Source organism: Corvus moneduloides, chromosome 17 (assembly GCF_009650955.1).
Source record: "Corvus moneduloides isolate bCorMon1 chromosome 17, bCorMon1.pri, whole genome shotgun sequence".
NCBI classification, from domain to species: domain Eukaryota; kingdom Metazoa; phylum Chordata; class Aves; order Passeriformes; family Corvidae; genus Corvus; species Corvus moneduloides.
This window is the reverse complement of record NC_045492.1, coordinates 1,496,164-1,557,111: the sequence shown is the minus strand read 5'-3', so window position 1 is coordinate 1,557,111 and position 60,948 is coordinate 1,496,164. Positions and strand designations below refer to the sequence as shown.

Below are 60,948 nucleotides of genomic sequence, written 5' to 3'. Positions count from 1 at the left end.
ACAGTGGCCAGGGACAGGGACAGCACTGGAGCACCCGGCACAGGCACAGAGACAACCACAGCACACCTGGCACCGGCACAGAGCAGGGACGGCCATGGCACACCTGGTACAGGCACAGAGCGGGGACAACCATGGCACACCTGGTACAGGCAGGGACAGCCATGGCACACCTGGCACCGGCACAGGGGCAGCGATGCCGCACGTGAACCCGTGGCGGCCCCTGCAGGCTGTGCGGACACACGGGCCGGCTCAGCCCCAAGTGGGATCTGGGCATGCGGGGGCGGGTTGTGTCCCCCAGGGCCGTGGCGAGGCCCGGGCTGGTCCCTGCTGGGCCGGGGTCGGTGCCGCTCCCTCAGCGTGTCCCGGGGAGGTCCCGCCCCTGCCCCCGCCATGGCGGCGCGCCCTGGGCGCTCTCACCTCCCGGCCGCTTGGGGGCGCTGTCCCCTACAAGCACGGCCGGTGCCGCTCTGCCCCGCTGCGCCCCCGCCGGAAGCGGAAGCGGCGGCGCCTCGTGGTTCCGGCTGAGGCGGCGGCGCTCGGAGCCATCGCAGCCCGTTCCTGTTTCGGGCTCCATTCCCATTTCTGCCTCCTTCCCGGCCCCGACCCCGCCTAGTTCCCGTTCTCGCCCCGTTCTTGGTCCTGTTCCGGCTTCCTTACCGGACCTAGCTCTGTTCCCATTCTTAGTCCCGTTCCCCGCTCCCTTCTCGTTCCCATTTCCGGCCCCGTTCCCGGCTCCATTCCCGGCCCCGCTCGCATTCCCCTTCCTGCCATGGCGGTCCGCGCCAGCTTTGAGAACAACAACGAGCTGGGCTGTTTCGCCAAGCTCACCAACGCCTATTGCCTCGTGGCCATCGGCGGCTCCGAGAACTTCTACAGGTGAGGGGGCCCTGCCCTGCCCGGCCCTGCCCGGCCCTGCCCGCGGCCCCGCGGGGCCCTGACGCGGCGCTTTGTCTTTGCAGCGTGTTCGAGGGGGAGCTCTTCGGGACCATCCCGGTGGTTCACGCCTCTATCGCCGGCTGCCGCATCATCGGCAGGATGTGTGTGGGTACGTGAGGCGGGAGGAGCCCCGGCGGGGACGGGGAAAGGTCGCGGGTTCGGTCGGAGCCGCACCGGGGGCTGAGCCGTGCCGGGGAGCCCGTGGGGCAGCGCCCCTCGCCCTCGGGAGTTGTTTTAATGCCTCGAGTATGTGAGGAGGAGGAAGGATGATTTCAAAGATCATTTCCAACCTGGCGAATTCTGTGAAGGACGGAGGGGAACAGAGACTCGCCCGGGAGCCGGGCTGGGGGGAGTGTTGGCTTTTGGGGCCAGGGAAGCTCCGCTGTTCCTCAGTGCCGGCCCGGGCAGGGGAGGCATTACCGAATGTGAAAGTCAGGGAAAAGCCTTTCACGTGTCTCTGCCTGGTGAGACCCTGTTAGGTCAGACCAGCTTCTTGCTTATTTGTTCCTTTAACCCTTCAGTCGTGCTGCCACAGTCACACAAACAGTAGCACCTGGGCCTTTTGTAGGGCAAATGGCATCTGCACGGAGAGTTCCTTCTAAAGTGTCTCACTGAGAGCCTCGGGCTTCCTTTAGTCCTGTTGGAAGAGAGAAGGGAGTGAAGACAGTGCCGTTCACCCACACTCCGTGCTTCAGCCTGGATTTTCTTTTCCCGTGGTGCAGGTTATTTTTAAATCTCTTGGGCTGAATTCTGGGCTCAGAAGGAACACACAGAGCAAGAGCAGCTCAAGCCACATGTGAACAGCAGGGAAGTGCTAGGGCACCCTGTAGAAACATTCTTTTCATTCTATTCTATTTTCTTTTGTCGTTTTAGGGAACAGACACGGGCTGCTGGTCCCGAGCAGCACGACAGACCAAGAGCTTCAGCACATCCGCAACAGCCTCCCGGATTCCGTGCGGATCCAGCGCGTGGAGGAGCGGCTGTCAGCTCTGGGCAATGTCACCACATGCAATGACTATGTGGCCCTGGTTCACCCAGATCTGGACAGGGTACGGGGCTCTGGGACACTCCCACATTCAAAGTGGGGCTGGGGAGGCTGCCCAGGCTGCAGCTGGAATTGTTCCCTCCGGCTCAGCTGCGGTCAGTGTGCTCTGGAGAATGGAGGAGTGGGGGGTCATGTGTATCATGGGACAGGACACGGGGAATGGCTCCCCTCTGACAGAGGGCAGGGCTAGATGGGATATTGGGAAGGAATTCTCCCCTGTGAGGGTGGTGAGGCCCTGGCACAGGGTGCCCAGAGAAGCTCCAAGCCCCATCCCTGGCAGTGCCCAAGGCCAGGTTGGATGTGGCTTGGAGCAACCTGGTTTAGTAGAAGGTGTCCCTGCCCATGGCAGGGGTGGAATGAGATGAGTTTTAAGGTCCCTCCAACCCAAACCATTCTGTGATTCAGTGATCATTGGGTGCAGTTTGCTTTGTGTGCATAAAATTGAGTGAATTAGAGTGTGCACAGGTCTAGTAAAGAGCGTAAGGAGGAGTGCAGTGAGGACCACAGAAGGAGTTACAAGCTACAGCTGAGTGAGCCAGAGCATGTCATAGCTGAAATAGACCATGGATGTGCATGATTACAGGGGTCTGAAAGAAAAAGAAAAGATTCTTGTATGAGAGTTTAAAATAAGGGCAGAGGAGACAAAGCAGTCCTATTTTATGTCTGAGAACTGATACCTTAACAGCATTGAGAGCGATGTGTTGTGTGGCTGCAGCTCCTGACAGTGTTTGCTTCCAGCTTCTGCTAAAGGTGATGAAGAGATGGGACTTCGTGGCAGGAGTGCAAAGGGAAAAAGGGGATGGGAGAAGGCTTTGCACTATATGTTTTAAAAAAGTGTAAAAAGTAAAGTAAGATGGCCAGAGAGAGAGAAATCAAGATAATTCACAGTGAAACTTAGAGAGGAAGGAAGTTGTTAGAGTTATAAGGATAATACCATTTTGTCCCAGTGGTTTGAGGCCAAAGGGGACTGGTTTTCTGGGAATTAATACAAATGATGTACTGCCAACAGAAAGGGGGGATTTGGGCATTTCTCAGCAAAAGCATGAGGTTGTGTTTATAGTGACACAGGAAACTGGGAACACATGGAGCTTGGCTTTGTGTGCTACCGTGGCTGGGTTGCAATGGGCTGTGCAGTGTGGGAGGCTCCCAGCTGAGGGCTGTGTGCAGGAATAACTTGACTTCCCACTCCACAATACTGTTTAGCTGAAGGCTTTATCCTCCTTCCATTTGCAGGAGACAGAAGAGATCTTGGCAGATGTGCTGAAGGTGGAGGTTTTCAGACAAACAGTAGCAGACCAGGTGCTGGTAGGAAGTTACTGTGTTTTTAGTAATCAAGGAGGAATCGTGCACCCCAAAACTTCAATCGATGACCAGGACGAACTGTCTTCTTTGCTGCAGGTCCCACTCGTGGTAAGGCATTTTTGGAGTGTTAGCTCTTCCCATTCCCTCCCAACTCAGTTGCAGTGTTTCTCCAGCTCAGGGGCTCCCAGATACTGTTTCACTGTGAAGTTATTCTGAGTGGGAGGTGAGGAAAAGACTTGAACCAAGTCTTCCAGACAGTTTCTTGTCTTTCCTGAGTCTGAATAAGCTGCTCAGTGCTTACAGCTGCATTCTGAAATGTTGCTCTGCTGGGATTGTGCAAGTTTTGCAGATACAGAATGTGAGGCTGTCTGTGGTCTGGCTGAAGCCAATGTTTGAAATGGTTAAGTAAGAAACTCCTGTGCCTGCTCAGTTGGATGTGTGAATGCTATTATCCTTCCTGCTTATTGGATTCTCTTTCACTGAAAGCCACACCAATTTCTCACCAGAGTAAAGGCTGTTCATCATTTTATCTGACACCTTCAGAACTTTGCTGGTGGCAGAGCTCATCTTTTCAGCGGTGTGAGCCGAGCCCTCCAGTAAAGCCCTGTGCCAGCAGTGTGTGAGGAGCTGTGCAGTGCCAGCTCCTGCTCACTGCTGCTGTGTCCCTGGCAGGCGGGGACGGTGAACCGCGGCAGCGAGGTGATCGCAGCAGGGATGGTGGTCAACGACTGGTGCGCCTTCTGTGGGCTGGACACCACCAGCACCGAGCTCTCCGTCATCGAGAGCATCTTCAGGCTCAACGAGGCTCAGCCAAGCACCATTGCCACCAACATGAGGGATTCCCTGATTGACAGGTAGGGAGGATCTACCTCCAGGCAGAATCATGGTCAAAACAGGCGAGATTTTATTATAAAAGCAGCTGGTTTCACAGTTGAGCTATATTTTTTAATTATCATTTTTTCACTTCCTCTCCCCTTTTGTTGGTTACTGGCAGCAGTTACTCATTGGGTTATGGAATGTTTCATTGCAATGAGAATCCTTTTTGTGAGAAATAACATCTGTTTCAGCTGTGAGATTTTCTTTTCTAACTGTTCAGTGCTCAGCTATGACATGAATGGTTTTTTTTTAAAAACAAATCTTATTTTAAAAGTTAAAATACCAGTGACTTTGCTTGTCATCTTGGTTTTTGATTGCTGTAGTTATTCAGATGTTATTTCAAATGCTTGCTATAACCATTGCTGGAGGCAGAAAGACTGTGGAACTTGTCAGCTGCTGCTGCCTTAAACTTCTTATATTTAAAACTGCTAACTTGAATTTTTTTTAAGCCTTTTTGTTAAAGGCTTTGTCCAAGATACTTTTTAATGTGAGGCAGGTGTTGTTTTCTGTCTGGAGTGGTAATGATATGGGACCTTCCCCATTCATTAATGTGTGTAAATGTTTTTACATTTAGGCCTAAGCATAGATTAATGTCCTGTGGGAACTGTATTTGGGCTTTGAGTTACAACCCTGAGGACCACTGATATGCTAAAAGTGTGTTCCTGAACGACCTGAGCATTGTAACTTGGTGGCTGAGTTCTCAGCCACAATCTGGGAATTGTTTATGGCATGAGGAACTCCTTCAGTGGAGAACCCTTTAAAGAATTCTCTGCCCTGTTACAGTTTGGGTACAAAGTCTTGATGTCTCTGAGCATATCAGAGCCATAATTAAACCTGCTCTGAGCTGTTGATCATTACCTGGGCCAGGCTGAATGTGCATTTTGCCTTTGCCAGCCTGAGAGGTCTGTTCCTGTGGCTGGCTGTTAGCAGCCACATCATCTTGCTTCCCTCTTTTCAGAGGTCATTTTCTAGGAAGGGAAATATTTTCTGGGCCTTTGTAGTGGGAAGGTGAGAACTGACTGAAGCTGGTATTTTGAAATGCCTTCTGCACTCTGGGACTACTAAGCCTTCTTTCTGTTTTGTCTTTTAGCCTGACATGAGCAGTGTTGGTTCCTACTTCCCAGAAAGCTCCTAAGGAGTGAAGTGTTGAGCTGCACTTTGGATCACAGACATCCAGACCTTCTGATGATGTTTCTGCAGGCCTGGCCCAAGGGAGAGGCTCCAAAACCAAATTTTTGTCATCTTTTGTAAACTGTTACCACAAAAACTGACAAATAACATGCGTAAGATACAAATAAGGAATGCTCTCTATCCCTTTGCTCAGTTCTTCAGCTCTGCTTTCTGGTTTTGTGATGCCAACTGAGCCCCTCAAATTACCCCACAATATTTACTCTTGTTGCTCTTGGATGTTGGTCACTAGAGATTATTTTGCCTTAAGTCTTGCACCAGTGTCCTGCTGCACAGCAGTTTGTTTTGGCATGACATACGCTGCCCTCTCTTTCCACACTCCTGTTCAAGTGGTGTTTCTGCTCTAGGTACACATAAGACCCCTCTGTATGTCCAATACCAAAAATACAGTAGTTTACTTGCCACAAAATAATTCAAAAGTCATCACCTGCTTTTTTGCCCCCCCACTTGCAGCTCTTCCCATGGGATGGTGATTCTGAAGTGATCAGCTTGGATAAAAATGAGTTTTTCAGTGTCAATCCAAGGGCTTTTAACAACAACAGTATGGGAGTCCCTGGGGCAGTGTTTGACCTGGTGTCACCTGTGCTGCTTCTGAGGCACCTGCAAGAGAGCCCAAAAGGCAGACTGTTGCCAGTGTAATTTGTCCTGCAGGAGTTCACCTCCTACAACGGGAAACTCTTCGAAGTCAGCAAATCCCAATGAATTTGGACCACCTCATCTGGAGTTACCTTGGAGACAAAGGTTAAATAACAACAGTTCTAAGCAGTCACATCATCAGTCAGAGGCTACAGATTTGGGAGCTTCCTCATGAAGAGCTTGGCCTGTGCCAGATGGAAAGCAGCTGTAGGTGCTGCTTTTGGGCAGAAGATAGTAATTTCTTTCTACACAGCTGTTGCTCAGTGATATCTCATTTCAGTTGCTTTCCTGCTTGTCCATTAAGGGTGCACTGAAGGCATAGAAGTGCCTCTATTTCCCATCCTGAGGGTAAGAGGAAGCTGTCACTTGTCTCCACACAGCTGCCTTGCTCTCAGCTGGGTTCTCCTGAGGAATGATGACCTGAGGGCCATACGGGCAGAGCTCTTTTCAGCCCAGGTGCTTTGGGCTTTGTAGAAAATTGAGTAAATTTCCATTTTTGTTTTACTGTCTGGATGTTCAGGGAAGGCTTTGTAAGATTTGGCTGATAAAAGGTTACTCCTTAAACTTTAAAATAAAGATTGCTATGATCATCTCTGATCAGATATCAACCCTTTGATATCATGCACCACCTGTCCTGGCACTGACTCCAGGTCTCCTCTCAGCCTGTCTCAGTATTTAGAGTGAGAAGCTGCTTCCCTTTGGCCACCTCACAGGGCTCAGCTTTTAGGTGGAGCAAATGTGATACCTGTTCTGAACATGGGTCTGTGGGAATTCTGAACTAGAGAGATGGACCTGTGTACAAGGAAAACAAACTATAATAAAGAATGGATTTAGAAACATGGATCATGAGAGAGGATAAACGTGGTGTTTCAATGGCAAGTTGTGTCTCAGAAGACCTGTGCAGCTCTTGAAGGAGTCCACAGGGATAGGGAGAAGGTCTCTTGTACTGTTAGTTGTATTCTCAAAAGGCATTTGGCAGGATTTTGTGCCCAAGGCATTTAGGGACCTTGGGTGAGTGATCCCATGGAATGAGGGAAGCCTTCTTACATGTCTGCTTTAGGAAAGGCAGTGGATGAGGGCAGGGAATTGTGGCCACACTGACTTTGACTAGTGAGGATGAGGACTGGACAGAAGGGTAAATTTAGTGCAGCTGAGTGTGAAGTGAAGCACATTTGGTTAAGAATCCAAATTTCACCCCGTAGTGGTGAACTCTGGGCAGTACCAGAGCACATTCCTGATGGAAGGTCCATATTGGAACGGATGTGCTCAGGCTTCAGCAATGGTCAAGAAAGCAAACAATGTCTGCAGCTAATTAGGAAAACAAAGCCCAAACAGCTCAAAGCAGCATGAGCTGTAAATCCATGAAGCATCTTTAGCCCGAGCACTATGTGTAGATGAGATGCAAATATTGCACAGTGGTTGCCAAGCGTTTCTGCAAATAGGTATTTTGGGGTAATGCTCATCTACATTAAATTTTGGGTCTCAAGAACTCCAAAAGAAGCTGGGGAAAGGAGAAGTGAAATTCTCATGGCACTGCCCATTACTTCCCCTGAGATCCTGCCCTGCAGTGCCAGAGCTGGCAGGAGCAGGGTGGTGAGGAGGAGGCTGAGCACAGCAATGTGCCTCAGCAAGGGTGAAATGAGCCCAGGTGCAGGGTTACAGAACAGCAGGTGACGGGCCCTTGGCATCACAGCCCGAGGCACAAGCACAGTGACTGACCAGCACTTGACTGACCCTTTCCATGTACTTTCATCTCCAAGGCAACACACAATAAAATCAATAAAATCAAGCCCAGAGCTGGGCTCCCACGGGTTCTTGGGATTCTTAAAAATGAAATTGCTGAGCTACAAAGCTGTGGGTTACAGACCATGGCTAAAGCCATCTGGCACCTTTGCCATCAGGCAGTGGAAGGCAACACATGACTTCAGCTGCTAGGAAGGGTTGCAGGAATGATCTGAGGAACTGAAGGTGTGCTGGACAAATAGGTGATACCATGAGAAGGGCTGGAATCTAGCCATGGGATGAATGTGACAGGAGGGAGAAATTAAAGTCTCATAACTGGGTTCAGTGAGGTCTTGGGGTGTGTAGCTGTGTGTGCTTTAATGGCCAAAAACTTTCATCAGGATCCTTTACAGAGGTTTTTAAACCTCTGAGTCCTCACGGTGTGAGATGGGAGATCTTGAGGTTTAATGACTAGTTATAAGTTAGGAATAATTAATCTGCCTTAATGGAGGACCAACTTTTGTGAATGTAGTGATCATGCATCCCAGCAAATGTCTAAATTTCCTGGGATGATGAGCCTGCATGGTGATGAAATTATTCAAAGTAGTCAAAAACTGGAAAAAAACCAAATAGGATATTGAGTGCAGTACAGTGAGCGTGGCACCCTGGCAGCTTGTCCAGGGTGTTCGGGGTCCCTGGGCTGTCCAAACCCCCGTGGTGCAGAGCAGGATCACAGGAATACACTTAGAACAGCCTTTTGCTTGTGAGAGTTGAATTAGCACTGCTGATCCCTGCTCCCCTGTGGGAACAACATGTCCTGCACTTCTGGACAGGAGCTGGAACACAGCCCCTGCCTACAGAGAGCTTTGGCCAGGCTGATGGGCAGCGAGTCCAGTGCTGCAGCACAGCACAGGATCCCAGCAAAGAGCTCAGGGGTGGGAACTGTCCCTTACACAAAAAACATGTTTGTGCCCAGATCCAAGTTACCCTAGGACTGTCCAGGGGCTGATCATAGCAAAACAGAGATGATAACAAATGGGATTGTGCTGGAGGAAAGCTGCTTACCCCCCTGTGGCTGCAGAGTGCTGTTCTCACCCCCTGAATACCTCCTGCAATACCTCACCCCCTGGAAACTCCAACACCGTAACACCTGCCCCAGGGCAGGTAGAAAAGGCCCCGAGGTATTTCTGTGGCTCTGTGGAGCAGCAGCTCAGGCTGGGTTTTGGCAGCCCAGGACAGCAGCTGAGGCTGGGTTTTGGCAGCCCAGGACAGCAGCTCAGGCTGGGTTTTGGCAGCCCAGGGCAGCAGCTCGCCTTGCTGCAGCCGGGCACACTGCTCAGCCTCCAGCGCACCCAGGCACTGCGCTGCCTGAGCAGCTCGTTCCTTGGACAGGCCAAAACCCTACCTTTGCAGCAGGGAGGAGAAAATACAAACAAACCCAGACATGGCTCTCCATTGTAAATTTTTTTTTAATTTTTTTTTTTTTTTTTTTTTAATGATGGCTGTTGGAAGTTGCTCAAAGGCTTGGGCTGTCGCAGTCCCGGCGAGATGGCAGCGTACAGATGAGACCGAGGTGCCATGTGGCTGTGGCGTCCGTGGTGTGTGTCCCACCACACCTCTGGTACACAGAGCAACGCGGAGTAGCGTGGGGGTGTCTGATCAGTAGCTCTGACTTTGTTTGGTCCTTCGCACTCCCTTCACCCATCATGAGACGTTAGCACGTTTTGTCACTACAGTTCAAAGTTTCGCATCTACGAGCTTCTCACTTACTTTGTAATATGTTGGTAATAGTTTATGTTTAAACACAATAAACAGCTTGGCTATGGAAATCAGTTATGAAGGACAAAATACAATTTGAAACCACGCATTAATGCAGTCCTAGTGGGCTTCACCAGACGAATCTATGTGTCTATCCTGCTTCACCAGAGCAATATTTGAGCACTAATTAGCAATCCGGAATGCTAACAATCTCTCTGCTGCTTCGTTCCTCATTGTAATTAGGAATAGTTTTAGCATGTTTGTAGTCCTTGGGGTTTTTTTCAGAGCTGACATTATAAAGCTGTACTTTTTCTATACTAAGTGGACATTCTGTGCATTGCACTTCCATTGCACTCAATAGAATTCAGTTATAGGCAGAGGGTTTAGGTTAATCACCTGTTCCCCAGGGTGAGCAGGCAAAGCAATTCCTGTGCTGACATGGATGGCACTTCTGTACAGTGCTGGACTTCACTGTTACACTGTGCTGCAATAGACTCTTCCACTCTTATTCAACATGGTAAAAATATCAGCATCAACATGAAAATCAAAAGTTTATGGTTAGGGCACAATGTCCTGAACCACTTACAACTGTAAGAGGGATAAATAGAAGCTACTGTTGTAGGAAGAGATCTGTGGAAAGTCACTAGCTGAAAGTTAAGGTGGTTTTTTTGCCTTTACCTGATTTTTATGGCTCTGTCAAACATGGTCAACTCATTCTACTGTGTGGCATGCTTCCTTTGGTCCTTGCCAAATATTTGCCTGTGAAGACGTGAGTGAAACAAAAAATAACCCCCAATTTTGAAGGCATACAATGTTTGTAACATCTACAGGGGTTGGATTTAGTTTTATAAACAGGCCTAATTCTTACTGTACCTTGATTATTTCAGCAAAATATAATGACAACCTCACTCCAAACAAACATTTCCATTCTCCTGAAACCCAACGTACAAATTCCACAATCTAGTTACACATGCCACGGAACAACAACTCATCTTTTCCCAGCGTCTTAACAGGCAGAGTGCAGTCTGCATCTATACACATTCCCGGTATTTTGGTAACCATCGGTTCTTGCTGGCAGGAGCTTAAACCAACTTACATGACATTTAAATATTTCTTTCATGAGTGGCTCCCAAAACAAAAACCATGATTGTTTTTTGGTTGGTTTTTTTATTTTTAGACCAAATTACTTTGTCTTCAGATTGTCCCAGTCTAGGGCTTGATGTTGCCAGGTGTCTGTTTGGTGCTTCTTGAGCTTCTGCTCCACACTCCGGTACCTCTTTGAGTGCTCGGTGGTTCCTTGTGCACTGTGCTGAGTGGCAGCATTGATTAGTTATGAATGTACAAAACATCTGACCAGCAGGTATTGGAAAATTGTATCCAGGCAGATCCCTGGATTTTGTAATAAACTAAGAAGATTTTTTAGAATGATTCAGCATCAGAATGTCTTCTGCTTATGACACTGAAATTGTTCTTGTTCATAGATTTCATGATCTTAATTCATTTATGAGACAGCTATTAAAAAAATGGTTCTGTTCAGAGGTGGTTTAGCTACACTGGAGAATGCTGGGTTTAACAGGGAGCACTGGTGCAGGGAACTGAAGGAAGTTTCCCAGATCAGTTGAAACCTGTCTCGAAGACTCTGGTGCTGGCAGAGCGAGCCAGTGGATGGCACCGCGACCGGCAGGTGACCTAAGCAGCACGAAGGAAGGAGGCTCCACACTGCAAGGCTGCCTGCCTGTATTTTTTCCAGTTTTCCTGCTTATTTCCATCCCAGGGTGTTCAAAACTTGTAGGTCACTGAAGTAGTTTTGTTTGGTAGGCTTTTCAATGCATTTTCTCTTTTTTGTGTGTGTCCATAGTCCTCATCAGCTCAATGAGTTGAAATGTGCAGCGGGCTGTGTCATACCCATTCCTGGACAGGTCTTTTGTAGTACACAACATTTTGCTGCACCTCTTTGTTTTTAAACTGGAAGATTGTGTATACCAGGACAAGGATACACAGGGACAGGATGCAGGGGATCACCACTGCGATGGCATTGACAGTGCTGGGCACGTCGTTTATTGTCACCATGATATCCACATCGTCGTGCGGGAGGCGCCGGTCCTTGCTCCGCTCAACATCCTTCTGGTTACAGCCCATCCAGTCCCTGAGGATCGACCTGGGGTAGCCTGGCTCCACACTCAGCCGCTGGTTATCAAACTTCCAGTACTCTTTCCCTTTGTAAAAGTAGGTGTAAACTAGGAGACAAAACAAAGAGTATTTCTCACTATTTCCGGTTAATGAGCTGTGCTTGTGGAAGGACATTAAGGGAGCCTGGACAACTGAAACTAGCCACTACCTAAGTCAATAAAACACTTTTATCCAGGGCATTCCCAAGCCATTGTAAAGTCAATGTGGTTTTGGAGCTGGGATTTAAAGGAGAAGCTATAACCCTGGCTTGTGTGTTCAACATTGCCCATGGAACACCATTCCCCTTGGCCAAGACAAGCTGAGAATTAAAAAACAAAGCCCTACTAACTTTAAAGGAAGGGTTCTGCACTGAGTTATTTTTTACTACACCATCTGTAAAGATGTGCTCGTCATTACCAAGTGATTAACATCATCTGCAGGGTGCCAACATGTGCCTGGGTGTGACAGTGTTTGGAAGAACACCAGGCTTCTGTTCATTCAGCCTGAGGGAGCAAATGCTGAGTAAGATGAATCCTTTTGCCACAGAATCACGAAGATTTGGCCTGTGTTAAGGAGCAGTGCTGTCCTGCTGCTAATAAAAGGGTGATGCTTTATGCTACATGTTGTTTGAAGCACCTCTCTCTCCCCAGATGACTCATTTTCTAATGACTCTCAAGTTATTAGAAAAAAAGGAAAGAGAACAGGAGAAGGGAGCTGTGGTGAAAAGTGCTGGTCTCCTGCACTGTTCCCCAGCTTAGCTGGTCTCACTGCTATCCTCCAGCCTGGCCCAGCCCTACAGCCCTCCTCTCACACCACAGCTCCAGATCTGAACACAGCCTCAATGGCACAAGCCCCTTCTGTTGGCTCTTTCCCTAACTGGAGGAGGAGGAACTCTTCAAATCAGAGAAAGAAATGTGTTGGAAGGAGCCTCTCTGGAGCTCCAAGCCCCTACTCAGAGCATAACTTCAAGGCTAACTGCTAACATCAGACAGGTTGGAGCCTTCAGCAGAGAGCCAGAGCTCACCACAGGTAAATTAGGAGGAAATGTAACTTCCAGCATCCTCAGAAACAGGGCCCAGGAAAAGTTGGGTCTATTGTGGCAGAAAAATCCCATTCCCTATGAGCTGGATTGTCATAATGTGGTTTAGCAGCTGAAGGAGGTGTGTGGGTTGGGACAAGGGTCAGGAAGGATCTCAAACTGCTGCTGCTCACAAAGCCCAGATGACCCCAGGGCTTCTGAGACTTGATTCCTGGATCAGAAAATACTCAAAACACTCCACATCCAACCGCCCAGCTCCCAGCACAGACCAGCTCTTCCCGATCTCACAGCTGTAATGACTGCAGACACATACAGCCTTCCTTGCTGATGAAAGCCCCCTGAGGAGCCTGAGGGATTCCTCTCCACACGGTGATGGGCTTTGGGTATCCTGGGTCCGTTGCTCTCTTGTCCTCGTTGTACCTCCAGTACCTGTCCCCCTTGAAGAAGTACGTTTTGCCCACGGGCTCCCAGCGCAGTGCCGTGTCGATGCCCTCCCGGGGCAGGCAGTTCCCCAGCTCCACCAGGCTGTGAGGGTAGCCTGGCTCTGCCGTCACTTCCTTAAAAACCCAGTACTTATCTCCTAGAGGTGAGTGAGGACACAAACAGATTGGCCTGGTTAGGAGTTGAATCAATACGAACCTAAACCAACTGCAGTGAACCATAGGATGTTGAGGGCTTCCAGGCTTAACTGTAATCTGTGAAAAAGCTGCTCCTCCATTTTGAATCTGAAACCTTATTTCATCTGCTGCTTGTCAGCTCTTGTTTTGGGAGAGCTGTTGAACAGCCCTTTCCCATTTACCTTCTCATGCCAGTAATGATTTCAAAGACTTGTCTCATCCCCTGTCTGCCATCCCTTGCTCAGGCTAAGGTGTTGGTCAGCCCAAGCTTTTTAGACATTTCTGTTGCCTTTCCCTGAGCCTTCTCAAGTTTTCATACAGTTTAGAAAGCTGAGGTACTGAAGCTGCAGACACAAATTCAGAAGCCTGTGGTTTTGTACTGGACATGCTTTCCAGCCACGCTTCCTTGCTCACAACTTGCTCTCAAGTTACAGGATCCTGTTCAGACACTGTCACCATACAAGGAGCTAAAGTGGGTCCCAGCACAAGGTTGGTCATTTTGTCTCTTTAGGAGACACTTGTCCAGAAATGAGGTTTGGGAGTGCCCTGCACCTGGAGAGGCCTCAGTGCCCTGGTGAAAGGTGTTCAAGGATAGGGAGGGAACTGACACTCCCTGGGAAATAGGAGCTGTTTCTTGTTATCACATGAAAGCCAACTTCCCCTAATTGATCTTAACTCTATACAGAGATTTTCCTGGCAAGGCCAGCCCACACTGAACTGTATTTGAAGGATCAATGTGGCTGCTTGAAGTGCCCCCTTGGAAAAGGACAAGGGTGCAGCGTACCTGTTTTCACCATTTTCATGCCCTAAAAGCAGCCTGAGGTGAGGCAGGAGTGGTTGGCTCATACTGAACTGTACTGTACCTTTGAAGAAAACGAATTTGCCATCAGAGCGCTCATAGGCTGCGTCGATCTTTGCAGGGAGGCCCTTCCAGAACTGCTCAATCTGCATGGGATACCCCTCCTGCACCCGGTTGTTGCGCAGACGCCAGAACCAGCGATCCTGAGAAAACCAGAAGCCTCTTGAGACTGAGTATTTTTGTCTTGCAGTCAGACCTGGCTGGGTCCAGCATCCAGCACTGCTAATTCTTGCCTAGGCCCCACAACCATTACAGACACAAGTCCTGCTTCAGGTGACAGCTCCAACCCAGCCCAACACTGTCTTCAGTGTGGGAAGTGCTCTGGGGGGAAGATGGCAGCCCAAAGGGGGAGATGTTGATTGATGGTGCTGTGAAAAAGGGTGGAAAGAAGGAGAGGGAAAAGGAGCAGGGGGAAGAGAGTCCACAGCTGTAAGCATTGTGACCTCTCCATGTCTTGTCACTGAGGTGTCCTGCTTGTCCTGGTACAGTTGAAGCTCAACTCTCAGAGGCCAGGAGAGCCAGACAGCCTGAACATTACCTGGTGACTGTGTGAAACACACAAGGTCTGAAGGCACAAAGGAGTTATGAAATATTCCTTTAGATATTAGATCATTAGTTAAAGCTGCAGTGGATGCTCAGGGATGAGCATGAGCAGGACAGAACCTGTGAGACTTCTCCCAGATACCATCCCAACCTTCAACTAGTTTCATTTCAGTAATATTCTGCAATTGATGTGGTTTGTCCATTTAATAACCCTCAATATATCTGCACACTTCATACCCATTGGGCAGAGTGAAAGCTACTGGTATTTTGGGAAGGGGATCATGGATGTCCATATTCAAGGCACCCTAATGGGTTATTGAGCAAAGCCTCTCCTTCCTCCCTGGCTGTAGTTTACAAGGAAGGTTGACTCAAACTCCCCAGGTAGGCTGAGTGTTCCCAAAGCCCCAGCTCTGTGCATGTCACCTCTGAGACAACGAGGCTTGTTCCCACAGAAGCTGTGGCTGCCCCATCCCTGGAAGTGTTTCAGGCCAGCTTGGATGGGGCTTGGTCTAGTGGAAGGTGTCCCTGTCCACGGCAGGGAGTGGAACAAGATGGTCTTTAAGGTCCCTCCCAGCCCAAACCACTCTAGGATTCTGTGGTTAACCGTGGCACTGGTATTGCTCCCTGGCTTTACAGGTGGCTCCTCTCAGGCTTGGTGGTGTCTGCCAATGGTCTCTGCCAATGCACCCAGTTCACATTTTGGAGCACAGGCTGCCTGGGCATTTTGTAAATCCCATCAGGCACTGTTTCCAAATATTACAGAGCCAATCTGCTTACACTTCCTTCCAATACTGCTCAGTCATCACCCCCAGAGGAACAGAGCTATTTTCACAGCCATTTCAAATCTCACTACCAAATACTTCTATTAACCCTTTCCAGCAATAAAATGAAGGGAAGACTCATGGGTAAGCGGGAATTCTTAGTACCTTGAAAACAAACATTTCTCCTCTAAAGAGAGCCACAGTGTTAAAGTTGCCATCACAGATGTTCGGTTTGGAGCCAGGGAGAGCTGGCCTGTCACCCAGAGGAGGACTGGGAGGCCGTGGCTGTCTCTCGTGTTTTCTTTCCGAAGTGGAGTGAATTCTGCGAACAGGAAGAGTTGGTAAAGGCCTGGTTGGCTCCAGGGGCTCAACAGGAGGACCTAGAAGTGAAAAGGAATATGTTTAGTAAATTGGACACGCTTGGTTTTTCTGTAAGCTTTAAAAGGCTCCAGGCTGGATGGACAGCACTGCCAGGGATTTATATACTCCTGATGCAGAGCTCACTTCCTAGAAATGGGGAGCAGAATGAGATGCATCCACAAGTGAAAACTATCCCAAAACAGACAAGTGATAAGAACTGAAGAAGAGACAGAATGTTTTTGTAGGTCTTCCCAAGGAGGCTGGAGCTAAAAGGAAGGAGGAGCCACACCAGTCACGTTCCCAACTGAAATGAAAGGTCGTAACCCTTGAATAGAAATGTTTAGTAGACCATAAAAAAAGGCAACAAAAAACCCTAGAAACCAAAGCAAAACCAGAAAAAAAAAATGGTGTGAAAACCAATGCTACATTGTAGGGGAACTGCGGGGAATACTTTATTACAGGTCAGTTACCAATCTGTGCTTTCCCTGACAAACAGGTGTTACAAGGAACCTTATCCCACTCAAGTGATGCCCTCCCAGCACAGCTCTCCCTTTCCATCCTTCCCCAGCTCAGCTCTGGGATGTGACAAGGCTGCAGGAATGTACAGAGAAATAAAAGTATGAGTGAGTTAGACTGGAGCAGAGGTCTTAAACTGCCTCTGCAGTTTTCATTAACAGTTAGAGGGAAATCTGGACCACATCTCACTCAGAGAGTCCCAGGTTCCTTGTTGCTTCTCAGAGAAGGCCACGAGTTAACATGGCAAGAAACAGAAGGCCACTAGAGCAAGAGATTTCGGTGAGCTTGAGATCTGAAGATGGTTTATTTGCTGGGATCAAGGTTTCAATTCCATTCTGAGCCTGTAGGACAAACCCCCCGTGGGCAGAATGGCGGCTGCTGTCATGGGTGCTGTTTCAGTGTCACTGTTTCGGGCCAAGGTGCTGCACCCCAGCTGGGGGTGAACACTGGCCCTGGACAAGGCTCATCCTCACAGCCTGGAAGAGTCACCCCGAGCTGGGCACCTGCCCAAAGCCAGGGAAGGGATTTATGAGGAAGGATTGAGGTACCTGTGGAGGCCACACATCTGTGGGGTTAGAAGAGGGTTTTTGCAGACAAACACTTTGAACTGTGCAGTCTGAAATGATGGTTTGGTGCCTGAGTCCCCATGGCAGCTTAACTCTTAAATGTTCCGTTTTCAAAGGGTTCCTAAAATGGATGAGTGCTTAACATGTCCTGGAAAGGGGACCAGATTAGGAAAATCCTCACAGCTAATGACAGAGAAGCCATCAGAGAAAGCCATCTCAATAACTGTCAATAAGGATGTAACAGTAAGGATCTCGTGTCCAGGTTTCATGGATATTATGTTCAGAAAGTACCACTTGGATGATAAAGTTCAACTTCCTGCAGTACCAGGCCAGAAACCTCCACCAGCGAGTCCTGTGGTGAGCCCAGTGTTTCCAGGGCAGATACAGCCCATTTTCTAGATTTCAAGCATAGAAAATCCTCTATAATGCACAGTAAACTGCTCTAATGATTAAGCCCTATCATAGTTGAAGTCAGCCTTACCCATTGCCTGAGTTTGTGCAGGATTAAATTCAGTGTTTTCTTTCTTATGTCCAGCATCTCAACATTTAATCATTTATAGATTTTGATGGGAATGCTTTTAAAATTCTCTTCAATGAACTAAATAGAGCAGTTCCTTTGGTCTGTTGCTGCAATGGATTTTGGTTTCAAGGTCTTGAGACTTACACCTCTTTCCTGAAGCTTTTCAAATGGATGACTGTATTTATTCAAGGCAATTTGTCCTCATAACACTTTGTACCATATGCAGTTATTAGCAACTATTTGTATTTACTTTATCCCAGAGCTTTAATAAAAGACATCAGATATTGCTTACAGAAATACTTTAGATGAGGCTTCTTGGAAAGCTGTCTACATGAAATGGATACAAATACTATACTGATACTGTGTATTTCTCATCCCCTCCCAATCTTACCTGGTCAGTGCCCAGTGGTTTAGCTGACCATAGAATTTCCAAACTCTGATACTGCTACTGCCAGAGACCTGTGGTTTTTCCCCAGATGGGATGCAGCCAAGGTCTCCAGACAGTGCCTGTGACCTGAGCAGCAGGGCTGGACCAGGCAGGGTGGGCACATCCACAGCAGTGCTGCAGTGCAGCTCAGGAGGTGCTTTTGGAGCCTGGTCCTTGCAACTGCTGTGCTTTTGGTCACACTCAGGTTCATTAAATACATCCTTTCTGGACCAACCTAAACTTGAAGATGTATTTCTTGAGCACAATCCAGGATGCTGCAGCTGCAAACAGGCACCACAGGGCACAGCAAGAGCTGACCCACAAAACCACCTCCTTCCTCAAAATATATACACAGCAGGTGTCTCAGTCCTCAGGACCTTATTTATTTCACACCATCCCTGTGTACTGCTGGCTCTCCACATGTACTGCTGCTATTCTTGCTGGCAGCCACTGACACTGTCTGCTCCCACACCCACAGGACCTTTCTGTGGTGTGAAGCAAAGGCACCTCCCCAAGGGCAGCATGTCAGCTGGATGTCTGGCACAGGCTGGAAAGCTCCTGAAGGCAGGACTGAGTTGGTACAGTGGGGCATGCACAGCTAGGAGTGGGGAAAGAGGCCCCAGACAGACCCTGCACAAGGACAGACGGGGTTCTGGTTTGTTCACATGGGAGGGGGCAGCAGGGTTCAGCTCCTGCCTGGAACAACTAAAGGAGCAGGAAGTTCACAACCAGTTTTGGATGTCAAAAATGGCACTTGGTGCCAGTGACAGAACCCAAGTAAATGAAGTCTGAAAACCAACAATTTACATGCTCAGTGAAGATGGAAATGCTTGCTTTAGCAAAGAGAAGTTTTGACTGGGACCTAAGCAAGGGGACAATAATTGGTGATTTACTGAGCACTGCAGACGCTCATTAAACAGCAGAATGACCCCTTCCCTCCTGTGCTGCCTTCCCCATGGCTTTCAGTGGATGTGGTTGGTAAATAACACTGGAAAACCTCTAATGCCTGTCCTACCTGACAGGATTCCCCTGCCAGCAGCCTGGCACAAGGGTCAGCTATAGCCCATTGCTGCAGAAACACAGGGGAGGTGTTTGCTGTTCCCTCCCCTTTGCAAGGGGCAAATGCTGCCATGCACTGACCAAGGTGCATGAGGTGCATTTCTGTTGCCAGAGATGACCACAAGCAGTAAGATGAGAACACGACATTAATTCCTTCTCCCTCTCTTTTAACAGGAAAAAAGGGTGAGACAGGAATAGTACCTTAAAAAAAAAAAAAAAAGATGAATGTGTCTGATGACAAAGAGCCATCGGACACAAAGAATCTGACACACACAGAATCTGACACACAGAGAATCTGACACACAGAGAATCTGACCATAAGGTGCAGAACAGGCACTATAGTGTTACGCTTTTATGATGGAAATTTAACACCTCCTGCATGACTGGAGTTACTAATCCACTGGCTCTGCACAAGCGAAGACCACCTGTGTACCCAGTCACAGCCTGCCCTGCCCTGTACAGGCAGTCCCATACAGCTCCCCTGTTCACCTTCAGTGCCCAAGGCCTGTCACAGTCATCTGTGGAGAAGAGGAAAGTTCAAACAGCACCTGCAACCCAGGGGACCAATGTAAAGGTTTTAATTAGCCCTAAAATGCCACTGCAGCCACACACAGAGAAGTGCACGGCAGAAGCAGTTGTACACACCGTGGTCAGGATGGTGCCAAGCAGCAAGGATTCAGATGAACCAGGGATTTGCATTAAGGAAAACATTTGCCAGGACAGTGGAGAGAGATCTCAAGTCAGGCCCAACAAGGGAAGCTGGCCTTGTATGTACTCACTGCTGGCCATGGCCAAAACAGAGCTGAGCACACTGCTCTGAAGGGGGACCTGGCCCTGGCAAGGCTTCCTACACGTGCTGCAGGTGCTCTGCAACCTGCTTGGATGCAGATTTTGTCATTTCACTTCAAATATTCCTCTTACTGTCTTTCCCTGCCAGCCACAGATGTTTCCTTGCTATCTTTCACTCCTTTTTTTGTTTTTATAACCCAGGCCTTCTAATTTATTCTGATGGAAGGCTTGTCTCCTCTCATACTTACATGGACTGCCCTTTTATTTTTAATTGCTGCCTCCACTTTGTCCCTGAGTGTGGCTAAAGGTGGGAGGTGATCCAACAACTGTACACATGAGAAGAGCACAGGAGCACACAGAAAACATGGAAATCCTCAGGTCCAAGTACTACTCAGGCAGAATTTGGTCAACAGGTTTGGGAATGGGAAGCAGAAGCACAGCCTGTGCATTGGTGGAGAAAGATGCTCCCTCATAAGACCTAAGGCACTGCAGAGCCCAACCTGGCATGCAAGCAGAATGAGCAGACCCCATCCATTAGGAAAGCTCCCCGGTCATTCCCATTTCCAGACTTCATCACAGTAACCTGCCTCCAAAACAGCTCAAGGCAGGATGGAACAGGTTTACCAGCAGCACAGATGAGTGTGTGAACAAAGGGTCACTTAAGATGTGCTGTGGTATTTAATACAGGGACTGATCACACCCACCAGTGTGTGACTGACCAGGCAACATCCTCTGTCACTACACTTCCGAGCAACTTCAGAGAATCAGACAGAGGAAAAATATCTAATTAGAAAAACCTGAGTGAGAGAGGTTATTGCATGGGTCTGCAAATGGGCCTGAACCCAGTCACCTAGTTATGATGTGTGATCCCAGCACCAGAGCCAAGTCCACCCATGGGACTGATCCTGCAGCCACTTCCACACAGGAAGCAGGAAAGAAATCCCCTGGAGCTGGAAACTACACATTCTGCAGGGAAGCAACTTGCTGGGACTTTACAGACACTGTGTGGAGAAGAAGTGTTTCTTCCTCTCTATCAGAAGCAAGGCAAAGAATGTCAGAAAGCTTTTGGGTCACAGCAGATCACCTTCAGAGTGTGACTTCCACCACTGGCACTTAGCCTCCTCCCTTCATGCTTCCTCTGTCGCAGACCATCTGAATACCAAGGTGACCTGTGAAGATAACACAGAGAGAGGAGGCATTTAGGAGCCACTGTGTCGATAGTTGAGGACAAAATATAATTGTACTGTCCTCCTGGCTATTGACAGAGTGTTCCCTCAGCTGCACAGCACCTGCCTGGAGGCTCAGCACCTTCGTGGCTCAGCCTGTCCCAGCCAGTGGCTCCCCAAACCTGCCAGCACAGAAGAGGCTTTGGGTCAGCTCAGGGGAGAGAACCATCCACTTGCAAACAAAGGCCTGTCCTTATCTTCTTAATATTCACTCCAAGAAGAAAACTATCCTCCTGGCTGCAGTTATGGTTTGAATAACACAGAGGAGGGTTTTGGTTTGAAAAAGCTGAGCTGCCTGCGTGTTTCTGTGGCACTGAACCAGCTGTCCAGCTACACAGGCAAGGCTCTTCAGCTTAAAATCAAAGCCTACAATCCAAGGGAGCTAGGGAGAGCAAGAGAAACCCACCTGGCTGCTCTGCAGGCTCCAGGGCAGTGCAGAGAGGCCCCTGTTCACACTACATGATGCAGCTGCCAACAAGCCACCTCAGGGGCCAGAGATTGTCCACAAAACTCCAAGTGCAGGAAGGACTCCTTCCCCTCACTCACTTGATAAACTCACCCAGAGAGCACTTTGCACTTCTGGGCTCAGCCTTCAGGGCTGAAGTGAATTAAGATGTTCCAGATAGCCTGGATCCTTGCCACAGTGCAGAACAAGCCCCAGCACCCACAGAACAACGGGCGGACAGTCAAGGCCCCCATGATCATCACTGGGTGGCAGGAAGGGTTTCTCAAGCCCTTCTCACATGGACATTCTCCTCTGAATGACAACTGCCCTGCAGGTGATAGAGCATTCACCTGGCAGACAAGTGTCCGCAGCAGACATCTTTGCTCTAAGCCAAAGGGAATGCTCTCCTGGGCTCTGGAACGAGGTGATTCACCTTGCACTTGGGTTCTCTGCTTTGGGTGCCAGAAAACTGGGTCGAAAATTCCCAGGCTTGGGCAGGCAAATGATGAGAGGTTGGGACTCTGCAAGATGCTCCAGTTTCCTTCTGGAAAAACTTTCAGAAGCCTGACATCTGCTCCACAGCAAAACAGAACATTTTCCTACACTCAGAAGAATCTGTAGGATGAGAAAAGTATTTCCTACCCAGCCATAACACACACCAGTGTTTTTCCACCAGCTGAGAAACCTCCCAAGAGAGATGGGCTCTCTCTCAGCCTCCCCTTTGGCAGAATCCTCCAGGTGTCAGGTGGAGCCCAAGGAGAGCACCAGGAACCAGGCAGTTACTCCCTGTGTTCCAGAGGAATGGCATACAGCAGGTGAGATCTGTGGATGCACCAGAGGTGGAGTCTGATGTTTTCTGCTGGGTTCAACAGAGTCCGTGGACAGGAGGAAAGGTGCAAATGAAGTGATGCAACATAGAGAGGGGATCTGGTATCTCTGCAGCATGCCAGAGATGTGGCACCAGGGCACATCCCTCCAGATTCCTGAGTGCCAAGCATTTGCCTTCCCCTCTCCTATAAGCACAGCACCACGGGACACGGATCCACAAGTCCCAAGTCTTGCAGCTTCTACAGATGAGGTCTTGGATGTTATTTTATTTCCTCCTCATGTACAAGAGGACATTTTCAGAGAACACTTCCAGGTCCTGCATGACAGCAAAGCTTGCGCTGATGGTCCCAGTGCAGTGTCACTACATGGAAATTCTCCACCAGGTCTTTCTGCTGTTCCCTCACAAGCCATCTCACACACAGGTGTAGTTTACAAGGATCTGGGATGGTCACAAGAGTCTGTAGGTTACAAGAATCTCTATGGCTGGCACTGGGAAAAGGGGAGGGAGGTTATGGAACCCGTGCACACTGCACTGGGGAGGCGGGACTGGCAGAAGGTTCTGTTTGCTCATGGACACTGTGCCCTGCTGATCCCCTGTTCCTGGATGTCAGAGCTGGTGTTGTCCAGTTCCTCGGCCAGGGACTAGAGTGGTTTCATGACCACTCTGGACCTCAGGCCTCAGGGGTGCAGCATGTGCACTGACTGGGAGCTCTTCTCTTGAGCTGCACGAAAGATGTGCGAGGCTGAGACTTCCTCAGTGGGATTTGGGATGACTCAGATCTTTGAGGTTGTCTCCTGGTCTACCTTTGAGTGGTTAGGAGACCTCCCCTTTGTGACCCTAGGCTTTGAAAGGCCCTTGAAGGCAATGGCCTGGTTAACCAGCCTGTGGACATGAGTTTCCCTGCACGTCATGTCAAGCCCTCTGCTCCCCAGACACAGTATCACAAGAGTCACTCCCAGTGAGAGGCTGCTTCATCACCCACTGCAAACCAGTACAGAGAGCAGGACTTGAAGAATAATGGAATCACAGAATCAGTCGGGTTGGAAAAGGCCTCTGAGATGATCAAGTCCAACCCTTAACCCAGCACTGCCAAGCCCATCACTAAACCCTGTCACCAAGTGCCACATTCACACTTTTTTTGAATACCACCAGGGATGGTGACTCCATCACTGCCCTGGGCAGCCTGTCCCAGTGCCTGACCACCCTTTTAGTGAAGAAATTTCCCCTAATACCCAGCCTAAAACTCCCCTGACACAACTTGAGGCTGTTTTGTTTTGTCCTGTCACTTGTAACCTGGGAGAACGCCGAGTCCCACCTGCCTGCACCTTCCTGTCAGGACAGGGTGACCACTGCTGCAGTGACCAGTTCAGGCTCAGCTGAGCATCTCTCCTCTCTCCACCCTGCAGCCCTGGATTCAAAACTAGCAAGTTAAGAGGCAACTCAACAGGATATCCAGGGGACCTACAAACTGGTATCATTTCCAGTTCAATTCCTTCCTGGGCATGTCACTTGTGACATGGGCACCTAAGTACAGAGGGAGATATCCTTCTGAAAAACACACATAAAGAAAAGTCTCGGTATTTCCTTGTTTTGTCAAGGAATATGCCACAGGAAGCAGCTCAGGAGATGGGAATATTGCTGACTTGTGTTGCAGCTCTGTCACACAGGGAGCTGCTGGCCTTGTCCTCAGTAGCTCAAAATGGAAGTAACATTTTAAACATTGACCTTATACTAATCAGCATGAAGCACAAACAAGAGTTCACATCACCTACTGACTCTTTGGGTGAGTTTTGAATTAAATTCAGCAGAAAATAAATTAAAAATTCAACAAATCATTATATGACAGGTCTGGACATATTTAAAACACATTTGAAACGCATCATTCTCAAAAGAAGGAGACAAAATAGACTTCAGCTTTAGTAGAGCCTCTGTTCTTTGTTTTAGCAACTTCAGTGGAATGAAAAATTGGAAGTTTTAATTATAATTATTTTTTTTAAAGGATGCTACAGGCAAGACAGTGGCTCTGTGTCTGACTTTGCAGAGTAGGTTACTAAATAATACATATTGAGCACATGCTGCTGCACTGTAGAGAATGTCAAAGCACCAAGAAAGCAGGAGATTTTTGTTTTGGAGAGGTTCTCTGGTAGATGGGCTTTTGGCATTCCCAAGGCACAACAAAGCAGAGTGGCACTGTGGAAATAAAATGCATTAGTTGAATGTTCCTGCTAAAGCTACAAGAAGGATATTTCAGCAGGCCCTTCTCAGTTGTAAGATAAGATAAGATAAAGGGTTCTGTTCTTTCCCATTAGTTCCAGGGAGAAACCTTCACCTTCATTTTCCATAATTTCTTTGTGAACCATAAGCATAATACCTAATTTTAAATTCAACTTCATTTTTTGGACTGTAACTCCGTACTAAGGGCCAAAATCTCTACCTGGGGGAAGCAAAGCTCCTGCTGCAGAAGCTGCTCCTTCTTCTCCCCACAGGATGAGTTATCTCTACAACCCCCAACACCATCCCCAGCCCACTCCAGCTCAAAGGCCTCAGAGCCCCATTCTGGGCAGTGCTGGTCCCAGCTCAGCCCCTGCTGATCTTGGCTTGAACCCCAAAAGTGAAGCAGGAAGGTTGTCAGTTCCTTATCTGCTCCCTTTCCAAAAACACATCAGAAAACAGAGAAACCAGTCATTTTTTCTTGATTGCACTTCCACTGTCTGCAATAAATTATGGTTTTTTTCTTTTCTGCTTAATCAAAGTTCACAGGAACTAAATCAACATTTCAAAACAGAAACAGCACAATGACATTTTGCCAGCTTTCAAAAATTAACACTTAGGTCTATTACTTAATGAAAGTTTAACACTGACTACCACAGCACTTTATTTCAAAACTCTCCAGAGTCTCCACTATCCTGAGCACCAGAACACGTACTATGTTAAAGTATTCATAATTAAACAACACCACAGGACAATTAACATTCAACTTCAGCCTGGTAATGATCAATAAGAAGATGTACCAATGAGACAAGATAGTTCCCCTGGGTGTACCTTAAGCCACCTTATTTTATATGTTGGACCTTGCTTGGATATCTGCCTCACACTGAGGCTGGACTGCACTCTACAAATGCCTGGTTTTTCCCACTGCCCGCACAAGTCAGAGAAATTAGCCCAGAAAGAGACTTTGCCAGGCATCTGCACTTAAATAAATGAATCTCAATCCAGTCACAGAAAATAAACACCAAATCTGGCTCAAACAGCTGAGATACAGTTTAGACCTCTAAAGTCTTGCTGCACTGCTTTAGAGTCTCACAGGTCTTGACACAAATTCTATTAGCAGCAATTTCAAATTCACTGGCAGATCACTGATGCAAACATTGACTAGTGTCAGGCCTGCCACCAACCTCTGCAGCAAGCCCTGAGAAACACCAGCTTTCCCACTGACAACCACCTTCCAAGTATTTTTTTCACCTTTAGTTCATACCATATCTGCTCTACGGCTTCTGGGAACTAATATTTGACTGCAGCTGCACAGTTACACAGCACAACTGCTCTGTGCTGCATTTATTAAGTAACCTCTCTGTCAAACTTGCACCTTCCACAAAGAATGAAATCAGGGATGTTTGATAAAACCTGTTTTCCGCAGACTGCCACAGACTGTGGCCACTAGTCTCAGTCTCCCCTTGAGCTCCTAGAACCTGGATTTCTCTTTGGTCCCAGAGTCTCCTTCAGCCAGTAAGTCTCCAAGTTCCTGTCCTCACACCCTGGTATTCATGATCCCATCACAGGGCACCACATCATCTGCAGCTCCTTGGTTTTTTCCCATAATGTCTCTGCCCCTTTTCCCTATTTTTCTTGAGCCAAATATCTTTGTGACACACGCTGTACAATACGTTCAGCTGGAGATTAAAAGAAGCAAAGTGTTCCCTAAGCAGATCCAAACTTTCTTTCCCTACCTTATATATAACAGGAAAAAAACGAGTGCATAAATACTTTTTACCTTTCCTTGATGTTGCAGGCTCTTTGCATTCTTTCCCTTTATTTGCACTGGTTGTTCTTAATGGACAAACCTTGGGTACAGCAAAGCCTGTTTTTCCCTTTGCAGTCCTCCTTGATTTGGGGACACAGTGAGGGATGAAGCAGCAGTGGGACCACAGAGGTTTGGTTATCCTGACTTTTGCAGTCATCTGGTACTTAGTCCTGGATCAAGGGCTTTAAACAGTTCCCCACTCGGCTCTGGCAGGAAATGCAGCCCACCATCTGCAGGCATTTGGGGGCTAATTGTAAAATAGTCTCTAGGCTCAAACTTGGTGTAAGTAAAGAAGTAGATAGGGTTGCTCACCGTAGATTTTCTGAATTCCTTGCAGGTCATCCTGGGGCAGTTTGAAGTTGTGTGTTTCCATGTACTGGTAGAAAGGAGCCATGATAGCACTGGGATCATTGGAGTGTTCCAGACCCAGCGCATGCCCCAGCTCATGGACTGCAACCAGGAAGAGATCGTTCCCTGTGGGAGGAAGGCACAGCCAGGTTAGCACACAGCCACGGCCTGAGGCCATCCCAAGCCCCTCTTGCCCATAAAGCCAGAAGCAAATGCTTTGCTCTCCTCCTGCACAGCAGGTCACAGTGCCAGGGTCAGCTCCTGGAGATGGTTTTAGTCCCAAAAGTCTGCACAGCCTTTAGCCATCGTCATGGAATGGGCCAGAGGCTGCCAGCCCCAGACAGAGCAGGTAAAACAGGCAGTGCCTGCAGTGAAAGGACACTGACTGTAAACTCTCTTGTAGAGAATTTACAGAAAATAGCCAACAAAATGGTCACTCTGATACCACCGGCTCCTTATCTGAGTGCTGCCAGGAGAGGTGAGAACACAGACAGTCTGCTAATCCATGGTGGGGTGGGTGCTTTGTGCCCCTTCTGGGTCCTCTGGCGCTGTGCTCTGATCTGCCCTGGGCCAACAAATTGTAGGGGAGGTCTGAAGGCACTTGGCAAGGCAGGAGGAAGGACAGAGAAGACCAGGATAAGACCCACTGTCCCATGTGGGCAGCCCCATCTCCTCCAGTGCAGGCTCTTCGATGTGCTTTTACTCTGCTGGACCCCTGGCACTGCCATGTGTGCAGGAGCTGAGCACAGGTAGCTCCGTCCCACACAGGGAAAAGGTTGGGTTGGATCCCAGTGGTGGAAGACAAAGGAAGAAGGAGGAAAGAAGGGTCAGGACTCTTCCTGACAGGAAGAGGAAGGGTTCAGGAGCCCTGTCTGGTGCAGAAGCTGGGAGGAGTGCAAAGTAGGGGTACCTTCAACTCTACAGGCACACATTCCTCTTCAGTCCCACGGGTCTGGGACCCTCAGCTCTTTGATCTAGTGTGGTCCCTGGATGTCCTACTCCATAAGGGCACTGGAAAGTGACCCAGGCAATGCTATGTAGGGATGAAGACAGAGCCAACAAGGACTGATGTAAGGGTCTCTTCATGGCAGGAAAATGTCTGAGCCCTCAATTCTGCCTCAATTTGGGCTCCTCTGGTTTTGTATTTTTTTGGCAAGGCAGAAACCAAGAGCACTTGCAATCAGTTGTCAGTGGCAGTTCAGTGGCTGCTCCGCAGCCTCTCCAAAGAGCTTCCCCACACCTCCAACTGCCCCTGCCTTGGAGGTACCAATGCTCAGCTCTGTGCACAAGGCTGAGCTCTCCCTGAGACAGGAGTTGCAACAGTGACTCGCACAGAACCATCTCCACTTTTTAAATAGTTACTGCTTCACTGTTGCCCATAAAAACATGACAGAGCAGTTTCAGGGGTCTGTGAGTCTCCACAGCAGGGAGCTTTGCCAGCATCTGAAGATACCTAAAATCAGTACCAAGCAGTGCTTCCCCAGCCACACGTACCACACCAAAAACAGTTAAGTGCTCTAAACATTTGAGTTGGAGGGGAAAGCATCTGAATACACAAGATATGTAAAAATATACAAATGCATTTCAAATAAATTTTCAAATACAAATGTCCAAAAACATATATAGCCTAAAATGTTAGAATTTCTGTATTTGGGAAATCCACATGGAGACCTACTTAGTTATTTTTTTCTCATCTGTGGCTGAAAAACCTGGTTTGTGCAGAACAAGTCAATACCATGTCCAACAGCGTAGTATAAAATGCATGAAGTAGTTTTATGGTAAAGTTCGGAGGACTGATCAGGGGTTTTCAAAAACACTCAAGCTTAGAAGAAGCACCCAAATTCCAAACAGGAATCAGAGATTCAATGTAGTCTTGCAAAATTGAATGGAGTCCTGTATCACCCTAAATGCTCGTGAAAGCATCATTTTCACTGCTACCACAACTACTCACACGTGGAAGTCCACGGCAAAGGTCACTCAGTACAGAGCTGACCTCATGAGACTCTGCTCATCACTCACCACAGGCTCACAGGCTCTGCCTGTGCTCAGGGACATCTTCCTTCACCTTCCCTCGGTGGCATTGCTAAAGTATCTGCAGTATTTGTGCTGCCAGCAGGTCTAGAACTTTTCTCTCTGTAAATCTGCATATAAATTTATGGAAGTGACTTGCATCTATGTCCTAAACCTTTACCAGGAACATAAGATCAGGCACTACCTTAAGCTAAATTAGTTTTAAACAGCTTTCAATCACTTGTTGCTGCCCAAAATAAATGCCAGCCCACTTTACAGGTGGAAAACAAATCCCACAGACTCACAGGATGGTCGAGGCTGGAAGGCATCTCTGGAGATTGTCTAGTCCAATGCCCAGCTCAAGCAAGGTCAAGTAAAGCAGGTTGTCTTGTCAGGTTTTGAATGTCAAGTTTCTTGTACTGGGAAGCCGTGCCCAGGGCACTCCAGATGTGCCAAGCAGAAAGGAAGGATCATCCTTGCTGGCACTGACCTGCTGGCAAAGTTCTTCCAGAGGCAGCCCTGGATGCTGTCAGCCTTCTGTGCTGCTGACTCATGTTCAACTTGCTGTCATCCAGGAGCCCCAGGTCCTTCTCTGCAAAGCTGCTTCCCAATCTCTGGGCCACCAACAAAACCCAGGGGCAGGGCTGTGCATTTCCCCTTGCTCACCTTCCTTAGGTTCCTGTCAGCCTGTTCCTCCAGCCTCTCGAGGTCTCTGAACCACAGCATCACTAGGCAGTGTTATCAACCACTCCTCCAAATTTCCTGTCATCTTCAAACTCACTGAATGTGCACTCTGCTGCATCACTAATGTCATTTCATCAAGGTATTACAGTACTGACCTCATGCAACCCCTCTGACACATATCCTGAACATCTCCATCTTGTGGTTACTGCAGCTAAGGATGTAACTCATCTTCACAATACCCACATTTCTTCAGGTATCAGGTCCAGCAGATCATCCTTGTTTGTTCCTGGATCACCAGTAAGACAAACAGTAAGAGTTCTGTGATAATCAGCAAGCCCAGGAAGATGGAGGCTCATTCCTGAAGAAGTACCTCAACCACCATGGTGGTGTGTATTTCTTGTCCAAACAGCATTCCTGAAAGTGTTCATCTTCTTGGAGCAAGGTTCAGATGGAGACCTAACATCCTAGCATGATGCCTTGCTATGGAAACATGGTCAGGCAATGGGATAGAGGCTCCTTACTTTCCTGTTCAACCCACTCCCCCAAGACCAAGGAACATGAAAAACTTGCACTCACAGTATCCCAGCCACCTGGGTAAGACAGTAGGGTGAAGAAGGAACTGACTCCTCTTGGTCTGTACTTGCAGGAAACAGTCCCAAGAGAAATACAACAATTTTTGCTCATTTGCACCATCTGTATAAAATGAACAGGTCTGGTCAGAGACCTGCCTGAGCTTCCTCCTTCCCAATTCTCAGGAGGCAGCCAAAACTCCACCAATAAGCACCAGAGAGAGGATGACCCTGTAAAACTCGGGGGAGTAAGTTGGTTCACTGAGTAAATTAGTTTGACCTGCTATGCTAAAGAAACACAGTTAATTTAGCTTTGAAGTTGCTGATGTGTTTTCTTTACCAGAACAATGTTATCACCATGGAAAATGACAACTGAGGACACACCTATAGCACTATAAAAGCATCCTCCTTTATCATGAATGCACTGCTTACCTAACATCCAGATCAATGGCTCTATACAACTTGAAACATAGGTTTAAGTTGAATTTTCTTAATTAAAAGCAATCTGTGTTCAGGATAAACCTCATTAGCTGGTGTGCTCCCAGCTCAGCTAACTTACATTAGATAAATTGCAATATAATCCCATATCAAACCCAGCTCTTTGGTGAAAGGACTCTCAAATTGTTTGTAACATTCTACCTTTCCCTGCAGAGTTAGGAAACACATGGTTTTATTGCAACACAGAGAACACTGGAGTCATAGATAAACTGACTTATGTATGAACTTCCTTCAACTCTCAAACTCCATCCCTCCTGATTCTTCGATTTTTAATCTTCCTCTGGAAAACCATTCCATAGGTAACAGACATCTTGAGACAGATTTTCTTTGTGAAGTTGCCAGCACATGCCTTCTTGGACAGTTTCATTCCTTTTAACTATGAAAATCCATATCAAAACACTTTATTTTGCTAAGTAACTCACTGAATAATTGCTTTAGGTCAGTGAAGCCACTTGCTGAAATGCCTGTCAGTTCACAGCAGCAGGTCACGGGGACTCCATTGTGGCACTGCTATCAGTTATTGCTATCAGTGTTCACCCCTGAGCACAGCTGTGAGTGTGGGTAGGCTCTGGAGAGCACACAGCACTGGGGACTGTAAATCCAGGACACAGCTTCTAAGATAACTGAAGTACAAATAATATTGCATATCAGATTGACAGGAGAAAAGAGACTGAATCTCTGCTCTTTGTCATGTTAGTTTTATACTTTATGAACTGTATCGCTCCGCCAACACATCTACATATTGCAGTGTACTCAGACACAATTCAAAAGACATATGAAGGTTGTATTTTGAATTTTTATTAAAGTAAGAATGATACTGAAGAAGTCAGATGATTGATTGTGTGTGACAATAGCATGCCTCAAGTAATTACAGAAGAGATGGTGTGAACTAAACATGCTTTAAATACAGTAAAATGAGTCCTTCCACCCCAACAGCCACATAGAAACAACTGTTTCCCAAGCACAACTTAAAGAAGCTTTAGAGCTACTCTAAGCTATGCCTTGGTTCTTGCATCTTCAGACCTGGCAGGTCTGACCTGTCCAACAGAAGAACATGTCATTTGTCTGTGCTCCTCCATTCACCTCCACAACATGCTCTGCTCAAGGAAAGCTTTTCAGTCTTCTGAAGTCCCTGAAGAAGGGGTGATACTGCTCTGTGGAATTCTGTGGAAAACAGCTTTTCTATCTAGAAAGGAAGAAAATACACGTTAAAAAGAAATACAGGTGTCACTTTGTTCATAAGCAATTATTGTTGCTTGTAGCAATGAACATGATGCTTCTCAAGGAATTACTGAAAACTGAAGAGCATGTGAACAGCTTCACTGGAGAAAGAAGGAGTGATCTGCAGTTCTAACAGCAACTGTACCACAGCTACATTAAACTGATCCCCATGAGACCAAGTGACTGCAGAAGGACAAAGAGCCACATTGTGTTACAAATGTGAAAGGTAATTTGCCTTTATTGCCCAAAAGGCAGCGTGCAAATCAGGGCTGGTAGCTGTGCTACACACCTTACTAATGGTGCAAGCTGGACTTTATCTGACATGCATGGAGGACACTATGAGGACAACCTCCTGCAGAAATTCAGAGGAAAAACACAAACTAATGGTCTGCAGTGGTGAGACCAAAAGTGGCAGAGTGGGCAGCCAGAGAGTTGTGCCACTTCAGCTGGCTCAGCAGCCTGACAGTCAGCAGAGTAAGAGCATTCTGCTGAAAGATTAACCCCATCTTTCACAAATGTAGGTTGTAATTCCATAAACAATTCAATATCAAAGAATTACTGATCCCAAAATGAAAATTCCTATTTGCCAATTCCAGCATAGAATTTAGTAAAACAGATGGTAAAGCAGTAAAGAAAATAAAAAATCACAGAAACACAAAAAATGTAGATTTGACTTTCATTCCATCAGTCTTGAAAAGGAGCTATTATTTATATTTTTAAAGTATTTAAATACAGCAGGGTTTATAGACAGAATTCAGTCCTGACCCAGCAGTGGAAACACCAGAGGGTAACTAAAAAACTCTAGGTCCTGGCATAAGCAGTATGGACAAACCAATCTGTGCTACTTGGAATCCTTTTCTGCCCATCAGGTTGAAACGAAATTTAATTCCTGATGCTGGCAACAGAGCAAGTGTTGTTCTGGAAGCTGTGAGAGTAGCTCTGTGCCACAGAGAGGGCGTTCTCTAGAACAGGAGACTTTCTGTCTTTGCCCCCCCGACACAGAAGTTCCTGATGGGGCTGTAAAGACTGAGCAGTACTGAGACACAAGAGAGCTGGGATGGAAGAGATTTCCCCCTCAGAGTCATATTCTTGGTGGATGTGGGTACAGAAGGGAATACTTGTCTTACTGCTTTCAAACCTTGAGCTCTTCTTCAGAAACAGGAGAGAAAAGAAGAAAGTAATTTAAACAACTCCCAAGTTTGCTGCTTGCATGTGATGTCAAAATCCAGAGCACTGGGTGTCATTTCCCTGCTGATGCTACAATCCACCTCTGCCTGTGATGACCTGCAAACTCTTTTCAAGAATTCCTCTATTTTTCTTTTTCTTTCTTTCTTCCTGATGGCCTGTTGTTTTTCTCCTCCCCGCTTCAGCAAGTGGAATGCAGCAAGTTTATTAAACACACTGCTCCATTTTGGCTCATTTCACATCATCAGTTTCTGCTTTACAAAAGGAAAGTGACAAAAAGAGACTTTTTGGCTCACCTTGATTCTCATGACCTGTTTTTTTTCACAGTTGGTTTTTTTTCTTCCTTTTTAAGAGAATGACACATCATTTTGATCCTTACTGGCTCTTTTCTGTGAATTGCAGAGTACTTCCTTCTCTGTGGAAAGAAGTAAAGTACTTTACTTTGACTATACATAAATCCACAGGATTCCAAATATCTACAAAACTATATTCATACTCTGTGTATTGAGTGACTACTGACAAAAGCAATGGGATAACATTTTTCTTTAAAGAACACTATAAACATCAGGTGTATTGAGAAGTACCATCAGGTGTATTTACAAGTACAGTGTTTTGAAAATGGAATTTGGAGATGACCCCTATTAATGAATTTCAGCTGTAATCAATAACTAGCACTAGTTATTGCTAGTTACTGCTACAGGCTTCAAAATCCAGCCTGCACTGTGAAGCCACTGCTGTGTTTGTAGAATGACAGCAAACATACCAAAAGAAAGCACTACTTACAGAGAGGCTGTCCAGGGGTGGAGAGGAGAACCTGAAGACAGAAATCTTCCCCATGTGCTGATGGGCTTCCTCTCTTCTCCTTTAGGTTGACAGGACAGGGGTGCAATCTCAAGATGTTGCTGATTTAAGCTGCCTGATTTGATTTCTTTTTACTGTGGCTGGCTGTCTTGAAATCATGTGTCTATATCCCTGCTCAAATTTGTTCAACATTAGCACAGGATATGAGAGAGCTCTGGCTTATGGGAATGAGTCTCTCCCTAAGCAGCTACAGGATGAAACCAGTGTTAAGTAGGTATGTCCTGGAGACTAAACACTGAACTGGTCTTCAGTGAACAAAGTACTGAGTAACAGCATGACATCAAAAGGCCCTGAGAGAATAAATTGAAATTTTAATACAATTTATGCCCCACTTGACTTCCAACATGTATATCAAATTCTTCCAGGTCTTCTGTGCTAAAGGACACGTGAGTAACTTCAAAGCAGCTCTGGTTTTTGCTCTGGAAAACGCTGATGCTCATTTTCAACAACAGTGTCAAAAGCCTGAAAAATAATGATGGATTCAAAATGCCATTTGTTAGAACAAAACTCTTTAGATGTGGAGATGTTCTGTACCTGAGAAATTAGAGAAAGAAAATTAAAAATCTACTTGGCAGCCAAACAGCACAAAAACTACACGCGTTCTCTGTTGTGAGTTACTCATTGTATTCACACTCTGTAGATTGCTGGCTTCAGTACTTCCATAGAAAATGAACATGAGAAAAAGTGGTAACATAAGAAAGAAATGAGACAAAGCGAGGCAAGATGCAGAGGAAACAGGAATTAATCAAGGAGAAAAGACTACCGAGTTCTGGCAATTTGCTGGGTGAAAGTACAGGGGGTTAAGGCGCATTTTCTTTTCCAAGCAGGCACTGCACTTGCACAAGGCACGTAAGCAGGGAGCAAGCAGAGAGAGTCAACCTAGGAAAGTGGATGCCAATACAAATCTCAAAGAAAAAAAGAAAGCAACAGCTGGATACTCTTCATTCCTATTAGTTCCCTCCCTCCACATAAAATGTCACAACTGTAATCAAACAAAACAAATAGGATAAAGAACACTTAGCCAGCATTGTTTCGAAAGTGACTGGAAACACCTGGGAGTCTTTGATAATGAGGAACTATATGGCTAGGTAAAAAGAAAAATCCAAATCTACTGCTACATCCACCTTAATACCAGGGAATCTGCTGGATGTTCTAACATACATTCTATGTTTATAGGATTAGTCTAGTCAATGCTCCAGAAACCTTGTACATTCAGTTATTTAAAAAAAACATAAAAGGAACAGTCAGAGGTGGTTCTTCAAAAGGATTAAACATCTAGCAAAAAATATTGCCAGCTACCTTTTCATGCACCTGTGAGCATCACCAGTCCTCCCTCATGAAAGATTTCCATATTAAACAGTCCTGTTTTTAGAAGGGGACTTGGTGATAAAAACAGAGAATTTTATGAGCTGAATACCTTGCTATGGCTCAGAGTTGCCACAAGAAATAACTGCAATTTGCTTTTTAGTTCTAGGAACTCCAATTCTGTCTATGGCAGTGCTAAAGAATTGTGGAAAACTGTAGATTGAAAGGCATGGCTGGAAGTCACCAAGTTTAACTTTCTGCTTCAAGCAGGGCTTATCTCAAAATTACATCACGTTGCTCAGGACATCATCCAGCCACATTCCAAAAGTCTCAAAGGATGCAGTCCCCACCACCTCTCCAGGTGCAGCCTCTGAGTTCTACCACTCTGTTGGTGAAGAAGTTTTTACCTTACACCCAGGTGGGGTTTTTCTTGCTGCAGCTTGTGCCCCTTGCCTTTTGTTCCTTTTTCTGGTCCTCCACTTCATGTGCCTCTGTCCTCTCTCTAGTATCTCCTCAGGTGGAAGACTGCTATTAGATGATTCCTCCCCATCCTCCTCCTCCTCACCAGGCTGACCAAGCCCAGTTCCCCTGGTTTCATCTTGCTTACAGGGATACAAATGTCCAAAGAATCAAGAAGGTTTGTGATGTTAATACTGCCAGGACAGAAAACAGCAGATCTCCATTGAAGACACTGCTTTGAACACACTGATCAGCAGATTAAACATCTGCTCAAAGCTCTGCATTCCCCCAAGCAGGCCTGTCATGATCACTGGCTGTCAGTAAGCTCCAAAATTAGCTCCCCCAATCAAAATTTTCTCCTTGAGATCCTTGCTGAATATTCACATTCATCAGCCTAGACAGCATTTGGCTGTCCTGAAAAAGCTGCTCAGGTTCCTGAACATATGCCATGTCCAGATGGTGACTCCAGGAGTGCTTGCTCTGCTGTGCAGGTAAATGTCCACTGAAACAATGCTAGTTCTTGTGGTAGAATCACAGGGAGAAAGCTGTCCAATTCCTCTCCTCACTGGCTGACAGAACCTTCCCAAAGGCAGTTCAGGCCCTTTTCCTCCAGAGCTTCTGCAGAAGCTCCTGCACTGAATTAGCACTGAATTAGCACTGAGTTAGCACTGAAGGTGACCCGTGAGATCTCATCTCCCATACTGGTTCTGGCAGTGTCTTGCAAACTCTGGCACTATTTTTGATTGGCTTTCTTTCAGAAGTCCTGAACAGGAAGCTTTCCAAAGAAGACTCAGCAGGAACCCACTGGGATCTGTGGGGGACACACTCAATTGTAACAATTGTAAAATTTGTTTACTTGCTGTTAGCAAAGCTCAGCATTTCTTGCCAACATCTAAAAAGCTGCCACAGTAGTCATTCTACATTTACAGAGAGAACTTGGTACAGGTGTGGAAGAGAGGCACTGGAGGATGAACCCTGTGATCTGTACAATGATCACACAATGTGAAGTTGAGCCACACTGGAGATGGTACAGAAGTAACTCGTCAGCTGTGGGTGTTTCTTGAAGGAGCTGAAGTGGCTTCCCTGGGCACACTCCCACCTACAGTGCTACGTGACAATATATAATAGGGAGGGTCTTAGAGGCCAACTCTGGGCATGGTGAAAGAAAGAAAATCTGGTGATCCCTGGCTGAGTATGGATACCCCAGTTCTTACCTCACCTTAGTATTAAAAAGATTCTCTCATCTAGCTGCAGGGGGTTGGCAGACACCACTGATTTAGTGGTATGATGTAAGCAACATGCGTAACAGCAACATATCTTTGCTTTTAAACCACCAGGAGGAAGATTTGCCTGGGATTATTATTAATACTATTCATAATGTTAAACTGGAGATAGAAACTTACTTTCTGTAATTAACCTGGGTTAAACAAATGTTTGAGTTGTCAAAGGTGTGTAAGAGCTGCTTGTGTCCTGTGGATATTTAAACTGACAGAACTAACTTCCAGTCACTCAAGATTCCTTTCCAACTTGTTTTTGGAGTTACATACATCTATACTTATTATTTCCATATAAAGGATAGGAAATACTTGGTTTGGCCAGTTAATAATGGATTTCATGCATCACCTCTATGCTTGAGCCGAGTCAGGTGCCAAGAGAGAGAGATCCCAGCACTGTCAAGTCTCTTCACCCCCTTTCAGGCTTTTGCTACCTGAGCAATGTGTCGGCGTCGTGAGTCTTGAGATAGGCAGTTCAAAGCCTGCTCGGCTGTTTCTACAGCACATTTCAAGTAAAAAATGCCCAAAACTTCAAGAAAGTAGTGGAAAATTGGGTGTCCCTTCTGATAAAACCAGCAGCTGGGACACTGAGACTGTGCTGACACATGCAGGTGACCAAATGCTGCGTCTGAGCAGCCAAGAGAGGCCCCGCGGCCAGGGAGCAGCTATACCGCAGGTCCTGCTGAAAGACAGGGACGCCAAACACAGCTTCACCCACCTGCATGTGCCAGGCAACAAAGCCTAACAAGTCTGGGACCAGCTAAAGGCCAAGAGCTGCTTTCGTTGCCACTGAAGAGCACCTTCCAGGAAAAACATGATGTAAGTCCCACCACTGCAACCATGCCAGCTGCTCCTCATGTGTGGTTGTGTAGATGATTTATCACTAAATGTAAAAAACACGCTCCCCCTCTTTTTCAGTTGCATCTTGTTTGCCACATCACTTCCCTGATTTGCCTTGGTTCCTCCAAATTCCAATGTTCTGCTTCGTGCTCCCAGCTGCTCCCATCGACATTGTCACCGGAAAACAAATGAATTCTGCAACCCATGATCCCAGTTAATAAGAGCTGCTCCAGGAGTTCAACTTCCTACCTTTTGCCCATCCTCATCATAAGATTATCTAAATTAATCTTCCACAGCTTGCTTATGAGAATGCCAGAGAAGGCAGTACAATTATGAAGAGAAATCAGCAATCACAGATTGGAAGTACAGTCTTACTTGGCTAAAGAAACTGAATGCCTGAGTGGAATTGTAACTATTATCCAGGGGGAAGGAAACTTTGCATTCACTTTGAGAGCCTATGCAGGGATCATTCTTCACAGCAGAAGAAAATAGAAGGGTTGGTGCATGTGCCCCTATTACCAAGGGCTCAAGAGGACAACCAACAGCATCACAGCTATTATGATTACGCCAATAATTTTAAGGGACATGGTAGAGGCCATGCTGTCCACAAGGGCAAAATCAGTATAATGATGACAATGCAAAATGATAATGAGTATATAAATCCCAACTAACTATACCCTAGCTGGGATGATAAAGCTGCCAATAACCCCAGTGGATTACCACAAGGCATCTTTACAAGACAGAAGCCTTCATCAACAGGATACACCACATTCTCCATGTACAAATTGGAGATGGCTGTTTGCATAGAAAGATCTGCTGAAATCATTCTTATTTTTCCTGACTGGATAAAATTTCATGTGAAACATTTCACTTTTATCCATATAATTTGTACTGCTAGTGAAGACTGCAAAGCAGCTCTTCTGTGGGGTGACAGCTGCTTCCAAACACAGACAGGCTGGACCTCTGCAGGCGCCACAATACGGTGTAACAAATGCAGAACCACAAAAGCAAATCTTCAGATCAGACTGTAATAACTGTAATAAAACTATATGGATAAGAGATCAGCCAAATATTCTAAGGATCTACAGCACTCGCTTCAGCATTCTGCTCCGTTGACAGGAGATTTATGTTCACAATTGCAAGGCTAAGAGAGGTCCGAGGCAGAATACTCAAATTTTCCCTTCAACTAATACACATTCTTGTCAGGAATGGAACATTTTACACTGTGATTATTTTGTGGGTTGATGTAAAGATACCATTGTTACCTCAGTCTTATTTCAAGATTCTTATAATCATTGAACAGATAGTGAGTGGCCAAACCAGTTTCTCTTTTGCATGTGAATAAATGAGAGCTTTGCTAATGATTTACTGGTAGAGGTTTTTTATTTTTTCACTGAGGCTTCTTCAGTTCCAGACTGATCAACCCCATTGCCACAAAATACATATCTTAAGGACAAGCAAGACCATGTTTGAAGAAATACTTCCTATTAAACAGATGACACTGTCCCCATTAATACCTTATTTTCAATGAAAACAGGCAGTGAACTGAGCAGGAAACCTCTGACCAAGAAGAAACTCTCCAAGCCCTGCTAAAAGCATTTCAAATAGAACACATCAAGAGGTGAGAACCTGAAGCTAGTGACTGCTCCAGTGACAAGGAATAGTGAAACAGAAGGAAATCCCTCCCTAAAGAGGTCTGGATCATACAGTGAGGAAGCAGGACATCTTCACAACCGCACACTAAAGGTAAGGATGCAGGCAAAACCAATTTCCTCACACAACATGCCTATAATGCTCTGACTACAGCCTTACCCCGTCCACCCTCAAAACATCAAACTCCCCTTCTACCATCAACACTTCCCCCAGATAGAAGGGAAAAATACAACCCCACCATTCTCAACATCCTCACTGGTGACTTTTTAAAAGAGCCTGTGCAGCCCAGTCTATGCAGCATGGTTATCTGAAAGCAAATAAATACACAGGTGACATCCTCTGAATAGGAAATCTCAATTCATCTATTAATTCTTACACGAAGTGCACACCAGCCCCTCAAACACCAATCCATGCACTTTGAGGACACCACTCATGACAGTCACTCAGCACACCAGAAAAATACACCATTTTTGAAAGAGCCACATGGATAAGAATAGCATAAAGAATAGCTGTTGTAAAAAGAGAGACCCTCTACTCATTGTACGCATTGCTCTCAAACACCATCCTAAAAACTGCATCAAAATAAATCCTCAAAGAAGTGATCGCCTATGGTAGAACATCCTACCAAAGGATGGAAAGTCTTCTGCAGAGCCACCCCTGCCAGCCTTTAAGCTGATTCCCAACCTTGCTAAGTTTATCTCAGAAGTAAGCCTTTTGTGCAGAATGTGAGAATAGAAAAAAACAAGTACAACTTGTCAAAACCTTCCCTTCCACCTTCCTGTAAGGACCTTCTACCCCAGACACCAGCACTCCCGGGTCTCATACGTGGGCTTTCCTGAGAAGTCATATCCAATACCTGGGCCTCCCACACTCCCACACTCGAGCTCAAATAACTACTGAGACCAGACTGAAGTGACATAGGGCACTGACACACGCAAACACACCTCCCTGCTGCAGCTCTCACAAGGTAACCACTCAGTCTCTGACTGTCTGTCACTCCTGATCCTGGAGGGAGCCCTCCAGCCACAAACCTAGGAACAAACATTTCTAACATTTCAAGACAGCAAAACACTGCTTCTGCTTCTGTGTCACACTGTAACCTCCCACAGCCTCCACACTCTCCCCCGCTCCACACCCCAGCTCTCTCTTTCTCAGCCTACACCTCCTCTAGTCATTTACACATGCCAGGAAACATTACTTCTCTTTCTCTACAAAGACAAGTATCATATCATTTCTGCTTTCCTACAAATTAGCACTCCCTCGCTGAACCTGACAGCTCCGTTTCCTGTCAAAGATGATCTGATACCGACTCACAACTCTGAGGGATTTTCCCCATTTGCAATCCAGTCTGAAAGCAAGCTGTCACCTTCAGGCCTGGCCTGAAGGTGGCTTGTGTGCCTGAAAGCTTTTCTTCTTTTCAAACGACACTGTTTGGTCTAATGAAAGACATCACCTCTGCATATGTCCTATGGCATCATGGGCACGACAACATTGCTGTTTTTATACAGTTTAAAAATCAAGACATATTTACAGTCCAAGTAAACTTTTATCAAAATATCAAAACATGATTTTGAATCCCTAAAGACTTAAAGACACGCCATTCTTCCCAAACCATTATGACTGTGGAAACTGGAGAGCTATTTTGTGAGGCCACTGTGAAATTCTGATTATCAGCCTGAACTTTTTACAAGGTGTCACTATCCTCAATCAAAGGTTTGAAAATAGAACAGAAAGAGCTCATTGCCTTTAGAGAGTGAGATAAAGCTAGGAAGATGCAGAAAGTCTTCATGCTTAATAAGATAAAAACAGTTGCCACAATCATCAGTCTTCCTTAACTAACCAGCCAGCCCCAACCTCCAACAGGAGGAGGAATTCCAGAGTGTGAGAAAACAAATATGGATCAAAACAACTTAACATTCTAATGTCTTCACTCTCAACTTTCTATTCACCATTATGACTGACTCTAATTGCCCTTGATAAGTACCCCACTTGATACAATTTCAACACTCTTCTGTTCATCTTTTCCCTCCCAGCGTTGTGGTTTTTGTAGCAATTAAGGCCCAAATCTTGAGAGATGTAAGAAGCCAGCAGACACACTCTTCTGTTCACTCCTAAAATTCACACCATGCACAGCCACAAACAAACTGATAATATTCTTTTCCCATTTAAGATAGAATACATGTTTAGAAAGCATCTGAAAGAGTGTATGGGAGGTGAAAGTTCTACCAAGCAAATACTTTCTAGTTGAAAGCCTGTCAGTGTGTCTGCATCCAACTTATCCTTGCTGGGAAAGATGACCTGCACTCTTACCATCATGATTAGAATTTCCCAGGGTCCATGGCTCATCTGAGTCAAAGTGAGTGTCTCCTCCAATTCCCGGTCCAGGAAAGTACGCGTGAGCCAGGAATCCACCTTCTCCATCAAACGGAGAACTGTCTCCATGGAAACCAGAAGCAAAAAATATCATAATATCTGCCTCCTTTCTGTCATTTTTAATTTCATGGTAAGGGACCTCTTCAAAGGTAAGTGGTGTCACTCTCTGCCAAACATCAAAGGCCTGACGAATGGCCCTCCTTGTATCAATCTCGCCAACCTTGGGGGTGTAGTTGTGTACACTGTGGGAATGAGAAAGAAGGGATGTTTCAATTTGCAGAACACATTTGAGGCTTACCAATATATAGCCACACAGTTTCAACTTTCAAAGGGAATTTTTTTGCAGACACTACTCTGCGCATGCAAAGTTTTGCTGTTACAAAGAAAGTTACCAACAAAACTACCACGCTGCTGTGAAGTCTACATTTATTAACAAGAATCTTCATAATGTTTTGGTTGATTTTGGATCACTTCCTAAAAACCTGACAACCTTTCAAATCTGGGTGTAGACAGCTGAGTAATTTTTAAAAAAATGTAAATTATTTCAGATTTTGTCTGAAGTTATGCTAAGATGGAACCTACTATATGAAAAAAAAACCTGACCACTAAAATTCATTTTGAGAAACAAACTTCCGGTAAACTACACAACCTTACTTATATGACCCGCTTCATTCTCTGAACTACTTAAAATATTTTAGAGCTCATAAGAGTGATGGATCTGCCAGTTTTGTGCAGCCCAGTCCAAGACAGCTAAAGATACAGCGTTTGGGGACAGTAAGGGGCATTTAACTGCACATAAATTTCCCATAATTCTAAACTTTATCTTAAAAATGCTGTTCATGATGTGTTTTGTGTGTGTGCATATAATAGCCTCATGATCTATTAAACTTGACCTAGGGAATATGAAAGATCTATGTCATGGGAACAATTTTCAGTCTTTAATGAAGCTGGCTCAATTTGATGCAAACACACTGTAACACATTCAGTGATGAATCAAGACACCCATCACTGGAATGCACACCACAAATACTGAAATTGGAAAGCTAAACAACTACTGGTTTGACAAAGGCAGCAGTGCAGCCATCTGCCAATCTGCTTCTCTTGCTTATGCATATGCTTAAGACATATTTTATTTATATGATTCCATACCATTTTTCCCTAAGGTCCAGAAAAGGTTAGAAAAAGGATCTGACTCTCAGCCCTTCGCATACAGAAGGTGTCCCTTTACAATTCGAGTTAAAGTAATAATTATTGGTGGAAGCTTTGAACTAGTCACCAGAACAGGTCCCTCCTCCCAGTCTCTGCAGTCCCTCACCGTTACTTGAAGCATCCTCCTCCTTTCTCAGAATTCTTGGCAGAAGCGACAGAATGCCCCAGTCCCTGACCCTCTTTCCCTTCACACCATCATTTCCTACACATTCTGGCACTTTCCCCATGCTGGTCACCCACATTTCTACCTCTTCACTGCTGACTCTCTTTCTGTCTTAGTCTTACCGAGATCTTCTCCCTAATGCCTACATCTCTAAATTTCATTCCTTTGCAATTTCCTTTCCTGCTCCAAAAATTTAGAAGGCTGTAATTTCAGCTAGAGGGTGGGTTAGTTTTATTTTGAAGTGACATTCTTATTGCCAGAAACCTCCACTGGCCATCTTTCAGCAATTGCTTTTCAAAAGCTCACGGCCAGACTGACTCAGAACACTTCTCTGGGAAACTATCACCCCTCTGCAACACTCTTGACACCTGTAGCTCACTTCAGCTGGCCTAACCTCAGCTGGTCTAAGCCTGGACAAAAGCAAGAGCTCTACTACAGGAGCAAAAGTAAAACCTCTGCAAAAATAAATGTTGCAAAACAGTAGAAGGAGAAAGCATCTTGTCCCCAAACAGTGATGTTCCTTCTGCTCTGATGGTTTGTTGAAGGTGACACATGATCTAAAGGTTAGAGCCTTAGATTTCTAACAGAAGAAAAAGGGCCTTTTTGCTAAGATCTTCCTGCCAAAATTACACAACTGATGGCTGGGATTTAGGTGCCTTTACTGATCAGTTATTTCCTTATTGATAACAGACTCTTCAGTTAATCCAGTGCTCTGAAAGTATTCCCCTCCACCACATTCTGAGAATGAAAGCCTGGGCTAGACATTACAGGGAGGATCCAGTTTAAATTTAAAAGTACTTACAAATTCTGCATGCCAAACAAGTACAGACCATTTTTTCCCCATCAAAAAGGGGGAGGGAGGGGGCTGTACCTGTAGGTTATGTGCTTCTGTCTCCACTTCTGGCCAGTGAGTGCATACCGTTTTTTCCTCCGGCTGTGACGTAGGTGGGGATGATCCGGGACTCCACACCGAGGCTTCTTCATCCACCTGCAAGTAAAGGAAAAAAAAAGCAAGCTACGCAAAGAGTTTGGAAAAGAGATTCCAAAGAACTCAGGAGGTGACTGGAAGTCCTCTGAGAGATGGCCAGTGCTGACCCCAAGAAGGGTTCAGTCCTTCCTCTGTCAGGTTTATCCTCTTAGCGCAGGGCTGTACACCCCACCTCTGCTGGCAATCTACACACCTCAGCACACCAAAACCACTTCATTTTTCCTTTTGGAAACACAGATTCCAGATCAGGTAGCCCCTATGCTTGACAAGAGCTTAATGATGATAATGCCACAAGCGACCCAAATCAAAATCGCAGGTGGGTGTGCCCTGGGATCAAACTCAGCTATCACCTACTGGATCCACTCTCCATCTGGTAAAGTGCTCCTGTGCCACTGAAAAACAAATCCAGTTCATACCTCACTAGGTAAAACTGAACAAGGGCAAGCACAACCCTTCCAGGTAGTAACTAAGGCTTTCATCTGGAATGACCAGAACAGATCCCTCCAGTCTCTGGGTCACACACACCAAATTCCATTAGGTTCTCCCCATAATCCCTGACTCTTGATGTCACTCATGATGTAGGAAAGTCTAGTCTCTATTGCCAAGTGAACTGGAAGAGCAAAGGATGCTGTCCCTTGCACAGGGATTCAGGCAATATTGTCAGAGAAGTCCACTCTCCTTCCCTACCTCCTTTACCTCCAGCCTTGACAGATCTTTTGTTTCTTTCTTGTAGCAGCTTGGGGGTGGTCAAACACTGGCAGAGGTTGCCCAGAGACGTGGCAGAATCTCCATCCTTGGAGAGGTTTTGGAGATATTCAAAACCCAACTGGAAATGATCCTGGGCAACCTGCTCTAGATGTCCCTGTTTTAGCAGAGGGTTGGAGTAGATGATCTCAAGACGTTCCTTCCAACCTCAATGATTCTCTGACAGAGAATCAAGGAGAAATAGACTGTTCCTCAAAATACACTTGCTCGTGTGGGCACACTCCAGAGAAGCCAGAAGTGGCTTATGGAGAAACAAATCTGCCCATCACTGCATGTGGCAGCTGGGGAAGAAAGAAACAAAGACAGAGACTGAGGAACTACAGGTACTGGTCTCCACAGGCCCCCAGTCACATCCTTTAAGATTTTGCAGTGCAGCCCAGGACAGGAGAGCAGAGCCCAGGAATAACACAAGCAGTCTCTGGCCACAGCCTCCCTAAGGCACTGCCTCAGCCACTGGAATTCTTCAGGCTTTTCATGCATTTGGCCCACTAACTCTGATGGCAAAGGCAACTGTCCAGTGTGACACAAAGCCCTTAAGAACAATTTGCAAGACATGCCACTGCCTCATTACACACAAGAAAAGCACTGTAGCCAGTCCTGGCCCACTTCTCACACAGGACACCAAATTCTCTCCCTCCTCCTCAGTAAGGTTTCTCCCACATCCTTGGCCACCCAGGGGCCAACTTTTGGCCTCCAAATGCAGACATTCCTCCATCAACTGTAGCCAGCCAATGGCAAGTAGTCCATGCTTGTGCCTAAACAATGTATATCTTATTCTTATATTAGTCCCAGACCTTCAGGAGAGTCTCCCATCACCAGTAGATGGTTTACAAGACTTTTTGCCAGGACACCTTTTAAATTTAAAGCAACCAGACAAACAAACACTGTGCCTCACCAGAACATTCTTTCAGAACACACACACCTGCTCCCAATTCAGGCAGCCACACAGCCCTTTCCTGATTCTACTTCCTATATGTAACTCTGGCTGCTTATAAATTTCAGTGCAGTCATCTGTCATCATCTTCCCACCAAGAACAGAGCAAATGAGAGCTGTTATACACATTGCACTGTACCTGACAAAAACCCAAGCTGTGTATATAAAGGCAGCACAGATCTTCCCCACTTACATCACCTCACATTTATCAGCACTGTACATCTTTCAGAAATCCAGGCAACCTGTGGAAATTGGATCTGTCTTGCCCACACAACTGCTGCCACCTTCAAAGAAAAGCAGTACATCTAAGATTTGCTTTTAGATATATCAATTCAACCTGAACACACTGTGTTTTTCCAAGTGTCCCTTATTTGCGCTCTTTTGCATTGCTTCTAGCACTTTCCTAGCGAGACCTCACACTTACTGTCACCTCTATTCTCCCAGATACTTCCTGAGTTTTCAGGGTTTTTTTTTAATTCCACTCATATGTTATGATACAATGTTTTTATTATAACCTTATACAAGCCATAGTGTGAATCAGGTTTTCACCTCTTGAGCATCATGGGAACTCCAGTAGTCTGAACAGCATCATCATCAGGCCCTGACTATAGTCAGAAAAAAGCCTTCTGTTTTATCCTTACCAGTATCATCTAGAAGATAAAAATTTAACAGAGCAGTACTACCAAACCAGCCTACATGTGTAGAGAAGTCACTGGGGCTGTCCAGGGCAGTGCTGACACACCAGCAGGACCTCACACCTCAGCATCTGTTTCCTGTAAGAAAACCTTGGCAAGTTCCCAACACTTGCCCTATGCCCAGCTGGCCACAGGAATTCACCCTCCCACAGCTCAGTCCCCTGCTATCAAAGCTAGAGCTGCACAGAGACCCCACAGAAACTGAATTCCCTCCAACAGTCAAATTTCCTGCCCCTTTGCCAGCTCCAGGTACAGGCTGTTCCAGAGGAAGCTGCAATACCAACACCTGAGGCTTCAAGGACTTCTTGAGCCAAAGCTTCCAAGGTAGAGCTGCCAAGAGACTCATGCTGCCCCATGGCCCCTAACTACTCTCTCAACCCCATTTCACTTAGGCCTGTCTGAACCCCCATATTCTACCACTGTTTGTTCCAGAGTTCAGCTACTGCCTGTCTGAAGCCAAGTAACAGAGCCCAGGTACCTGGCTGGAGCTCAGCAGCACCCAAGCTGTCAACAACCTGAGCTAATGTCAAACTGAGAATGTTTATCTGGATCAGGGTACAAATCCAGCCATCTCTCCTCTCAGCAGGGCAAGTCTGTGGCAAAATATCCACAAAGCTGTAGCTTGCTGCTGTTCATCATCTGTAGCTGAGCTTTATGACAGTCATTCTCTACTGAGCAGTTTGGACAACCCTCTCTGTGTTCCAGGGGAAATCATCACATCAAAAACAACAAAAGACAATTACTTGAAGCAAGATTCAGATACTTATGGTTGCTTCCCCCCCTCCCTATTTTTTTAAATGGGAACACTGGATCATCAAAATTTATACTTGGCACTCTTGAGGCGCAGACTATTGCATTCCTCCAGCTGCTTGGCATGAGAAAACAGGCAATTTCCAAAAGCAGTGACATCCAGTTCTTGTCCAGACACAGCTGCTTTCCCCAGCTCAGGCTCCAAGCCCTTCACAAGACTCTCCTAAAGAGAGGAAGCTGTCACTCTCAATCCCCTACACTTGAGCTGGTGGGAGTGGTATCTTTAAACAGTTCTGGTGCACCCCAAGGTGAGAGAGCCACACAACAGGCTCAAGACAAAGCACAACACACTTCCAATACAAGTAAGATCATTTCTCAGATCCCTCCAAGGCCATGTGATTGACCATAACGAAGACAAATCACCACTTCTGTTCAGCACTAGTGTGCCTTCTCTCCAGCATGCTCCAGGACTATATCCTTGCCCAGCTGCTCAGTTCAGCCCACCAGCTGCAGGCAGACACAAAATTTGCTGAGGCACCATCAGTTGCAGGGTCTGAGGAGGCCGTTTTATATATTCTCCCTGCTCTCTTTACAGGAAACTACATAGCCTCAAGACAGACCCTCTGCTGAATGGACTCCCACCCAACTTTCCTGTGGGGTACCAAAAAGCATCACCAGTGGTGGTGTTTCTTTCAATCTCCCACTAGCAGCACCTGCATGGTGACTCCACATGCTCGGGTACCAATCTTGGGGGAAAAAACAAGCTCAGGATTTGAGGGCATGTGGGAAAGCAGACGAGAAACTTTAGGCTTCCATAATAAGTGTAAAGAGAATATGCAGAATTTGTTGCCTAACAAAGAAACCACAGAAAATAATAACTTTGCACAACTCTGATTCTTACAGTCACTTTAAAGAGACAGAACTTATGACACTGATGGACGTGACAGAAAAATTCGTAACTGAAGTCTCAAAACTCATACCACAGACTGAAACAACAGCTTAGTAAATGCTTGAGTAATTCAGAGCCCTTGGAGGCAGCCTGCCTTGCCAGCTCTTTTCCTTCTGCTCAGCTTCCACAACCAGGTCTGAGGAAGTGACAGCCCAACACAGCCCAGGCAGATGCCCCTCCAGCTCAAACAACAGGCTCACAGCTAACAGCAATCTGGACCTCTTTTTCCATTCATGTAATTTCTAGGCAAATTCCACCCTGCCATACAACATATGGAACCACTGACTCAGGACAGATGGAGGCAGAGCAACCCAACATGCCTCCAAAGCACACCAGAGTCTGGTTGCAGCTGAGGTATCAAGCTTTTGGAGACTTGAGGTTTCAGAAGAGGGAATCATCTGGGTTTTTCACCCATCAGCCTTTGGGTGTTCATGCACTGATCAACCCCTACCCATAAATACAAACTCACTAAAATGTGGGCAACACCTTCCTTTCCTTCAGAAAAACTTTTTCTTAGTAAAGCAGGTACTCCCACATGCAGTTTGCTCCTTTCCCCTGTCACCCACAAGGCAGCAGAAGCAGCTCCTTAACTTTCCAAACTAGCACCCCAATATCACAGCCCCTTCTTTCCCCATCCCCTTCCAAATCATCAGCATCCCAGATTCAAGCTTCTGCACACCAAACGCACACATAGAGCCTTGCTCGATGGCTCTGCTTCAGCATTCACCAACAAACCATGTTATTAATGGCAAAGAGATCTCAGATGGAAAATTCCCACCTTTAAAAAGCATTTTGTTTTCAATGCATTTGAAAAGCAAACAGGATTTTCTCTGTCCCTCAATGGAGAACAAGGAACTCTTCCAGTGAGCTAAAGAAGGGAACGTTATGTTCACTGGAGAGGTAGTCCCAGCCCAGGACGATCCCCTCCTGCCCAATTCACTAATTTCTTCTGTTTCTCCCTCTTCTTGCAGTCTGGAAGGCATAAAACCAAACCCCTTTGTTCTTTACATTATTTGGTTACTTTGTGGCCCTTTTTTTTGTGCTGTGGTGTCCCTTTTGCCAGCAGTGTGCCCTAAGAGGAGAGACTAAGAACCAGGCAGAGCATGCTCTGAAAAGGTCTGCTAATGTAGCAAGGGGCAGGGGCAACTAGGCAGGGCCTAAGCAAGTTCCATTGGGCTTCCTCTTTTTGCTCACCATGAGATGCTTTTTCCCCCATAAAGCCTTAGGAAAACCTTCTCTGCATTCTGCTTTAGCCAGCAGATGCTCCCCAGACCAAGAGCAGATGGATCCAGCCATATACACAACACTCAAGTGACCAGACAAGGAGCCACTTCCACACCACCCTTTGCAGCCCACATTGATGAGAAGACTAAAGAACAAAGTCCCTCCAGCCCTGGTGATTTACACCAATTCCTCTGGGCTGCCAAAACTCTGATCACAAACAACAACACATGGCCAACATACAGCAGAGAACATCTAATGTCCAAAAAATGGCAACTATGGGCAGTTAAGTAGCCCTGACTATCATCATCAGACTACAATAACTCACTTCAGTTCAAACGATGGATCTCCACAAATAGCATCTACGGAGATACACAAATCCAATTAATTAAGAAATAGATTAGAAGCCATTTCTAGAGCCAGAATTTTAACCTAAATTCAGACGGAGATGGAAATAAATGAAACCCTTGATGTCCTCCACTTTTAGAAGCTCACAGGATTCATGCTTTGATTGTGCACCAGCAATGGGGATCTGTGTTCAAAGAACAACAGTAACAAGAGCTTCTCCTCACACTCACAAAAAATACTGTTGACAAAAAGAAAAGTGGAATTGTCCACATGTTTTTGTTAGAAACACCTTTCAATAATCAAGACTTCTTTGATACAGTCAGTCAGGCAAATCTATCCCTTTTGAAGACTTCTTGCACCTGGAATAATTACCCAGGAAATATGCCAATGCATTAAGAAAGACAAAGACAAAAGTAGCCTATATTAATCTTACTCAATAGTTGTCTGGTCCAAAACTCCTGTTACTGGGATTCCATAAAACTGTTGCATAGTGGCAACTGCAGACTGCACAGCTTTTCCCGACTGCAAGGCAGACATTTGGCTGTCAGATGGAAGTAAGTAGCCGTAAGTTTTTAACCAACCCTGAAAAAGAAAGAAACAGATGGTAAGATGCCACAGTAAGTTTTCAACATAACAGTTCAGAACATTTCCTCAAAAGAAAAAGTGACAAACTAGCTCAAAAAATTCAGCCATCTCTCTTTTTTTTGGTTAGGTTTGGTAATACCAGCTGATCCCTAGGAAGGGCTGAAGACCCAGCTTAATATCACCTTTCCTGATGGGACAAGGCAGACCTACCAATCAAAAATGAACATCATCCCTACTGGGCAACTGGGGCAGACTTGGGTCTTGAGAGCACCAGAAATGCCCAAGAAGCTTTGTTCTTGTTCCAGGGACTTCCTGTGCACCCTGTCCCCTTGCCATCATGAGACTCCTCAGTCCCCACAGCAGCAAGCTCCCAAGAGCCCACTGCCTACCACCCACTGCTGTCTCTGGACCATCATTCCAAGAAAACAGCTTAATAGCCCTGAGTTCAGCTTTGCACTTGCAATAAGCACAGGAATAATTCTAAAAAAACTCAAATGAACCAAAACAAACAAATAAGCAACAAAAAAAACCACACTCAGAAACTTTGAAGACTCTGATTAGGTGGGTGTTTCCTCTACCAACAGCTAATACCAGCGAACTGTCAGAACAGGAAAACAGCCAACTCTCCTCAAGGAGTTCTGTCCCTTTTCCCTGCCTCCACCCTAAAACACAGCCTTAGATAAAACCATGTGTCAAACTTGTCAAAATGCTAAGGACAGCATTTTCAAAAACACACATTAATTCAGGGTTTTTTTTCCTCTCCTGCCTTCCCCTCCCTCACTTTGATACGGGGAGAAACCAGAATATTAAGTAATAATAATAACAATAATAATAGAATAAAAACTTGTTTTCATAAACCTTTCCCCATAACTTTTCATGCACACCCCCTAGTGCTTCATTCTTCTGGTTGATTCAACACTTAGACCAGGATTAATATGACACCAACATATATCCCATAAGCTTTTTCCCAATCCGTCTGACCCACAGGACAGTCCTCACCACGTAAGCACTGATAAATCATCTGCATGCACTGTTCTTCCACTGACAGCATGATCACTCTGGGAAAGGGGAGAGAAGAGGCTTGTTCTCCCTTAACATAACACAGCAGCAGGAAAGGGGCTCAAGTCAGGAGAAGCACAAGTGGGAGAACAATCCCTGTTTCTTTGTGGCAACAATAAGATGCCAGAAGCCATTAGGGAGAGAGAAAGGAGGCCTTGCTTCCAAAGCAGGAGAAAGAATCATAGAAGGATTGGAAGCCCATCTCATTCCACTCCCCTGCCATGGCCAGGCACACCTTCCACTGTGGTCTACTTGGTTGCTCCAAGTCCCGTCCAACCTGGCCTTGGACACTTCCAGGGATCCAGGGGCAGCCACAGCTTCTCTGGGCACCCTGTGCCAGGGTCTCACGGCCCTCACATTCCCTCCCAATCTCCCATCCATCCCTGCCCTCTGGCAGTGGGAAGCCATTCCCCCTTGTCCTGTCCCTCCATGCCTTGTCCCAAGTCCTTCTCCAGCTCTCTTGGAGCCTCTTTAGGTACTGGAAGGGGCTCTGAGGTGTCCCCAGAGACTTCTCTTCTCCAGGTGAACACCCCCAGCTCTCCCAACCTGGCTCAGAGCAGTGGAGTGCCAGTCCTCAGAGTATCTCTGTGGCCTCCTCTAGCCTTGTGCCAGCAGCTCCTCGTTGGCCTCGTGTTAGGAGCCCCAGAGCCACAGGCAGTGCTCCAGGTGGGGTAGAGAAGCAACACGAGAGCACGGGCTGGGCACGCCGAAGTTCCCCAAGGGCGGGCACATACAGTCTCACTAAACACGGACATTACCAATGGCTCCAGACAAAACTAAGCTGCAAAACTGCTCCAAGACCATTTGCTACCCCTGCCTTGGCCTCTGACAAGCAGAGCAATGCGGAAACACTTCATTATGACCAACATTAGCTGCCCTCCAGCAGCGAGGGCAGAGCACAGTAACCAAAACAGCTCGGAGTGGGGCTGGCCTCGCGTATCCCCCTTCCTTCCCGGCCGCACTCGGAGGCGGCAGCGGGAAAGGGGCATCAGACGATGGCCACCTGGACACGCCGAGAAACTCCTCCCGGGGACTGATGCTCATGACCACCCAGGAGGGGCACGGCTGCTTCTCCAGCCGGTCCCCAACTTGCCGAGGCGCGGCCGGAGGAGCTGTGCCCGCACAACCGAGCTCAGCCCGGCCCTGCGGGAGATGATGGAAGGTTTCTGGCGGAGGAGGCGGAGGAACCGCTGCCCGCTCGGCTTTCCGGCCCACCCCGCGACACCCAGCGCACATCGCGGCCCCGGGACGCCGGTGGCAGCCGCGGCCCCGCCCGGCCCCGCTCGCGTACCTACCCGGCCGGTGCTGGTGTCGGCGGCGGCGCGGAGCAGCGCACAGAGCAGCGGCAGCAGCGGCCCCGCCGCGCCCAGCGCCCGGCGCGGGCAGCGCGCCATGGCCCCGGCGGGGCCCGGGCCCGGGTCGGCACCGGCGGGGCTCGGAGCGCTCCGGCCCCGGCGCCGCAGCTGCGGCTGCGCGGCTGCCCGGAAGGAGAAGGGGGAAGGGGGACGGGGAAAGAGGAAAGGGAAAGGGAAAGGGAAGGCGGGCAGCGGAATCCGCTGTTTCCTCTGCCGGTCGGCCCGGGGCTGCCCCGCGGGGAGCACCGCCGCGGGTCGCCGGGACCGGCCGGCGTGTTGCAAAGCGTGGAATAAGCCAAGTTTTCTGAAGAAAGGCTGTTCGTTGGTGTTTGATCTCTGAGACCATCTCCGGAGAGAATGTGATGCCAGCTGCGGGTAGCCGACAGCAGGACAGCTGGAGGGGCAGTCAGCAGGGACATTGCTCAGGGAATGAGGGCTATGTTGTGCAGAAATTTACTAGCTCGAACTTGTAGAAGGCCTTCCCAGATGAACTGCTATGTGCCAGAGGTAGCAGGCGGCGGATCAAGCTCAGCCACGAACTTCGCCAGTCTCTCTCCTTCCAAATGCACCCCATTTCCCAGGACACTTCCAGCACATCAGGATCAGCAGGACTCGCCCCGACACCTGCACAGCCAGCCCCGTCTCTCGCAGGCAGGAGCCCTTCCCTCCTGCGAGGCCAAACCATAGCTCCCTCCCGTTCGCCGGCAATTCGGTCTGCATGCAGGGAGGGCATTGCTCGCTGTGGGCAGCCAGTTCTGCCTCTGAGCAGCTTGGCACTTTGGAGCCTCTTCTCAGTCAGGTCAGCACTGGAAAGTACCAGCAGCCAGAAGATCTTCCCTCTGCTGCTTCAGCCTTGCAAGATCACTCTGGATTCAGTTCTGAGTTTTCTTCTTTTTTTCATGCCCTATCCTGGATGGGAATGACAAACCTACGTTCCATTTGGGACATGGCTGTGTAACCACTGGGGCTGTGAGGACGGAGGCAGACAGTGCTGCGTTCCTCTGTCCCCTCTGACCATCAGCCCCTGCCAGGACTTTGGGCAGAGACCTCCTTCTTCCCACCCTCACTGAGCACCTGCAGTTCTGCTCTGTAATCTTCAGTGCATTTCCCTGCAGGGATGTCCCCATGCTCTCAAAATCACAGTCTATGCCAGCTGACATGGAGCTATTAGACCCTTTCCAGAATCTTTACTGTGACCCCAAAGCACTACAAGGATGAACTAGTTTTTGTTTTTGAAATGATGGAACTACAGAGGTATGGTTAAACCTTCTTTGGGGTGAGTTTCACTTGTTCCTTTTCTGCCTACCTGCCTTCCCCTGCCCAGGGCACTCTGCTGCACCTTGCCTGGTTTCTTACAGGCAGAGCCCAGCAGGTGCACGGTCTGGGCTCTGCTCCAGCTCTCAGGCAGCTCTCTCGTTAAGGAAACTTCCCTGAGCATCCCGGAGGAACTCTGGCAGTCACACTCCCACCACCAGACTGTTCCTGCTGGCACCAAATTCCCTTCACAGTGGGCAGCTCAAGTGAGCAAAAGAGTGCCCCCATTGACTCCCTGCACTCTCCCCACTCTCACACAGTCAGACCAGGCTTCCCATAGCAGAGTCTCACACGTCTCATTCCACAAAACAATTTATTCATGGTGCAGGAACACAGCTCGAGCCAGTGCCTCTGGGAAGGGACCTTGAACCACTGGGCTTTTATCCCTTCACAGCCCAATCACACCAGTGTCGCAGTGACCACTCTTTGCAGCCCAGCTAGCACCTGCGGTGTGTGGCAGCAGTGGGGAGCAGCCGAAGGCACAAAGCATTAAAGCTGCTCCTCTGGAGTTCAGCTCTGCCCAGGGGAAGCTGAAGCTCCAGGTGCTACGGCTGTCAGCAGCCCTGACGAGAGAGAAGATAAAAGGTAGCAAGGAGGCTTGTCTCTGGATACAGTCCCAAGTTTACTTGCAGGAGAGACTCCAGGAGAACAAGCCCCCACCAAGCATGTACAGCAACTTATAAAGGAGGGTGTTACAAAGGGAGTGGCCCGACCAGGGACCAATAGGGATTTCTGGGGGAGGGATATGGACAGGGACACACATACACACAGACCAATGGTCTTAACAGCCAGAGGGAAAGGGATCACATGCCCCAATGGGGTGTCGAGGTTTAGGGGATTTCCAGAGGGGAGGTGTCAGAAGGGGCAGGGTCTCCGGGGGTTGACAAGAACCAGGGAGGGAGGGCCTAGGTGATGGACCCCGAACTGTCTGGAATAACAGGAGGGGTTTAGGTGATTGATGGAGAACCAACTAGAACAAGGGGAGGAGAGTAACCATGTAGGGATCATTGGGGGAGCAGCTAGGGTTTGGGGTGTACCAACTGGGAATTGGGGCAAAGGAGTAACAGGGTCAAACCATACGAAACATGTAGACATATAGTAAAACACCACACCACCACACCAGTGGTCCAAATATAAGTACGGGCAGGCCTGGCAATTGATTACATCACACTGCCTCAAACCTGCCAAGGCAAGCGCTATGTGCTCACAGTGGTGGAAGCCACCACAGGATGGCTGGAGACCTACCCTGTGCCTCATGCTACTGCCCGGAACACCATCCTGGGCCTTGAAAAGCAAGTCCTGTGGAGGAATGGTACCCCTGAGAGAATTGAGTCCAATGGGACTCAATTCAAGATCAGCCTTATAAACACCTGGGCTAGAGAACATGGTATTGAATGGGTGTACCACATTGCCAACCATGCACCAGGCACTGGGAAAGTTGAGCAGTGCAACAGACTCTTAAAAACAGCACTGAAGGCAATGGGGGTGTGGGACCTTCAAGCAGTTGGATCTGCACTTAGCAAAGGCTACACGGTTAGTTAATACTGGAAGTTCCACCAACCAAGCTGGCCCTGCCCGATCCAAACCCCTATGTACAGCAGATGGAGATAAGGTTCTGGTAGTGCATATGAGAGATATGCTAGGAAAGACTGTTTGGATTAATTCTGCCTTGAGCAAAGACAAACCCATCCGTGGGGTTGTCTTTGCTCAGGGACCAGGTTACGCTTGATGGGTGATACAGAAAGAAGGAGAAACACGATGTATACCACAAAGATACCTTGTTTTGGGGTCAATATATTTATATTTATTCATATTTATTATGCTTCTACTCCGTTTTAGTTAATTTCAAGAGATTCTTAAAGAGGTTTTGGGGGTTTTCTTGGTTTTGCCACATTTTAGTGCACAATCCACCTTTTCAACCCTCCACTGCTTAAATGTAACAAATATAGCCTTAAATTTTTTATACTTATTCAAATTTACTCCATTTTCGTCAGTTTTGTTGAAATTTCGAGGAGGTTTTGAGGCTTTTTTGGGCCATTTCCAGTACCCGCCCAGCCAATGACTGAGGGGAGTTCGGCTGAGGCGGGAACAGCTCTCGCCCCGCCCCCTGTCCCGCCCAGCCAATGACTGAGGGGAGTTCGGCTGAGGCGGGAACAGCTCTCGCCCCGCCCCCTGTCCCACCCAGCCAATGACTGAGGGGAGTTCGGCTGAGGCGGGAACAGCTCTCGCCCCGCCCCCTGTCCCGCCCAGCCAATGACTGAGGGGAGTTCGGCTGAGGCGGGAACAGCTCTCGCCCCGCCCCCTGTCCCACCCAGCCAATGACTGAGGGGAGTTCGGCTGAGGCAGGAACAGCTCTCGCCCCGCCCCCTGTCCCGCCCAGCCAATGACTGAGGGGAGTTCGGCTGAGGCGGGAACAGCTCTTGCCCCGCCCCCTGTCCCGCCCAGCCAATGACTGAGGGGAGTTCGGCTGAGGCGGGAACAGCTCTCGCCCCGCCCCCTGTCCCGCCCAGCCAATGACTGAGGGGAGTTCGGCTGAGGCGGGAACAGCTCTTGCCCCGCCCCCTGTCCCGCCCAGCCAATGACTGAGGGGAGTTCGGCTGAGGCGGGAACAGCTCTCGCCCCGCCCCCTGTCCCGCCCAGCCAATGACTGAGGGCGCTTTTCCCCGCCCGCCGGTTGGGCGGGAGCTGCTCCCCACTTGTCAATCAATGAGGGGGGTCCGGCTGAGGCTGGCACTTCCCCCTCTCCCCCTCCCCGGCCAATCACTCCCGCCCCTCCCTGCCTCGCTGCCACTGGCCCCTTGTGACTCTGAATTTTCCCCACCTGCCCCAGTCTGGACTGGTTTATACTGGTTTATACTCCCCCTCCCCAGGCAGAGGAGCTCCTGCGCCCCCCACCCCCCAGTGGGTAAAATTCACGTCACTAGAAGTTCGTGTCCACAAAGGAGACAGAGGAGTCTGTAAAATTCCCTTGATTTGGAGAAAGGGAGAGAGTCCGTCAGGCGTGTGTCCAAGGGGGTCTCTCCCAATTAGATGGAGCAAGTAGCCTTCTTTTCTCCTCGTTTCCCGGCTGCATTTTCTCCTCCTTCCCTTTCCCTGTTGGCTGAGGTACTTGGAAGGTACTTGGGACTTCCCGATCCGCCTATCCGTGTCCCCCCTTAGTATGTGCCCCTTTAGTAAAACACACAATCCATGATCATTACAATTAGCTAAATAAATAAATTTATTTTTGTAAGCTTTACTAATTGGCATGGACTTCTTCTCAGGGAAGAAGAATAAAGACTTACTAGGGTTTTGAATATTAACTTCTCCACCCAGAGTGGACTTAAAGCTAATTAGAGCCCCCCAAACTCCTGTGTCACCTCCCCCAGAACCTCCCCAGAGGACCCATCCTAACCCTTGCTGTGCTGGTGGATGAGTGACTCTATGTGTTTGGAGATGGAGAGGGGGCTTGGGGGTCCTGGGTGAGTCCTAGGGGGATTTGGGGGGAATACAGAACCGGGGGGCCTGGGGAGCTTGGGGGGTTGGGGGAAATTCAGAATGGGGGGAGAATGGTGGGGTTTGGGGGTCTGGGGTTGGCTGTTCTACATGATTGGAGGTCGGGACAAGTCCTGAGGGGGGTTCTAGCGGGGTGTAGGTGAATCAGGGGAAGGAGGGGGAAGCAGAGGTTAAATGATTTGCTAAGAAGCTGTTTGTTAAAAACAATGCATACAGCTTGCTCAACACTTATTGTGCCTACCAAAGCAGGATGAGAAGATAGAAGACTATTGATAAAGGGAAGGAATCTTGACCAAAGATCCTGTTTTCGAACCTAAAACTAACTTAAATCAGCCTTGAAGTTTGGACTTGGGCCAGGGACATAAAGAGCATGCACAGGGAACCAAGGTGAAAAGTTCAGCCTGAGGAAGACCCTTTACTTCATCTGAGGAGGACTCTTACTTCATCCTGGAGACCCCTGCCCATGGCCACCAGACAACACTGTGCAAGCGCAACGCGGATGTAAATGACTTTTGGGCTCATTGTAATAGGAGGCGAGGCTAGGGGGAGCTAGGTAACGAATATGTATAGGTGTACTGGGAAACTCAATGAATATGGAACTTGTAACCCGATAAATACCAAGCTGAATGCAGCTGTCGGTACGCATGGTTTTGGAGGAGCTATCCCCCGTGTGTCCCAGCGCTGGAATAAACTACTTTATTACTTTACTACTTATTTAGTAGTGGAGTCTTTCCCGCTCATCATTTTGGCGAGCAGCCAGGAGAAACTCTGTCCAGCTGCAGGATCGGCTTAGGAGCGGATGTCCTAGGCACGCCCCAGGGCTTTCCTGGAGGATCTCCGCCCCTCGGCTCGCTCACTGCGGCGGACAGACAACAACCTGCTGAAACTGCGGATGAACGGTATGCTTTGCATTTAGGGTGCCTGTGAGTCGTACGCGTGGCCAGGGCTGCTGGTAAGACACACAGAGACGTCTCGTGCACAGCGTAGTCCCTGTGTGGGTAAAGTTGGAGCTTGCAAGCAGAGCAGCTGGCTATGGGAGCTGGCAAGAGGAATCACCGACCGATAGAGCTAGCAATCCTGAGAGTGGATCGGGTGATTCCGGGGGGGGTTCTGCCAGAACTTGTTGATGATTGTATTGGGGAAAATAAATAAGCGGGACCCTGAAGTTATTAAAAGTGAGTGTTATGAATATTTTGGCTTCTAGTAGCTGGTTTGAATGTTGTTGTGTTGCTTATATGTCTGTGTGGATAGTGGTTGTTGTTGGACTGCTTTTATGTTGTTGTGTTTGTATGTTGTTGTGTGTTGTTTGAGGAAGTCGTATTGAAGCATTTGTTTGGAGCCATGCTAGATTATTGATTTTTGTCCTAATAAAATTAAAATTGTGGCTAGATGAGAGGTTAGAAGAACCTCTCGCCCTCAGTGGTTTGGTCTTGATTCTTGGGAATTTGTAAATCCAATAGAACATTGGATAGAGAGAAGAGACTAATGAGTTCCTTTAGAGGGAATATATAGAACCTCTACAAGAAGATTAGTAGCTTTAGATTGGGAACAACCAGTGGCAGAGGATTTAGGTTTTGAAAAAATACATGGAATAACTTGTTTTTGTGGATGCATTAGAACTTTTCATTCAACATGAGGATGGCATGCTGCATGAGTACTAATACAGTGTAATATTTGTAAGAGGTGGTACTGCTCTTCTGCCAGGCAGCAGAGCTTATGCTTTCAGTGTTATTGGAGGCACCCCAGTGAAGTTGATTTTGAGCCTGAGATTTTAAAGTTTGTGTGTGGGAAGTGGCATTTGGTACCTGAGGTTTGGGAGGTTTGGGAAGAAAGCTGGGGAGGAACTGTGAGAGAGTGCGAAGAAAGATTTGGGTAGAAGCGAGATAAAACTAGGAGACGGAGATAGAAACAACAGTGGCTAAGCAGGGAGGGAGGTTGTTGCCCCCCTCTATCCCTCAACAGTTATATGGTAGGAGTATAGTCCCTGACTCCTTCCATTCATTTGTCCTGCCTGCACAAGTGATAGAAGGGACTCCCTGCTTTGTGTGTGTGGGTATAAGAAGACTCCAGCCCCACACTGGCTGTGGGTTTTAGCTCAGTGCAGATTTTGTGGAAGTTGGAGATATTACTATTCTATTTATTTAGCAGACAGAGATCCGTGCCTGGAGTGCTGGGAAAGCAAGGAACATTTTGTTTTAAAACTTTTGTGTGGCAAAGAGCATCATGTTCCTGAAAATACTAGAGTGCTAGAAAAGGATTGGGAAGAACTAGTAAAGGCTTTTGAAGAAGATTTCAAGTGGCAGCAAAGCAGGCCTGTCAAGAAACATAAGAGAATTTATAACTAGTGGCTTATACACTATATGGGTGGCCCGGACTGGGTGGCACAGTATTTGAGTGAACTCGAACTCTGAACAGGATGGGAACCGGACAGAGTAAGGAAATCTCTAAAGTGAGCCTGCTTGGCTGTGTTTTGGCACATTGGAAAGAGATAGTAGGAACTGGAGGCACAGAAAATAAAAGAACTCTTGTAAAATATTGTACCCAGTGGGGGTCACTGTATAAATTAGAAGATGGAGCAAAGTGGTCACCTAATGGAACTTTAGATTATAATACCTTGCTTCAGTTAATGCTGTTTCTGAGACGGGAAGGTAAATGGGAAGAAGTTTCTTACACTGATGCATTTTTCTCCCTCTGAAATCACCCTGAATGGCAGAGAGATTGTGGAATCAAACCCCCCAGTGATCCTATGGTGCTAGCTCTGGAAAAAGAAAATAAAAAAGGCTGAGGAAGAATTAAGCAGTGTTGTTCGTCATGCAGTATAGATCAGAGATGTACAAGGTCAGACAAAGTCTATCAAGCAGCAGCCCAGGGACAAGATGATGATGAACTAACAGATTTGCTTAAGCCTCCCCTTAGGAGACAGGAAGAGGATGCAGACTCGGAAGGAACACCAACGCCAACCCCCTCTCCCCCGGGCAGTCCTGTCTTGTCCCGAACCAGGAAACAGGCACCTCTGAGAGAGGCAGTGGCACCTGATGGGAATACAATGTTGATTAGAGTACCTTTCTCTACTGCTGACCTAGATGCATGGTATAACGTTGCCAAAAGTTACCGAAGTGATCCAGCGGGTACCGCTGAGCGCTTGCGACTTACAATCAAACAGCATAATCCAGATTGGTCTGATATACAATTATTACTGGGTGGACTAACAGAGACAGAGAGACAGTTAGTTTTGAAAACAGCTCGAGACTTGGCAGAGGACTATTACAAAACGCAACAATTAGATATAAAAGATTACTTCCCACGCCAGGAACCACACTGGAGTCCGAATAGAACAGCCGAATTAGAGAAATTAAGAAGTTCAAGAATGGATAGCAAAAGGGGTGGAAAGGGCCGTTCCCAAAACCCTAAATTGGTCAGCTTTGTATGCGGTAAGACAGGGTCCTTCCAAGTCACCATCCGAATTCCTGGATCGTCTGAGGGATGCAATGCGCTGTAACACATCACTGGATCCTGAGACCGACGTAGGGGTACAACAGCTGCTATCTTTGTTTCTAGGACAATCCACAGGAGATATCAGACCTAAATTGCAAAAACCTCAGGGGCCAGAGGGGAGGGACCTGGAAACT

General features: G+C 47.2%; 2 protein-coding genes across 3 annotated transcripts; one reads left to right on the top strand and one right to left on the bottom strand.

Annotated features, from left to right (window-relative positions):
* The first annotated feature begins 502 nt into the window (after window positions 1–502).
* On the top strand, window positions 503–6,826 carry EIF6 (eukaryotic translation initiation factor 6). The gene is made up of 6 exons (XM_032126665.1): window positions 503–876; window positions 960–1,045; window positions 1,810–1,985; window positions 3,215–3,391; window positions 3,956–4,137; window positions 5,250–6,826. The coding sequence occupies exons 1-6, from the start codon at window positions 770–772 to the stop codon at window positions 5,257–5,259; spliced, it is 738 nt and encodes a 245-aa protein (XP_031982556.1). The 5' UTR covers window positions 503–769; the 3' UTR covers window positions 5,260–6,826.
* A 2,334-nt stretch (window positions 6,827–9,160) lies between these two features.
* On the bottom strand, window positions 9,161–52,549 carry MMP24 (matrix metallopeptidase 24). Of its 2 annotated transcripts, none has more exons than XM_032126663.1 (9): window positions 52,451–52,549; window positions 49,945–50,093; window positions 43,733–43,849; window positions 41,427–41,731; window positions 26,522–26,683; window positions 15,617–15,831; window positions 14,152–14,290; window positions 12,985–13,251; window positions 9,161–11,700 (listed from the first exon to the last, which is right to left on the bottom strand). In XM_032126663.1, exons 1-9 carry the CDS (start codon window positions 52,547–52,549, stop codon window positions 11,363–11,365), a joined length of 1,791 nt encoding a protein of 596 aa, XP_031982554.1. In that variant the 3' UTR covers window positions 9,161–11,362. The 2 variants fall into 2 exon arrangements, with proteins under 2 accessions (XP_031982554.1, XP_031982555.1); XM_032126664.1 differs by having other exon boundaries at window positions 43,781–43,849; window positions 52,451–52,512.
* Between the last annotated feature and the right edge of the window lie 8,399 nt (window positions 52,550–60,948).

Excerpts from the sequence above, each read along its gene's own strand:
- EIF6 (XM_032126665.1), top strand. The coding sequence starts at position 770 with ATGGCGGTCCGCGCCAGCTTTGAGAACAACAACGAGCTGGGCTGTTTC. Across the intron at positions 1,046-1,809 it reads CATCGGCAGGATGTGTGTGG|GGAACAGACACGGGCTGCTG; the intron begins GTACGTGAGGCG and ends TTGTCGTTTTAG. Across the intron at positions 3,392-3,955 it reads TGCTGCAGGTCCCACTCGTG|GCGGGGACGGTGAACCGCGG; the intron begins GTAAGGCATTTT and ends TGTCCCTGGCAG.
- MMP24 (XM_032126663.1), bottom strand. The coding sequence starts at position 52,549 with ATGGCGCGCTGCCCGCGCCGGGCGCTGGGCGCGGCGGGGCCGCTGCTG. Across the intron at positions 43,850-49,944 it reads TTGGACCAGACAACTATTGA|GTGGATGAAGAAGCCTCGGT; the intron begins GTAAGATTAATA and ends CTTTACTTGCAG. Across the intron at positions 13,252-14,151 it reads CAAATTCGTTTTCTTCAAAG|GAGATAAGTACTGGGTTTTT; the intron begins GTACAGTACAGT and ends ACTCACCTCTAG.